We start from the raw sequence: 57,737 nt of genomic DNA, 5'->3' as shown, positions 1-57,737 counted from the left end.
GTAGTTGAAAGCGTAGGTACAGTTTATTTCAAATTAAGTAATTCTTTTATTTCCTGAGGTTATCACTTAAACCTGCAGGCAGAATGCATTGCACTGAGGTGAACTCCGATTCGCCAAGTCATTCTCCTCCTCCAGCGAAATGGCGACGCTGCTTTTTTTGCCAAACAGATGGAGCTATTCAGAAACTAACTGGTGGAGCCAGGTCAGACAGTCGTGTTGCTGATGACAAACCTGCCTACACACACACAAAGAGAGAGAACGAGTGTATCTGGCCGTGTTTGACAACGATGATGGGTGCAGTGTAGGCGGAACAAGGGTGCACTCTTACTAGAGGAGCTGGCTGAAGTGCACTCATCACAGAAGAGAAAGAAAAAAATTCCTCTCTTGGCCTCCATAGCCACAAGGTTCTCTTAAGTTCCACTTGGCGTGTGAGCTGTAATGTATAAAATTAATGTCTTTGTCCTCTGACAGCTTCACAGCTATTTCTATGTGTGTGAATTTGACTGCCTACATCAGTCAATCATATTTTAAGCCCCTGTTGCATGCACCCACGTTTGTTTGCATATTGTATTGCGTATGCACAGTAGCCTCAAATCAGAAATGATAGTCTGCATTCGGAAGTTCGTCAGAGAGCCACAAAATAATGAGACTGCCGAGTGTGAGTAGAAGGTAAATTATTCCTGCAGCACAAGTGCTACTTATTCTTTTGTTATTCAAAGCATGTCTATTCCTCTGTACACGGCCTGAGTGACGGTAAAGGTCCTTCCTACTTTAATATATCACTGACAAAAGCAGATTGTCTGTATTAGAGCCTGACCCGTAACATCAGTTACCTTTCACAGATGTGCATTTATGTTTAAATGCTACGTTAATCAATGTTTATTCTCTTCAAGTTGCATATATTTCTCAATCACATTTCCTTGTCATCAGGGTGTGATAATGACAACTTAAAAATCATTGACGTTTCTAGTTTAAACTATTTCTATATCAGCCGATATATTGGTGTCAGATATTTTTACTCCTTATCATCAGTATCAGCACGAACCGCCCCCCAAATGGGTCTCTAGGTGACGATGAGATGAGAGAGGAAGAGAGAGAGAAAATGGGGATGTGTTTGAAAAGAAAAATTGAATCAGCAGTTCACACAGTAACTCTCCACATGTCCCAGTTCTGTGTGTTTTATCTTGAGAATGCCGAACATTACAATAAGTAAAACCTCCGAGACGAAAGTCAAAATATTGTTCAATGTTTGTATTATATGTTACAAAGGCTAGGATCAACATTCAAACATGTTAAACACAGTCTACACATATTTGACAGCTACATCAAGTTCAGGTTACACAAATGCGTATAATAGACCATCATAACTACAGTATGTTTTAAATTGTATCTAAATAACTCTACTTGACAGAAACATGCAACGTGACAGGTAGCCGATAATTGAACTACATAGAATCTTCTCATCATGGACACTATGTGAATCTTATGTACAGGCAACTTTAAGGACGCGTCATTCGCCACTGGAATACACAACTTCTTGACTTCAGAGATGGTGTGAAAGTGGGCGACTCAGCACAGGGGAAGCAGGTTTTACATTTCAGGAACAGCCATGAGGTTAATTCCGTACAATATGTTAGCTGCAGATAGAGACATCGGTCAGAAAGCTGTCGAGTCACGTCAGGTAACAAACAGCCCCGGTGCTCGAGTTCATTAAAACCCACAATGCCTCTTTAACCACATACATTTTCTTTTAGCCAATTGTGGTTCAGAACTCAAGTGCTAATTACTGGATGATTTCCTGTCGCAGGACCAATGCTTTCAGTTTTCACTACAGCACATGAATTTATGATAAATGCATTTGTGAGTACGGCTGGGTTTGACGCCACACTGGCACATTAGTGATTATACCAGGAAGTCTTTTGTCACATTAAAGTGCTCCGCCGCTGAAAAGAGATTGAATCCATTTTTAATTAAGACATAGGATGGAGTGAGAGTCCAGTCAGTCTAATTGAATGATGCTAAATACAAATCGACTTCTTTTAGGCAGTTTCGTTGTAAATATAAACTCACATTCGTTTATAAAAATACCTTTTTAAAAAACCACAGCAGATTCTTCTCTTGATCACTCATGGGGAAAGTATTTCCTGCTTTACTGTGAAAGAAGCATTGTGTTGAGCGAATAGAAGAGCAATTAGATTTTGTTTTGAAGTTGTGTGGCAAATTAGGATTCAACGTTTTGACACCAATTACATCTGCAAAGACTCCCCAGGTCATCGTTTTATAGAGTTGAGCAGTTTTCAATATGAAAGAGTCCAACATTTCAGAAGATTAAAGAGAACCAATCACAGCAGAGGTAAGTGATCGGAGGGGAGTTTAGATGAACTCAGTCTGGAGGGGAGAAATTGGATTTATTGCTGTAAAATTGCTGGCACACAGCAGACGCTGTGCTGTGAAAGACCAAACAGCTGGAACCACATGTTTCTTTGCAACTTAATGTCTCAAGGTTAAACATCTCCTTCTCCCTCTCCCTTCCTAAACAATGTTGAGTCGTCTGTGTCTCTCGTCAGAGGATGCTGACCCTCTCCGTGAGGCCTTGCACATCCGCATCCTCTCCGCCCTCGTCATCGTCAGAGCCCGGCACGGGAGGAGGGGGCACGAGGTGAGCCGGGTACGGCAGAGTGTGCTCGCGGGCAAACATCTGCCAGCGGCTGTCGTCACTCTCGTGGGTGATGTACCGCTCGCCAAGTTTCGTCTCCAGTTCCCGCAGGTCCAGCCACGCCTGATAGTCCTGAGAAATGAGAGACAGGAGTAAACACGGGGATGAAGTTTCAGTTTCAGTTTTAGGAGCCTTGAAATTAGATTAAAGTGAAAGAGGTTTTTTACGTGTTTATAGTGCAACAGTAATCTGTGTGTGTGTGTGTGTGTGTGTGTGTGTGTGTGTGTGTGTGTGTGTGTGTGTGGAAATATTAGGAGATGATCCTAGTGCCTGCGTTCAAAAGAAAATTTGGAGCATGTTGTTAAGTTATACTTTAGTATAAGTTTTGCAAATAACAAAAATATATATTGGCACATCTGCACCACATTATCATAATTATCAGGAATGTAAAAAGATTGTGCAAGAAAAATTGTTATGACTTTTTTCTTTATTAAATTATAACTTTATTCTATTATATTACAACTTTATACTCGTACTATTACAACGTTATTCTAGACAACTAAGAGTTTATTCTTTAATATGGAACTTATACTCTGTTGTAGTCGGGGAATTGTGACTAAATGCATTTGTTTGGGCGAGACCAAAGTCTGGTTTCACAGGTGGCTGTCCTGAAACCAACTTAAACACGGTCATAATAAGGTATTTTATCTTCAGCCATCTTTCTGCTCGGTTCTGAGTGCAGACTCCCCTTCCTCATAGTTGCCATTTCCTGCTATGGCCACAGACTTGCAGAAGTTAAAAAGCGAACAGTTTGAGTGTCGCTCTGCCACAGAATGTGACGAATGTCACCAAATTAAACAAAAGTTGCTACTTCCTCCACGTTCGTGGGGAAATACCCGACAGTGTCTGACAAGCACTAAACCAAGTGTTTGAGTGTAGTAGTTTGCATATGCTGTGTGGAATATACCTGTAAGTACACGTGACTGAGACTCTTGTCCACACTATAGCGTTTCCTCATCTTAACTTGCAGCAGATTGTTGATCAGGTCGATTGCTGCGAACACAAAGACATGCACATCCCTCCATGAAGACAAACTGTCACATTACAGTAAAAAGAGCATGATGTTATGAATATCAAGGTTTGACATGCAAGTTGCATCTGAAATCTTCTATTCCTGTAAATAATTGAGGTACAAATAAAATTCAATGATCATATTGACATTGATTACCCCGTTTTATCACAGGTTCAGAACATTAATACAAAATCTGTTGTGAAGTCTAAACATTTTATAAAACTTGTAATGGCATGTCCTGACGATTCGGAGGAACCTTCCTCATAATCAGGTTTATCAGGTACACCTAGCTAAAACTAATGCAGTCTAATACAGCAGTCCTGCAAAAGCTCCACCCACCTTCATGCAGGTCATAATGTTTCATGTATGTCTGAAGAAAACAAACTACATCCTACTAAATAAATGTCAAGCCAAATCAACACCTCTCTCAAGCAACTGGCAATACTGCCTCCTAGTCTACATACATTGTTTTTTCAAACTAATATGAGGTCAACATGACCTTTTACCTTTGATCACAGAAATCTGTTAGTCTAAGTGAACATGTGTGCGAAATTTGAAAGGATTCTCTCGAGGTGGTCTTAAGACAATGCGTTCGGAAGGCAAAAAGAGTGAGGTGACGGCGACCTTGAACTTTGATCCACACAGTCTAATCATTTACTCTTTAAGTCCAACTGAACGTTTGCACCAAATTTGAAGAAATTCCGTCAAGGCATTGTTGAGATATTGTGTTGGCAAGAATGGGACGAGCCGATGGACACAACTATGTATCCGTGATGTGAGTAGATTCATTGCAGGGTTGTTGCATTAAGTTGCATTTATCTTAATAAACTACAGACTGAGCTTATATCCACGTCCTTCTCTACGTGTGTCCAACAACCACCCTCCCCTCTCATCCCTCCTTGTGTTTACCATCACTAGAGATCTGCTTCCAGGGGTTAGGCGGGTACATGAAGGCTGCGTTGTGGATCTGATCTTTGATTTCTTCATCCTCATTAAACGGGAATGTTCCGCTCAGGCTGACGTACATAATGACGCCCACCGACCACATGTCCAGTGAGCGGTTGTAGCCCTGGTTCAGCAGCACCTCGGGGGCCAGGTACGCTGGGGTGCCAACCACCGAGCGACGAAAAGACTTCTCACCGATGATGCGGGCAAAGCCAAAGTCACACAGCTTCACCTGAGAAAGAAATGGCGAGTGATAGAGATATCAGGCTTTGACTTTGTCTTTTCAGCATATGACAATCACCGCGGTTTGTGTGTGTGTGTTTGTTTGCGTGTGTACCTGGGGGAAGGGATCAGCGGAGGCAAGCAGCACATTCTCTGGTTTCAGATCACAGTGAACGATGTTTTTAAAGTGCAGATGACGCAGAGCTGCGAGAATCTGCCCAAACACAACCACAAAAACAAGATACGAGGGCGTCAAAAGTAAGTACAAGCAGCATGCACACTCCTTATGGTAGACCACAAGAACTATGCAGCTAGGTCAATGCAGCATCCAGACATCACTTTCAGTATTTTCAGTCTTACACAATCAACAGTAACAGTGAATAACAGTATTTCTACACACAACAAATCCCCTCTTTGCTGTGGCACATCCACACCTGTGTGATGAGGAACTTGGTGAGCCTCTCAGGCAGTCGGCCCTTCTCACTGGAGAGGATCATCTCCAGCATGTCACCGTGGAGCTTCTCCATCACCACAAACACTTTCTCCGGGGTCTCGAACATGCACTCCAGGTTCACGATGCCAAGGTGACGCAAACTCTGGGGGATGTGAGAGGAGGAAATGAAAAGGTGAGGAAAACAGGGTGTATTTTGGAGTTTGGGTTGAAATAGCGAGCAAAAGAGGGGGGAGTGGTGGAAGAGAAGTGAGAGAGGCAAGAATTAACAGGGGAAAAAAGTGAGCGAGACAGACTGCAGACACATGTCAGCAGACGATCGAAAAAACCACAGAATAGCGATGTGACACACAGACAAGGAGAACAGAAAACTGGTTGATGATTCACTCCAAAAATCCAAATTGAGATTTCATTTCACTGGTGTATTTCCCTTTAATCCTGCGTCAGAGAAATGAATCACTGTTGAGGTGAAGGGGAAGTAAAGAGACAGATCGCTCTGCGTGTGTCTCCATCTGCTGGTGAACGCCCTACGCTATATGAACCGAAACCAGAGAAACAAACAGACAGTTCAAGAAAGTGGAACTGAATTGTTTCTCTGTCTCTAAATTGCACGTTCATCTCAGGTCATGTTGACTTTCTGTCATTTAAAAAAAACTGAGATACTTTCTGGTGGCAGTAATAGTTTTAAGTCTCTTATCTTTAGAGCCTTTATCTTACTGAACAGTGTGTTATTTGGTTGTTTGTTGTGTCACTAACAATTACCCAAAAATAAAATATTAATATCAAACAAAAATAAATTATAAAAGTCTATGGAAAATCTCAAATTATTTCTTGGAACATAGGACGCAACTGCAGAGGCAGTTATCGGATAACTCTGTCCTTTAGGATATTGGTAGATGGAAATCTGGCTAATAGCCCAGGCTAATGTGTCCCAAACTGAATGTCTTTGTGTATCGATAACATTGTGTTTTTCAAACACTCACATGCACTGTGAGTGTGGGGGCCGTATTTCCTTGTAACCACAGAACCACTGTTAGTAAGAAATGGTTCTAGCATATAATTTATGTTGGGTTACTGAAATGATTGAGATTCACAGCCCAGTGAAGTCAATAAAACCTTATCAGTGTCTCTATGGACAGCACATTAGTGAATAACAGCATCTTGCATGGCAGCATGTGCACAACATCATTTACATAACCAATTTCCAATATACAGCAAATATTTCCGGATGTCAGTCACGGAGACTGTACATTAAAAGAAGAAAAAACATTTCTGTGATCTAATTGATGCCAAACAGCTCAAATAACTCTGTGGGATGCTGTTAATAGATGTGAAAAATGCAGGAAATCAAACCTGTTCCAAAAACTCTAGCGAAAGTGTTGGAGTCTGTGTTTTTGGACAACAAATACGGACTTGGTGTGCAAAGACCTTTACTGTGTTAGCATTAGTATGTGTGTACAAAAACCTATGGGTGTGTTTACCTGCAGTATGGCCACCTCGTTCCTCAGCTGGCTCTCCTGCTTGGTGGGAAAGCGAAGTTTGTCGATGACCTTGACCGCTACGTCCCGCCCCGTCTTCCTTTGTTTTCCTGATGATGAAACAAAGGGTTGGTAACAGACAAGGTTAGGAACTGATCCTCACGTGTAGACATGAATCGGGCCAAGTTATCCACAGTTTGGGATGCACTTAAAATAGTAGACAGCTCAGATGACACTGTAGGACTCAGGATGGAGTAAAAAGTGTATCAAATCAAAATCGACATTTTATTCAATGTCAAAACCTGGTGCCTGCATTACCTATAACACAACTCCACTTCCATAAGTTCAGTCAGAAATTCAGAAGTGTGAAGTGAAGATTAGAGCAGATCTGACAGTCTCCATACCTCCATACACTACTCCAAATTGCCCAGATCCCAGCACTTCATCAGCAAAAATCTGGTACACTGTTCCAATATCCTGTGGGAATATGTTGAGTTCAGTCATTATCATTCTCTGTGTGTACATGTATTTCAAGATTAAAGGAAATTGATAATAATAATAAAAAAAGTCATACCACGTTCTCTTGGATTTGACTGTTGGACACTGATATGCTGATAGAGGCTTGTCCTACAAAAAAAACAGGGACAAAGCAGAGGTTATACGGTTTTACGACGATTTCTTAATTGTGTATTTCGTGGGCGTTACTACTACTACTACTACTTAATACTTCACATATACTGTAAGTTATTTTACTTCAGCGCTAAAAAGGAGAACTTTGATCAATCTCAGAAACTTGTGAAAAGAAAACTTCACTTGCATTGCAACTGCCCTCTACTGGTTGAAACCCAGCTATTGCAATTGGATTTTTGCTATTGGCTGATCTATCTGGTGGAAGCTTATGTCAACAACCACCCCCTGCTCGTGTCAAAAAACATCGTCTGACATTGTGGGAGAGGAGTTAAATCAACACTGGAGCGATCCTGCAAAATGACCAATCTAAAGAAATACTGTATGGCGGATGAATTAATAAAGAAAATAACAGCTTCCTCCATGATTTAGTGTGTCCTCAGGAATACATTTTGAGAGCTGTGCAGAGGCTTTTACAAGGAGCAGTGTCTCTCTCCTGATGACTGAATTTCCTATGAAACTGCACGAAGATGTGATTAGGAGTGTTTTAGCCTTGCTTCTCAAAACTGTGTTGTAAAGGCATTTCCAGGGTAGAGGCCAAAACTTACCCATCCATAAATATAACCAAAAACATACCACCTGCATTTGTCTCAACTTACTATGAGTTGTGTTCCCCTCAGCCGGCGGCGCGTCCTGAAAGATGACAGGCATGAGGGCCTGGCGAATGGCGCTCTCCCACGCCTTGGCCACCTCAAGACCAATGCCGCTATTGGGCGCCACTTGGCTGGGTGAGGGAGGGGTGTGGGGGAGAGTCTGGGGGTTGCTGGGTAGCACGGCGGGGAGGGTGTTGGGGTCCTCCCCTACGAAATAGCACATAGTGCCTGTGATGAGCTCGAGGCAGTGCTGATTCGTGCCTGGGGGCACAAGGGTGAAGTTACCAGCGGGACGAACCTCCAGGATCTCAGACAGAGGGATCTCCTGCAGGAGGATGGACAAAAGATGGAGTCACAAAAAAGGCACTTCTTAATATAAATGATCGGTGTGGAGTAAACTCTACTTACCTTGTAGTATTTGTTGGAGGTGTTGTTCTGGAACAGTATGACGCACTTGCAGTCCAGACGCCAGTAGTGCCTCTTTCTCTGTTGGGGGTTGGAGGAGGGTGGGATGAGTTCGGACAACAAAGGCAAGACATTGAAGAAAGAGTGGGACAGGGAGAGGACAGAGGGTGAGGGGTGGGGCATCGATCGGGGGTGAAGGTTTGTGGGTCAACATGGATGCATTTCAAGTTTGGAGGTGATGTCCAGAGGAAGAGAAGAGAGGCCAGAAGTGAAGAAGGATGAGCAGGACGGTGAGCTGCGAGACGAGAGGGTGGAAACAAAGAGAAAGACAGAAAGAGACAAAAGTGAAAGAAAGAAGTAAAGAGAGAGCAGGTGCATGACAAAGACTACAGAGGCAGAGAAGTTTCTTTGAGGTCAAACACAGAGAAGTGAGCAATGAGTGGCTTTTAGCTGGAATCCACCACACATCTGCTAAGTGCTACTATGAGTCGGCCTCATCATCAATCTTTAAGTATTGTTTATTCCATATAAATGTATCCTCACAAACATGCACAGATAGAAAAGGAAAAGGAAGCAATAAAGTCCATAAAGCCAAATGATCAAAGGGGGAATTATTGCCACAGAAGTGAGTGAACAGAGAAAACAGACCGACAACGAGACCAACTTCTTCATTTCTCTTGCCGCGATAAAGTTTATGTGACTGAATGCATGACTCTTTTTACCAGTGTGTCCTTATTGCTGTAGTGAACCATCCATCCTTCTTTGATCGACGTACTGGATCGACGGGTCGTCTGTCTCACCGACTGTACCACCCTCATTAACGGGATGTAAACACTAGGAGAAGCAAAGTGTGAGTTTGAGTTTCCGGTGTTCCCGTAAGAATTTGAGGATTTTCTTGAAATGTTCCTCATACCTCTGATCGCCGCTGGCTCCGTCCTGGTTGTTCTCAGGAGAAAAGGACCCCGGGATGCTGCAGGCCTCGTCTGAGTCATCCATTGAAGACTTGTCTGAGGTGTCGTAGTCACTGGTGTAGTCCATGGGCACCTCAGGGTCGGCACTGGGACTCAACATGTCTGAGGCAGGAAAGAAAAGAGGGAGGAGGTTGAGAGGAACTTCATTCAAAGTTGTGCTAAAAATGCAGTTAAAATAGGGAGTACTCGCTGCTTGTCAAGCATCAGTACAGAACAGGAACGATACTTACCGCAGTTGCTTCTGTTGTCTGAGAAGATAAAAACATTAGTGCCAGTGAGTTTCAGTCTTGTTCGATTTGTTATATCACATCAGGTTATTAAAGTTCTCACAATGGAATCGGGCAAATGAGAAATGAATGCTTTCATCGAATCCGTGCATTGGTTTAAAGAGTCATAAACAAACTGTAGAGGTGACAGTTTCATGTTTTCCCTCACCTCCGATAGTCTCCCCGAGGCAGTCATTTGGAACCTTGTACGCGCAACGTTTATGGCAGTTGAACTTGCAGTCTGAGAAAAATAAAAACACAGCTCATTCTGATCAGATTCCATGTTATCTGATGGGTTTGAGCTCATGTTCTGCATCACACTGGACATCCTGAAATGGGACTCTGTGGCCTGGGCTCACCTTTGCACTGTAAGCCCTGCCTGAACAGTCCCCGGAGAAGCCTCTTGCAGTACTGGCACACGGTGGGCCGCGTGTACGAGTGGACGGCGAACGTGTGGGGCACCTTCACCTTGCTCATCAGGATCTTGTCCAGGTGAACGGGCCGGCCCGTGTAGAAGCGCCGGGCTTCACTAGGAGTCCGCGGCTGCGCAGAATGGAGAGGAAATAAAGATTAACCATGAAACAGATTGTCTGAGAAAAATAAAATAACACACACATCGGTAAATAACAAACTATACTCGGCCAAGGGGGTTATGTTTTCCCTGCTGTTGGTTGTTTTGTTTGTTTGTTTGTTTGTTGGTAAGCGAGATTACACAAAGATGGATTTTGTTTTGGTCTGTTTTAGAAATGGTTTCGGAGGTGGTAAAGAATGTGGATTATCCTTACTAACCAAGGTTTAGTCTCTGGAAATTTTGTGCTCACATTTTTAAATAAAAATGTTCATTTGTCCATTGCTTATTTACTTTTATTGGCAACGTGAATGCTTTTTAAATCAGAGGCCGAGCTAAACTGACTTTAAAGTGACTTTACCCAGTTTGTGACAGCAGCATGAAACAAAGCTCTGCCCGGGTAAGTCTCTTTTTCATTTGACTGGTGTAAAAACTGACATGCGCACGTGTGTGTGCGCACGGGTCCCCTCGTACCATCTGTGTGTGTGAGCGGATGAGCGTGGCTTCCTCCGTGCAGGTGGAGGCAGTCCCCGAGCTGTACACCGAGTCGGTGGTGGAGAGCCGCAGGGACTGGCTGCTGCTCAGCGAGGTGGTGGACAGGCGGCGTTTGCGAGCCCCGCTGCAGTTGTTCGGGATGCTGAAGGCACAGCGTTTGTGGTAGTTCAGTCCGCAGCCTGCAGAGGGCGCCGTGCATCACAGAACCAGAGGAGCGGGGCAGCAGATAAGACAGGGCAGGAGAAGACGCAGTGTATTAGGTGAGGGCCACAATTCATTTTCCAAGAGAGGACAGATGGACAGTGTTCAAGGCCTCACCGTCACATTTGAGCCCCTGTCTGACCAGACCGAACAGCATCTCCCCGCAGTGGTCGCAGAAGGCCGGGGCCCGGTATGAGTGCACATTGAGCGCGTGGGGCCGAATTTGGAAATCTTCAAATGTGGCTGCCGCTGAAAGAGATAACAGAGATAAGAGTGTGGTTACAGTGGGCTTCCAGACACGATCACATTACAGTAACTGAGCAGGATGAAGTATGATTAGATGGAAATAGGATGGAAAAAAGGATGGACAATCTTCCATTACACTTTGAAACAATGAAAGAGCAGATTAGACCTGAGGAAGATAATGCCAGAGGTAAAATAAGCTGATAAGGCCTGAGTTCAGAGGAGAGGAGAGGAGAGGAGGGGAGAGGAGAGGAGGGGAGGTTATTTACCAGAGAGCACCACCTCCACCAGATCTCCTTCCTGAATGTCACCAGCAGCTTTAACCAGTTGCAGGATGTTGTTGGTGGCTGTGTCATGTTTGAACAGCAAGATCTTGTCGTAAATGCCATAGAATCCACACTCTGGGAACTAGAGCATAGAAAGAAAACATGACAGACAAGTATGTTAGGAGGATCAACAGCAGAACAGGCAGAATTTTGAGCAACGTTATGATTTATTATAATTTGGGACTTTATATCAGTAATAAACAACTCAATCTGAAATGGTGATTTATGAATGCGTGACCGAACCATGCAGCTGAAGTGGCAGAAAACAAACCATCGGAACAGACACATTTAAGGATAGAACATGACTGAAAAGTTCAAAAGTTCAGTAACTTTAAATATTTAATTACATTTTCCAAAAAATATTTTTTTATGGATTTGTCAAAGTTGATAATTCTCTGGGACTGTTTAAAAATTAAGATTTCTCCTTAAATAACTCAACATTAGGCTCATGGGCAGAGGAACTTCTCAAACTTTTATATTTATATTTTATATATATTAAATATAAATTTCAAATGAATTGCAAGAGCAGGGGAAATATATTAATATGTATAAACACAACCCAAAGTTCAAAAATGTCCCTTTCCAACAGAGAGTTTTGATAAAAAGGCCACTGACATTTTTCATTTAGAAATAATTGTTCATGATTGTTTGTAACATATTTATGAAATTATAGGACCTGAAAATGACACCAAACATTTTACTGAAAAATTATCTACAGGCCTGCAAAAGCAGAGCATCAAATTATTACAACAGTTGAAAATATCACATTGATTACACACTGTGAACACAGAGCATGTAGGTGCGACACAGGAAAGGCTGTATGTCCTTAACTAATTCTATCATACTCTGCATGCAAAGCACCTGCAGTATCCAGCAGCCAGCATATACACACACACACACAAACAAACACACACACACGCAGTGCAACCGTTGATAAATAGGTGACAAAGGGGGAATTTCTCAAATTAACTTGGTCAATGTGGAAACTTATACAAAGGGGGAAACATTATCCTATCTTCCCATCAGTCATAAAGCACTCACACAGACACAGACACACACACAGACACAGACCCACGCTCTTCGGATATGAGAGATGAGAAGTCAGAAGTCAGCAGAGCGAAGGGAAACCCTGCTCTCCTGAATAGTTAATAATGTCGGGTTCACTTCAGTGGCCACAGGACACCACATATACACAGCTTTAAAATTAAGTTTGTTTAGTGGGAACATATGAGACAAAAGACACACACACACACGCACACACAGACGCACACAATCCTCCTCTTCTCTCTTGTTGTTGTTTTTCCCGTGGCAGAGTAGAGATACACTATTTATCTAGTAATTTACAGGAAGGGGAACCCTGGTCTTCACCTCGGAACGACACAATGACACAATGAAACACACACACACACACACACACACACACACACACACACACACACACACACACACACACACACACACACACACACACACACACACACACACACACACACACACACACCTCCTCACTTACCAACAGACACACCCTCCTTACAAAGAGCAACACACACCCCCGTTTCCCTTCTATTCTAGTAAACACACACACACACACACACACCCCCATCTCAGTTTCCCAACAGGCACTCCGCATCACCACATCTAAAATCCCAGCCTGGCTTGAACAGCTGCCAAACTACACAGTGAGTCCACCACGCCCCACCAGTGAGCCACTGCTACTGACCACACAATCAACAGCAAGACACAAAAAGCACACAGTCACCACTTTTTTTCCACAAAAATGTGCACAAAATCCTCAACGTACAGAGTTTGACATCCATCTACAATAAAGACAGAGGAGTTTAGCACATGAGAGTGGAATTCAAACTCTGGGAAACAGGTAAGATGTATACGCATCTATAATACATTTAATACGTCTAATACATTTTCTCAAAGATAGTTTCTGTCGTTTTAAGCAGTTCTTATCACACTGATGTATGTCCAAGTGTTCATGTTTCTGTTTAGCCTGGTTTTAATTAGTTATTTGATGCTTTAAAAAACGGGGCGAAATGTCATGATTGACAGCTGAGCTCATCATCACCTGGAGTTCATATAAAAGAGCTTGATTGTAGCTATAACAAATCATTTATTTGTGTTGTCCATTCAAATTAAATCTACATTTCGTAACCATTCACGTAGTTTTTTTCTTCCTACGGTCAAAAAAAAAAGAAACCAAGCAACTTGAGTTGAGCAGCCTGAGCTGGCTCACAGCTTTCACTTCATTAGCGGTTGTCACAGAATCGTAAAAATTCAGCAACTTCACGTCTCTCCAAAATCATTCACCCATTACTTTGAATAGTCCATAAAACAAGCTATCAACAGTCTGTTTCTCTGGTAGCAGCTCCAGTGAATCCAGTTCAGCCGAGGCCTCTGGATTATTCAGAATGAAGCCCGATTCATGCTTACGTGTAGACGTGTACTCTACGCAGAACCCTACGCGGTACCCTGACGTGCACCTCCCCAAAAATGTTACTACGTGTCAAGGCGACGCAGACTGCAAGAGCTGTCATTGGTCCGCTTGGTAGCATTGCATATCCGGCAGACAGTATTTCCGGAATCTCCTGCGTCGCCTCACTTGGTTTAATGGTCATACAGACCATCTCCTCCGACGTCTTTCTTTTTTCCGTTGCAGTTCTTTAAGAAAAAGCAACTGCTCTTCAACACCTATCAGCTCCAACACGATAACACTCGCCATTGTTCTGAGGTAAACAGAGACCCCAGAGAATTTGTAAATAATGTGAAACTGAAAACCGGAAGAAACTCAAGACAGTAGCATAGAAACTCTACGGCCACTAGCGTTTCAGGCTACACGCCCACTAGCGTTTCGGCTCCACGCCCACTAGCGCTTCCACGGAGTAATTGCAGAGCGATGTACACACACCTACACACAAATGCTCAAAACGGCGTGGGCCCTGTAGGTATGCAGTGTATCTGCATGGAGAGGAATGCTAATGTTGAATTTTTGCAATTTATTTCTGTGCTGTGAGCACACAAAAGAAATTCTGATCCTATCATATAGTGGAGGAGGCAGACATCTCTCAGATGGATATCTCAAAAGCTTGCCAGATAAAGCCCAAACTGTCTGCATGTCTAGATATCAAAAGAGAGCGAGAGGAAATCTGTTTCATGTTATTTAAGTGAACAGGCTCCTTTAACCCCAGCACATCACTACAAATATTTCTGTCTTTGCTTAAACTAGACAACACAGACACTAATAAGTCGAGGCTCCAAACTTTTCCCGACACCAGACTTGAAAACCCATAAGTTCTGTGACAGCAGTGAATCATGTAATAACATGTAATGCATCAATACCTGTGGCTGCCGCAAATAAGACCGACTGCTGCCATTTGTAATTACAAACACCCACAGAGCCCAGATCAGAGGAGACTCCCAGCTCGGCCCAAAACCGCAGAAAACCCTCAGCCTAAGTCATTTGTAAACCCCATGGTGCTATTTGATTCCAGCCTCCCCACCATTAACCCCACTCTGTTACCGCTAGCTCCTTCTCGCAAGTCACATTGTCCTACGCCAACTCTCCAAAACATACACAATGCACTGACCACAAGTGCAGCTGCCACGTCTGTGCCGACCACAAGTCTTTACAGCTCCTCTGAAAATCACAATATCCCCGCTACCCCCCCCCCCCCCCGAAACCACAGCTCCCTCTGAAAAAAATACAGTTTTCTTCTTTTTCTTACAGTTTTCAGCGAGAGTACAGTGGGGAACGAGCACAGTGCGTCTGTCTGTTTGTCAACATGGTGAAATGACAATTACATAATCGTATCTGTGTGTTTATGTGCACACTGGATACAGGGGTAGAGGTCAGGGGTTTACTGTTGCAGCCGACCGTGTGTGTGAGTACAGTGTGCAGACAATGAGCTTGTCGTATTATCATATGCACGGTAGTATAGAGTAGTGCGGTTTGCCTGGAGACAGGGCTGTGTCTCTGCTTTCTTTGGGTTACCAGGGATCAGGTTACCCGGTGTCGCCTGCACTGTTCCTGCAGCTCTTTGGGCCAATGAAGCCATTATGACTGAAATGAATTATGGACTCAAGGTTTGCTGTAACCCAGCCCCTCCATTTGTTTCCCATCGCTCACTTTCCACTCTTCTTCTGGGCTGTCCAGCTTTTTATTCTTATTTGGTCTCGTATTCTGTCATCCTGTCTGAGTTTAACCTTCCAATAACACTGTCCACTTGTTCACAACGTGGTCCACACCCTTGCTCCTAAGCTGATGCAATGTTAAGGACAACCAGAAGAGCGTCCTCACTAATGGTACAAGCCAGAGATAATCATACATGTCTTGGTTTTCTCTTTCCTGTCGTCTGTCCTATGTGTAAGGTGACATTCAGTTTGCTCCTTGAGTGATAGATAAAGTATTTCGTATCGTACCATACCGTATCTTTTCGAACCATATTGTACCGTATCATACAGTATTGTACCGCATCTTTTTAGGCCGTATCATACTGTATCATACCGTATTTTACTGTACTTTATGCCAGCGGTCCCCAACCTTTTTTGCGCCACGGACCGGTTGGATGTCAGACAATATTTTCACGGACCGGCCTTTAAGGTGTGGCTACGGAGCCTCACTTTGCCTTTTCCCCATCGCAAAAAAACTTCCCAGAGACGTTTATTTTTTGCTCATTTTTGCTACCGTGTGGGTTTGTGTTTAGCGAAAAAGTCACATGACCGAGACAAGCGTCTTGACATGCGTAAAGCATGAGTCATAACGGAGAGGATCCGGTCATTTTTCAAAATAAAACACCGTTCAGAATCAGATAATAAATAAAACAGAAATAATGTAAGTTGTTTATTCTTTCTGTGCGGCCCGGTACCAAATGACCCACAGCCCGGTACCAGTCCGCGGCCCGGGGGTTGGGGACCCCTGCTTTATGCCATCATATCATATGCTATTATATCGTATCCTGTCATATTGTTATCTATGGTATTGTACCGTACCATATAATAACCTATCATACCTACATTTACCTACTTTATTCAAAGGTTTGATTCTGCGTTCTGTTCTGGACATGATGAAATCACTTTAGGTGGAAGGAGACTGAGTAGAGAGCAAATTCATTAAAAAATCTACACAGTATAATTAGAGAAAGAAGACTTTAAAGGGTCTGTATCTCCATTGCCTCATCCTTCTGCATCCGTGTACATCCGTGTATTATTTGAATGGTCTCTTATTCGTTTTGAATATGGATGCATTAGCTGCAGCGATATCATACCTCAGTAGAGAACAGTCTAATCAGTGAAGTCTCTGAGGTTTGTTGGCGTCCTCTAGTACTGCATCAGCATTATAACCCAATGATGATGGGTTAGTATTTAGGACAGAAGCAAACTTTGATGCACCCATGTTGCCTAGTGTTTCATACCTGTCTGCAATGAGCCACCACCAGGCATACTAGTTCATTTTGAGAGACACTGAAATGGTGTCTAATAAACCTATCAGTGCATTTTGGATTCTTATTCAAACAGTTAGCGGTGAAAAACTTTGCCACAGCTGCAGCATCACTTCGCCAACACGCTAAACAATCACGATGACTTTCTGTGTGTGCCGTTGCTGCTGTCGGTAAGTAAGAGCAAACAACTTTGTCCAGATTACTTTATGACTCATAATTAAAAACACACACTCTCACAAAAGAATCTCAACACTCGGAACAACAAACAGAACAAGGGATATCGTTGACATTTTGTGAACAACATCTTTCTCGTCATATCAGCGTGATGTCATGGCACAGGGCTTTTGTGAGGAGAAATTTGAGCTCAGAAACATTGTACTGAAACACACAAGACACATGTGATGCCACGGCGCTGGCTGCCATTTTGTATCCTCAGTGCACGCCTGGTTGTATGATGCAGGTCACGAGCACGGTGGTAGTGACTGGGGTGTTTTGTCTGAGGTGTAACAAGTGCAGACACACCGGAACATTCCTTGTCGAGCTGCAATTATGATGATCTCTGGTTGTATTTGCTCAAAGACAAATCGAGATCCAATTTAAATATCTTGGTTGTGCAAGGAAAACAACAGGAGCAAACCTTCCAGCGACAGGTAAGCATCCCCTCATCAAAGCACCGATGCAGACACACAACAACCAGGACTGATGCCCGGCATGGTCGGTTTCAACCTCAAGGGCTCGTCAAGCGGTTGTAGAGCTGAGCTAAATATAGACTGTTTTTATATAAAGATTGTTGCATGTGTGAAGAACACAAAGACTTTTATGTCCTGCTGAGAAAGTCAGTTTGCTTCTGCTTTTCAACCCCCCCCCCCCCCATCATTTCCCCTCCGGCAGCTCAGCGTGAGCCACATTCGACCACTAAGCTGCACAAACACACACACACAGAAAAACAAACAAAGTCACTAGCAGGTTTACACATCAGTAAGTTTAGGTTACTTCTCAACGAAGCAGTTAATATCAAGCCTGCATTTTGTTTATTCTTATGAAATATCTTTTCTCTATAAAACAGCATTTATGCAGCCTTGTGGGTGAAATTTACTTCAATGGTTGACGTTTCATTTGTTTATAACTTCAGACTGTGGATGCAAAATAAACTGTAAATATAAGAATTCACACAAAGCACAACACTGTGGATGTAACTTATACTCTACACAACAGTTCAGTCAGCTATTAGTGGCTGTTGCTGGAGTTTTCTTTTACATCAGCATGTTGACATGTTTTTCGCCACATTAAGGGAAACTCCACTCAAGCTCCGTGAATTCACAAAGAAAAGACTTTTCTGTTCCTTCTTGTTTGATATTTTAGATTCTGTTCATTTATATATAACGTCATTGTAGCAGTAGTTACTTTGCAGTGTTAGGATCAGTATTAGCAAAATAGTGCGTGTTAATGTTGTCGGTTACCTCAACAACACAGGAAACTGTGAGCATGTGGTTTATAGATCTACAAAGGTGTAAAGTATATGGGGGGTACAAACACTGGCATGTTAAATAAAAGGTATTTGCCATGGTCACAGAATATACACAAACTGTGATGATGACATGTTAGAAAAACTGCAATTACAGCTGCATATGAAGTTACTATTAATAATGAAGAATATTATAATTTCATCAAAAAATCCCATGAACGTTTTGTCCCAGCAGATTTTATTTTATTTTATTTTTTTGTCATTAGTATTTTAGTTTAGTTAGTATCATTAGTATTAGTATGTTACTTATTGCTGTTTTCTTGTTGTACCTTTCACTTTGTAAAGCACTTTGGTCAACCGAGTTGAATGTGCTATATAAATAAAGTTGACATGGACATTGACATGACATTTTATATATTGAATGTAATGAGGTGTTTGTAAAAAATACATCTCAAAATGGCACCGGCAGCTAAAGTGGCACATTCTGTAAGGTTTTACTGAATTGTTAGTTTTGTATCTCGGGTCAGTAGGAGATAAGAATCTAATTTTTTTTATTATAGTGCCTTGAAGACAGAAGTGAGTGACTGAGATGTCACAGAATGACAGGATCTGGATTTATGTTTACAAGGCAGCTTACAGCAGAGAAACACTGCAGCTCAATAGGTTCAGTCGGGCCAAATTCCAAATGAGGACAGCACATGACCAACAACTGAGCATCAGCACGGATAAAATACAAGACGTGCTGTGTATGACACCGCACACTGGAGCTGTGTAAACACAGTGACCTCTACAGCCTTACATGGGTCTCCATGCTGATGTGTTTCTGCAACAGAGGCTGGTTATCACAACAGGAACCTGATCGAGCCATTTTATAGTGAAGAGGAAATGTGCTGCATCCCTTCAAACAACAGACATTGTTTAAACATCCACGTCTTACTGTGCAACAAATCATACACCCTCCTGCTCACGTGTGTATGCGCACACTCACATTCTCATGCGCTGTCAAGGATCATTTCATTCACTGTATTTATACTTTTGTATTTGCATGAACCATCCTTCTCCTTGAGACACAAAGCCTAATTGTTGGACCACAACTGCCTCAATCCTGGTTAACATGTCAGGCACGGGACTCAGAGAGAACCACCCTACCTTTCTCCAAGTGATGAGGTGTTTAATGAGGGGTTGCTGTGGAAACGGGCACGTAACGACGTCAACGGTGTGCCCTGATTTGCTCCTGACAACAAGTTGGCGCAACGCAGGAATTTTCCCTTTGTGTTGACAGTGTTAGCAATGGAACAAATGTGTTGCAGTCCCGGTGCTCTATTTTTATCACCAGTCAGGTCACACAGTGACGAAGAGATGGAGCAGGTGACAAAAATGACAGCATTCCCTGCCCTCCCTGTGCCCTCGGTCAGCAGCAGAACATGAGGTATTAACTCGGAGCGCTCGCGTCACTAAATCCCGGTGAGTGAGTGAGTAAGTGACAGAACCGTAGTATGAGGACAAGGAGTTAAGAAATGTGCGTGACGTCAGCAAAATGCTGGGCTTGGCAGACACAAAGAAGAAAGACGAAATTCAACAGAGAAAGTGTGTGCACAAGGAAGTAGAACGGCAAAGCTGCATGACAAGCATGCTTTCATGACGTCACAAATATCCTAACTTATCCAAACACCTGATGGCTTTGATTATCTTACTTTGTTTGTGCAGCAACTGCAGCAAAAACATACCTTTGATAAGAGGTGCACGTCCTTCCTGCACCTCTGGTTATTTCAACTCTTCTAAACACACACAAATAACCACATAGCAGAGAAATTAGCTGTGTGACTGAGGTACGAGGTTTCGGAGCAGGTTGTGAGGTTGTGTCGTTTATCAATAGAAATAATGAGATTCCACTCAGCGCCATCAAGATCTTTGCAAGGAGACATTAAAGGCCAAAAGCAAAAGCTTTGTTCTTCCTGGATGTCAAATGTTTCCTGCTGAAAGATGAAACCGAGGTTGGACATGAGACACAGGAGGAATGTTTGGATAAAGTAAACCAGTGGAGCACAAAAAAATAAACAAGTTTCATAAGATAGGTGAGGCTAAAGAATAAAAATGTGCAGTTACAAACAAGGTTTCATCCCCTCTTTTCACCTCGTGTTTGAGGCCAATGACTCCTCATGTAAAATCAGGGAAGCAATGAAGGTGCTCGCTACCATTGCAGCGAGCGTGTTGCAGAGAATAAAAAAAAAAAACAGTGATGAAAGAAATGTCTGCAAGCCACGCAGATGCAAAAATGTTTCTCACAAGTTGCTTCTGAAAAAAAAAAACTGCTGGCTCTTATGTCGTCATCTGTGTTTGAATGATGCACTACTCAATGATGCAGTTTTTTGCTAATGGTGTGGCCATGAGATTCTCATATTCTCTCAGTGCATCACATTTTATTGCTGCGAATTTGTTTTTGATTCTTTTTGCACCTGAATGTTCAAATATCACCCAATTAGGCCTCAACTTATAATTACTTGTGGTTGCTATTTGGCAAAATGCTGATTTGCAGCATTATTTTCAATTAAATTGAACATAAAAAGCTAAATCAAATGATGTATTAATTATGGAGTAGAGAGTAGATAAGATAAAAGCAGGTTGGTAGATTCAACACTTATGATTTCAGCACATTGTGCGAGCCTGTCTGCACTGAATGTTGTTTTCAACACATTGCATTAGCAGGTAAAGATATAATGCATTATGTTCTAAATAACAAGCAAGACAACTGTACTGTGCTAAATACTTTCTACTTTCCCCTGACTCATGTTTTGTGTGTGTGTGTGTGTGTGTGTGTGTGTGTGTGTGTGTGTGTGTGTGTGTGTGTGTGTGTGTGTGTGAAAGACATAATCAGGTTTACAGTCCTGACTTGCTAGTTTCTACATACCAGAGATAATTGTGTAAGCTTGACAGACTGAAGGAGGGAAAGTAAATGTAAATTCTGGTCTTACACACACACATGCGCACAACAGCATCATTGTATGTTCTATATAAGAAGGTAGAATGAGAGAATCTAGTTATGTGTGTGTGTGGGTGTGGGTGTGTGTGTATATATATATATATATATGCATATGTACACACAAGCTCACAGACTAAAAGAGACAAAGTTCACAGAAGATCCCTGTACTGTGGCTAAAGAAGTTTGTGTGTGTGTGTGTGTGTGTGTGTGTGTGTGTGTGTGTGTGTGTGTGTGTGTGTGTGTGTGTGTGTGTGTGTGTGTGTGTGTGTGTATGCAGTCTCTGTACATGGAAAAAGCTTCGTCTCAAGCAGAAGCGCAGGGACAAAGCTTTTCATTCTGCTCCAAGCATCAAGGAGGATGAGGAGGTAACTTGAGAGCCGTGACCAGGCATGAGAGAGGGGTCTGGGGATAAAGGAGACACGCACTGCTGTTCTGAACCAGCCTTTGTTGGTTAGAGCTCCTGTCTCCATCAACCCCCACCACCTCCTCCTCCTCCTCCTCCTCCTCCTCCGCCTCCGCCTCCGCCTCCTCCTCCTCCTTTCCTTGGCTTGGTTCTGGGCAGGTAAGCCGATAGGAACCTTGGATTCAGTCCATTCTGTGTCCAACGAACAACTCACTGATTCATGACAAGAGGCAGCGACAGAGAACAGGCCTTCAGTAAAGTAAAGACGACGGATGGAAACAAAATGAAGAATAAAATGAAACTTCTATGAGTTTCAGCAAGTTGAACAGTAGGACTCTCTAATTACAATTTCATTGAAACTAACCATTATATGCATTTGGTCAAATTAAGTTCAGGTAAAACAAAGATTATTTCCAAAACACTTTTTAACTATTTATGCTGAAACTATCAGTATTGGATTAGTTTCTGAAAACAGCTAGACAACATTATAAATGATCAAAGTATTCTGTTAATATGAATGGAGCTCCCGGGTCATGTATACTCATGTTGGAAGAAAAACTTAAGTGAAGTTGCTAACTGCATAGTTCCTGAAGGGTTATTAGATGGGTTTCCTTCTAAACTTATTATTAATTATTATTATTATTATTATTATTATTATTATTATTATTATTATTATTATTATTATTATATCCAAATATCCTTATCATCAGTTAATTTCCAAGAAGCCTATATATCAGTGTTTAAAGAAGATATTGTTGAAACCAAACCAGCAACTGTAATGTTTCTGTATCCGTAGTGAATAACGTGATTTTATCGCTGCTTTCAATGTAATGGCACTTATTGTATCTTAGTTTTATTTGTTTTATATACATCTGCATGACGTTTTGCTGGTGGCACAACACAGCATTACATGGTGCATCTGAAATACAGGATATAAAAGAAGAAGGAGGGAAAGCAGGTCCATCGTTTCATTAATTCCCATCATTGTTCACACCAGACTGGGCACAGCAGTGGACGCCTCTCTCATCCTCTTCCCTCTCCTCACTTCATCCTTTTTTCAATCCATCAATTTCATTAATCATCTACATTTTCTCCAGCTCCTGAGTGACCATAAAGAAAAACACACACGCATGCACTGGCCCATTAGAAGAGTGTTTGCACATTCTCCTTGTGCCAAGTGCCATGAACACACAAGCACAGAAAGCTGCATGGTGACGGCCACAAAAGGCACATTACTGCACTCTGAGTCATCCCCTCCACCTCCGCGCTGCTGCCCCCATCTCCTGCACACTGTGTTTCTTTCCCTCTTTTCAGTCCTCTCCCTTCCATGATGTGTGGCCTGGCATTAGATCCTCATTTAAAGAAAGGGAGGGAGAAAACACTGGAGGCTGTACACATATAATTTATTATATGGCAAAGCACAGTTATGGAGTCCAACTTCTGTTGCTGGAACTCTTCCTGAACCCTGTTCAGTAGAAAATGAAGAAAAGGCAAAAAATCCACTAAACTATAATGAATCCTTGCAGACGCTGCGGAATCCAGCCTGTTTTCAGTGTCCTGTATAACTGCAGCCACAACTAATAATCAATAATCAAATTAAATATTCTGTTGTATCCAAGTGGTTGTGGTAATTATTTGTGTTGATTAAGCTATTTTAGAGGATATGTCATTTTCTAAATAAGAGAAGGTGACAGACAAGTGTGCATGTGTATCGTACTCTTCATGAATCACAATGAGGATCTGCAGCGAATTGCACACACTCATAAATATCAATCCCCTAAACATGTCTGGTTTTTTTCATCTAGATCCATGAATTATTCTCTGAAATAATCCACAAAAAAGGTTGAAAAACGCCCTAACTTACAATGTTAAAGAAAGTGAGAGAAAATATTGTTTCTTCCTATCGGGCAATGCCCCACCCCTTCCCAAAATTCCATGAAAATCGGTTGAGTAGTTGTTGTATAATCCTGCTAAATGACAAACAAACAAGTGCAGAATGAAACTAAACCTCCTTGGCGGTGGAGGTAATTATGTTGTTGTAATCATTGCACACTGCAAAGTATTTTTGGTGAATATTCTAGAAATGTATTAAACCCAAGTTGAGCACTAAAGGCCGAGCTGATGGCCTCACGTTATTTTCCACTCGGCTCTTCCACTCAGCGACCTTCACTATTGATGTCATGTGTTTGTCTACTGAGGTAAGACTTCAGTTTGGCCCATTTCTCCTCACAACTGAGATGCAGACACACACACACACACACCTCACGATGTGTCTGGTTCACACCAACACACACTGCACTTGTGCCGCAGACAAACCAAACCCACCCTTTCAACCCTCACACTGACACAATTGTCTGCTGTCTGTCTCTCTCTCACACACATATTCAAACAGAAAGTACTTTCATGTCCTGGGGCGATGAAGCTCTCCCAGTTTTTCTAAGCGATCATTCAAGATGTCTGACTGTGCTTAAATATTTTAAATAGAGTGTGGCACTGTGGCACTCATCTCAATGTTTCCGCGGTTCCAGTCGCTTACACCACAGGCCTAACTCACTTATTTTCGTCTGTGTGAGTGTGTTTATCTCGCCCTGACCTCCCCTCACCTTGTTTCTGTGACATGAGAGGAAATTCTCTCGACCCGGCTGGTACGAGCTCTCCACATGGTTACATGTCACCAAATGCTGCTCAGCAGTTCCCAATTGGATTATTGCACAAAACCGTTTTCTTTTTCAACAATGCTAATCGTTGGATTAGTATCATAAGGCCTCTTTTGCTGAGAACAAGAGAAAGAATGCAGCACTATTAGAGGCGGTGTGCACTGCAGAAACAGACCAAACAAGAATTCCACTTCATTAGTTAACTTTAGTCTCATTTTTGACATAATTTCAACAGGATATTTAAACACTCTATTCTAAAAAAAACATTGAAGTCAATGTAGGTCAGGAGCCACAAGCTTTCAGGCGAACAGACAGGTTTTTCTAAACTGTTGTTTAAACAGTTTTTTGCTGACAATTTGAAATGTGAGCTCTCTCACAATCAGCCGGGGGAGTGACACTATATTTGTAATCTTCTTTTCTTTTTTTCCATCTTCTTCTCTTCATCTTATCTTAGTAATAGAAGCAGATTAAATTAAAACGTGTGTAACCATCGGACTGATCCTTTATTTCCCTCATCAGGGTCAACAGTTTCCAGCTTAAACGGTTAGTATCAGTGTTTCAAATCTAAATTATTACAATAATGAATTACTGCGCTTTAAGAGACTCAGTTAATACTGTCCAACATCAACCATAATAAAAGGTAAAAACGAAATGATTTAGTCTTTAGTTAACAGTTTCAACAAATTTCAACACAATCTTGAAATCCATGATAGTTTTGGTAATTATAATATGATGATATGGTATCTACACCTGAAATTTTCATACAGTTTCTTCTCTTGTCCTCGTGTGCCCAGACTTCAGAAATCAAGATGATGTGGAAATCTTGTGATTATTGATAGAAATTATGGTTAAAATGATCAGATCAATCCTGAATGAATTATGAGCCAAAGAGCACAAGTATCTCGAAGCTCCTCCTACACTGGAAACATCCGGGTCATGTTGCATCTTTTTGTCTGGGTCTAGTATTTTGTTTCTTCTTTTTTGTTATTGTCTTGTCTCTTTGTGCTAAATTTCCATCACTTTGTCATAGATTTATATCTTTTGTGTCTTTTTGTGTCTTTTTGGCTCCTTTCTGGATGTTTTGTGTCTGTTTGTATTCATTTTCTTTGTCTCTGTCATGTTTGGGCCCCTGGAGGACTTTTGGTAAATCCGTTTAGTATGACAGATTTGTGTTTACTTTGCATCTCTATGTGGTTATTTTCTGTGTCTTTGTGGTAGCTTTGTGTCTCTTACTCAATTTTGATTGACCTCACAACAAAAGATATTGACAGCCACACAGAGAGACTCTGTCCCAGGGGCCCCTGGATCCGTCCCCTGCAGGCTCCTGACCATGATAAACTGCATTATCCTCCGATACACCAGATATCTTTATTTGTGCATTGTGTCCTGTATTTTATCTTCCCCCTTTGTTCTTTCATGACAACATTTTAAATTTCCATCTACTGTCCCACCTCTGTCTCTGATAAACATCCTGTCACTTTGCTACGGGGCAGTGGTGTGTGCTTTGAATAATCAAATGTCCTTGTGTGGCCCAAGCTTCGCTTGTAGCACAGTGCCAGCAGCCAGGAGACACCAGGCACAGTCAGTCATGCAAAGCTGTTCTGCTACCATGCAAATCAACACACACCACACACGTACACACGTACACCCACACACACACACACACACACACACACACACACACACACACACACACACACACACACACACACACACACACACACACACACACACTCAGAGGGACTTTGGGGAGCAGAACTGATACATGTTGTTTTGAGTCTCCCTCCTTAGAAATGACCACAATTTCCTTTACAGAAGTAAAGTTTTATTAGATTCAATATTTATAGTTTCAGTGTGAGGTTCAGAGACTGCTGTGTTTGGTCAGAGCTCTCTGTTATCTTCACTCCGTCATCAAATGTCATGTTCTTTCGCTTGTATCTACACCTGCCACTTTCTTGCTAATTGAGTGGCATTTATTCATTGACCAACAAAGCTTTGGGGTGATAAGCGCGGCGTGTTTGCTCGGTGGTTCTGGCACATACAGTACAGCAGGCTTTTCAATAATCTGAGCAGCTGCAGGAGGAAAACATCCCAGTCACATCAGTTCAGCGGATGAAGGTGTAGCTGTAGCATCTTCACCTATTAACGATGCCGAACATGGAACTGTGTTGATTTCACATAAACAATACAACCCTCGCTCACACTGGGTCTTTATCTGCAAAATCAGGGCCAACTGTTTGCTTTACAGTTAGTGTGTGTGTGTGTGTGTGTGTGTGTGTGTGTGTGTGTGTGTGTGTGTGTGTGTGTGTGTGTGTATGTGTGGAATACAAGGGAGTGAGGTAAACAGGAGGTGGTGTGTATGATCCCATTCCCAGGGCCAAACTGCTTCTCCAGAGAGAGAGATAAAGAAACAGCCCCTTCCACAGCGGAGGTGGAAACAATGGCCAGGGCAGGGGCTCTCCTTCACAGCTGTGTGTGTGGGTGTGTGTCTGTGCGTGGGTGGGTGGTCCAGGTATTATTCATGTTGTGGGGACAAAAACAATCCACATAATGCAAATTATTAAATTTTAAGGTGAAGAAGTGTTTATGTTTATGTCTGGGTTTGGATTTGGGTTTAGGTTTAGGTTTAGGTTAAGGCTAGGGTTAGGGTTAAGGGTAGGGGTAGGGGTAGGGGTAGGTTGAGGTTGAGGTTGAGGTTGAGGTTAGGTTTAGATTGAGTTTAGGGTTAGTATCATGGAGGCACAACTGTGTCTGTGTGCGTGCGTGCGTGTCTTCAATGCGACAGTTTCTTTATTAATTTTAGGGGCAAGTTGATCATTAACTGGAGCAGCATGTTAAACTAATATCCTCAGTTATAGATCTAAATGAATGAACAGCCGTGTGCTTCCTGTGTATCCACCGCTGGATATGACACAGCAGCTCACTGGCTGTTAACACTGTGCCGCCACTCATTAGTCTGCAGACAATCCAGCAACGTGACCACAGACAACATTATTGGGACTCAACAGGTTCTCACTCGTCTTTAAAGCAAACACCCTCGCACAAACACTCCCTGTGACGTCAGCCCACGTCGCTGTGCATCCCAGTCGTGACGAAATACGAGTTGTTGGTGTTGAAAGAATAGAAGCCGACACACCTTTTTGGAAAACTAAGTGAAGGGAAATCCAAAGTAAAACCTGACCATGCAGCATGTTAGCTGTACTCCTTTGTAGCTGCTTGACTGTCACTGTAGTGTCATCTTCATGGGAAAACATGAATCATTATAGCGTAGGTAACCACTGGACAAATGTGAATAAAGGATTTCTGACTCATTGCTAAAGTATACGTCCTGGCTCGTCGTATAATTCGGTTTAGAAGTTATATTCAATCATTCATTATAATCATATTTCTTCACTCAGTTGATGATGTGAAGAAAAAGTGACACTGACAGGGAAGAGGGGGATAGAAATGGTGGATGAGTGCAAAGAGAGGGAAGTAGATTAACAAGAGGAAGAGGAGGCCGAGCGTGAGAAGAAGGTGACGATAAGGCAGCCGGCAGGAACCGGAGATGAGCGGATAAGGAGAGAGGGGAGGACAGGATCTACAGAGAGGGAACGGCACGAGAGAAGGAAGAGGAGGAAGTTGTTCTCCTGACGACGCTGAGAGGAAACAGATGTCATCGTGGAGGAGAGGAGAGGAGAGGAGAGGAGAAGAAAGGAAAATAACCACATGCAAAGAAAGGAAAGGAAAGGAATGGAACGGTAAATAAAAGGAGGGGAATGGAAAGGCAAGGAAAGAAATGGAATGTAAAGGAAAGGAAGGGAACGTAAAGGAAAGGAGAGGAACAGGAAGGATAGGAAGGGAAAGGAAAGAAAAGGAATGGAACGTAAAGGAAAGGAATGGAAAGACATTCTCAAAGCCAAAATTTGAAATGAAAATGAACACTATAGGTGGGGTGAACAAGGATGTAAAATGAGGAAAGGAAATAATGACAGAGGGAAAAGAGAAGGGGGTCAGTAAAACAGTGAACACATCAGAGATGCATCACACTCATGGTTTCTAGGCCAAACTATTAGTTCTTGTTCCACAGGAGGAGGAGACCGGGTTTGTGCTACAGATGGAGACGTGCCGGCTAAATGAGATCTTGGCAAACGTGATTGCGAGCTACAGAGCCAAGCCAGGCTTTATTGAGGCTTGGGAAGAGTGGAGTCCAGATATTGGTGGGTTTACTGGCCTGAGAGCCTGAGGGTGGGGGTGGGGGGTGGGGGGTAGTTTAATGCTCAGATCACAAGACTATTGGCCGAACCTGTAGAAGGGCCACTAACTCCGGGATGTTGTTGGAAGGTTGGGTGCGCTCCTCCGCAGAGAAGTGAATGGAAAAACGTGTCAATGGAACACAAGGAGGGAGCCTGTGAATAAACAGAGCCGGTGACTCACCCTTTCTGGGATGGGAGAGATGACCGTGGGCGGGGGTGTGGGGTACTTCACTACCCCTCTAAACACACCAATGTGGGCATTCATGCATGCACACAGTCCAACGCATGTTGCACTCAGTTGAGCAGACCAGGACAAGCTGTCTATTGTCCAGCTCTCCCACCTAAAGCTGTGGCTCCAAGCAGGGCAGGAGTTTTGGGTTTAGGGGATTTTGGAAGATTTGTGAATGTGTGTGTGTGCTTGTGTGTGTGTGCTTGTGTGTGTGTGTGTGTGTATGTGTGTGTGTGTGTGTGTGTGTGTGTGTGTGTGTGTGTGTGTGTGTGTGTGTTACCGCACTAACAGGACTTGAAAAAGATCAGGTTGTTTTTGTTTGTGGGATGAAGTTATTCTCCTCTAAGAGATGACAAATAATAGATATAGGGAAGGACGAGGAATAATGTGTCTTTAGTTAAATCACATAAAATGTACAATTAAACTATTGTTCATATATGTGCATATTAGCTCCAGCTCCCCTTGACCCTTTAAAGTATAAGCGGAGTAGATAATGGATAGATGGGTGGATATGTGTGTAAATTAATTATGTATCATCTTGCTCTAGTGCTTCAGTTGAACTACATACAGAGTGCATCTGACTAAAATAATTCAACTCATAACACATTACACAGGCGACTGTGACTCAGGAGTTAGAGCGGGTTGTCCACTAACCAGAAGGTCAGCGTTTCGATCCCCGGCTCCTTCATTCCACATTCCAAAGTGTCCTTGGCCAAGACACTTAACACAAACATTCCCCCTGACACCTGTGCCTGTGGTGTGTGTGTGTGAAGTGTAATAAAGAAAGTCCTGCACATAGAAACAAGACTAGAAAAGCGCATCATTTCCACAGAATTCAGCTTTCTCTCTAATTTAAAGCCGTGCAATGGCTGTCCTTTCGCTAGGAGAGAGAATAAAACTGTTGGAAGCAGTGAGGTAAATTTAAAACAAGAAAAAAAAGCTAATTTCATTTCTAAATTTGATTCAGTGGAGCAGGAACCACAGACTGGTTCCCAGTGTATATTTAAAATTCTGATGTGGAATCAACATTCCTCTCTGTCTAAAAATACAGACAACATTAGACCGGTGTTGACGTGTTAGAATAAATGTGAAACTGTAGCATTGATACTGATACAGGTTAGGGTTTGTTATCAGTGTGAGTGTACTGCTGTGTCTGTTTTATCTTTAGACTGCCGACTGCAACTGAAAATGTCTGAAGTTGGAGCTGTCCCTCACAGAACTGCATCAGCATCCCGATCTTTACTGTGCGGTCAAAAAGTCTCGAGCCGACCCATTTGCTTTGTACATCCTGCTTGCCAGTAGTTTTATGAAAGTCGTGGACAGGTGACGGGTGTTTAGAATGTGTTGTGACATATGAGTTGCTGTTCTTGTTAGTCATGGATAAGAGCTCCACGGGATCTTATCGTTGTCATTGTTTTAAAAGTGTAATAGATTGATCCACAAACAGCCATCAAATGCAATTAAAATGTGTGACCCACATTAAGGAGTAATTGTGTCTCTATTGTGCTGTTTGCATTGGAGTAAATGTCCAAAAGTGGTCTGCTCCCATGTGATTGAATGTACTGCACTGTGAAAAACTATGGACTTGATTTTTACAGCAATGAAGCAACTAAAAAGGTTTTTAAGAAAATAATTAACACTGTAATCTGAGGTGGGAGGCTTTTATTGTGAAAACAGCTGCATGGACTGTTGAGTCACATGTTACTGACTTGGCTGATAAAACTTTGTCTTAATCTGAACATGTGGTGGGGCTTTTTTTTTTTTTTTTAAAGGTGATCAGTCGCAAACAATATCACAACCTCTAACATCCACCTGTCTTACAGTAGATATACTGTGAGGTTTTGTTTTTGACGTTTTGCAAGTGAAAACAAGAAAAGAGGAAGAGTGAAGTGAAGTGAACTGAACATGCAGAGACACGCAGGTTGCTGTTTAGATTTTGATGAATGTGAGCGCGAGAGGAGATTCATTTTTGTAGATTACCTCATTATTTATCTCACTTTTATGTTTACATTATTTAATTTATGGTGTTCATTTGTGTGTTTGTAAGGAAGATGATACAACAACAAAAAACTAAACGCATTTCCATGAGACGTGGTGGTTGAATGCAGTATGAGTCGAGGAAGAACCCATTAAATTTTGGTTTGAATCCAGCAATGTTTTTTATGTATTTCCCGGGCAACAATTCATGAAAACTATCAGGCACGTTTGGTAGAAATTTGGTGCAGCTTGATTGAATTCAAGGGGACGGTTGGGCCTTGCCGGAGGTATGAGCTCTTCTGAGTGCCATTCTCGTTTAGATCAGTAATGCATGTGATATAAGTGATGTTTAGCAATGGCGGAGTGATATGTTGTAATGCTGTGATGTGCAACTCAAACTGGGGGAGTTAAGTTGTCCCATGTCGTGGATTTGGACATTTAACATTTACACGGTGCTCTTGCTTTAGCCACAGCCCTGACGTAAGTTGTTGTTAAGGCTAGAGGAGGAGAAGCCTGCTTCACAGTAAGAAACACCTCTAACTTGTTCCAACCACATTTGTTTCCATTGTATGGAAACTCCACAGCTCCTGATCCCAGCCTCGCCCACCTCTGTACAGTGCAACTGACACTCTGTCGCGATCCAGCCCCAGATTCACAGCCCTGCAGAATTTGCTTATCGCGCTTGATTAAACCAAATTCATGACAGGGAACTACTTGCGTGAGGGGAGAAAACAAAGAGCGGCATGCACATAAAAACAGATTAGCAAAGTGGCTGGAGAGAGAGCTACCGGTATTTCCTGGAAGATTTGCAGTTGTGGAGAGTTTCACAAAGCAGCTCAGAGCAGGCTGTGGAAATCTGCTTATCTAACACCTGCAAACCTTCTGCATATGTTGTACACCGTGTGAGCCCGTAACCTCACATCATCACTGTGCAGGTTTGGATGAATGATGGCCGACACTTCTCAAATAAAGACCATATTCCCCATATCACTCATTGCTTCCTGTTGTAAAGAGGATGTCACTGCTTCTCTGCCCTCACTGAACCCTGCACATACTTGTTTTGAAGGTTTTCATTTTTCGATACATTTGTGTGACGCCAGCGTTCCCACAGGTCCTTCACTCGTTCCACCTGCAACCTTCAGAGAAACTCACATGAAGTCTCTGACGTTTGGGCTGCAAACCGGGACCCTACTTGTGTTTTACACTTCGAAACGATGGAACTCACAGAGGAGAGGATGCAAATCTTTTTGTAATGATATAAAAACAGTTTTATGCAGACTTCAAATTAAAACTCAAGGCAGAATAAAAAAAAAGTTTCAACACCTTGTTTTTTAAATAAAAACATGTATGGTGCTGTCCATTAGAGAGATTAGAGGCCTGGGTAATACAAGCCTGTAAATTGAGAGCTACAGAGTGTAAAGACATCAGTGAAGCGTTCAGCGGGGAGACTAAATTTGGCCCAATGTGTTCTTTTGGCGTGAAATGCAAAACCGCTGAAGTTGCATTGCTGAGAGGTGAAAGGGACTTTTGACATCACAACATCAGAAAGGTCACAGACTTTGAGGACTTTGTGTTCTGACAGAGAGAAGCATTGAGCAGGTATATTGTATTTTAAATGCTGATCCCGTCTGATACTCAGTATGACTTTTCTCATGACTGTTCAGCAACAGTCTGTTTAACTGAATAATAAAGTGAAGGTTCTCCTGAATATCTAGGATATGAACACCACCATCTTCCACATTTGGATACAGCGGTATTGAGGGGCCCATTGATACACACACTCGACCAATCAGGAGTCAGTCTAATCTTTCAATGGTGACGTTTCACCTCGATTGTTTAGCATCAATTAACAAATTAAAACTTTGGAATTGGAAAAAAATAACACATGAACGTACATCAGCGTAATAAGAATATGACCTAAAATGACAGAAACCGTCTTTCAGAAAAAATGATATTAAGTGTACTTTGATTGTTTTAGTTACGCCAATACACTAACATGGAGGAGGCAGGATTTATGACCTACGCTGAGGCAAGCCAAAAGGTGGCAATCGAGATGCTTTGGTTTCACTTTTGAGGAGCCACCATGTCGTCCATTTTTATATACAGTGGTAAACAGGGGAAAATGTGAAAAACCCGCAGACATAAGGAAAAGATACCAACTTCACCACAGAAAGTGAAGTTGGCGAACTGGCAGGTTTGAACCCAGAACATTTTTGCTTTGAGGCGACATGTGCTAACCACTGAGCCACCATGCCGTGTTGAGAAATGTCATTAAGTCAAATCACATGTAAACTGCTGCAGCTATTGACCAGTATATCTTCTGTTTAAACTGTTCCTGCTGGACACGTTTTGCTGGTGGATACAACTGAGCGTGTCCCTGAGCCGATCAAGCATCTCTGTGTTAGTCCGCTGTGCTGCTGGACGTGGCGAAACAAAAGCCTAATTGAACTCCTCCAACTGTGTGAGGCAGACATGCTAATTGCTATAATTAGAGCCGGAGCACAAAAATGTGGCATTTTGTACATTTCCTACGAGTCCGTCGCAGCTCTTTGTCCGGCCTGCGCGATGAAACCCTTTCATTTAGCTACGAGAACAGCAGAGTGTCAACAAAGGTTTGGGTGGAACACTGGGACACAACAACAGAAAGTGGAAGAGACGGAAAACAACTTTTAACTGCTCGTGCGAGAAAAAGCTTTAACACAGATGTGAACGTGTGGCAGGAGGGACTCGCACATGAACACCTGGAGGGAGCATGTCCACTTTTACCTGACGGGCCACCCTCCCCAGTTTGCACACACACACAATCACACACTTCCTACCTTGGTGTCAACAATGGAGCAGGCGATTTGTTTGACATAGGCCAGGTCGGAAGTTTGGGGCATCAGGACAGATTCTCTGGTCAGGCCGATCTGGATGATGAAGGACACCCCCGCTGGAATGGGAGGCACTGGGGGCATCGCAGCCGCACCAGGACCCTGCCATGCTGTCAGCTCCATCACAGGAAATCCACCCTGAGCGGGAATCGAGGGCATGGGCATGGGGGTCTGCTGTATCATGGCTGGGCCTGGTGGCGAGGAGCCCCCCGGAGGAAAGAAGACCTGGGCCATGGCCCCTGAGGGCATACATGGGCTCGCGTTAGCCATCAAGGGTCCTGTCTGCTGGCTGCCTCTCAGCACACACTCTCACAAACACGCCCAGCTGCAGTCTGGAGTTCCCAGAGAGCCCACACTCATTCAAACTGTCTCAGTGGAGGAGAGAGGGGCACACACTGAAACATGAAGACACACACACACACACACACACACACACCGAGTAGAGTCCTGGTTCCTCTGTGTCCTGTGTCCACCCCCTCCCAGTGGATTAAGGAAGAAATCCTTATCCAGGAAGCAGTGGTTTTTCCTCCTCTGACGCTCTCTCTCTCTCTTTCTCGTTGTCAGACCTCTGTTACTGCCCAGGCATGACAGGCATGAGCAGAGTGTGTGTGAGACTCGAGAGAAAACACACACTGAGGGAGAAAAACCAACCCTCCTGCTGCTTGTCCTCCCCCACCTCCTTCCCTCTCCTTCCCTCCTCGTCCAGAAGAAGCTGCTCTGCAGAGGAGAAAGTCCAAATATATGACTGTGGAACTCCCCGGGGCGTGGGAGAGAACACAAAAACAAATGCCAAACTTTTGTTGTGCTCTTCCCCCGCCGGCTAAGTTACAAAATGGCCTCCTTAAACAGGAAATTGTGAGAAAGAAGGAGAGCAAGAAGCTGCACTCCTTTTTTTTTTTTCTTTACGAGTCTTGCCCTGTTTCAGTTTCAGCCCCAGTTCAGTGTTTTCTGTGAAAAAGCCCAGAGAGAGAGAGAGCGAGAGAGAGAGAGAGAGCGAGAGAGAGAGAGAGAGAGCTGTGTGAGGGTACCTCCCTCTCCCCCTCCCTCCCGCCCTCTCAACTATACAGCCAAGGAGGAAGTGAAATGACTGACACGGCCCGGAGCCAATAAGCTCTCAGAAAATCCCGCCTCCCTATGACTCCCTTCACTCCCAAACTTCCCCCTCCTCCCTTTCCTCTCTCTCTCTCTGTCTCTCTTCCTTGGTTTGGGGTTATTGGTCTTGTTTGCTCCCTCCCTGAGAAGAGGCCAGCTCAGATCCTCTTACACTGCCGGAGGCAGGCAGCTCCACACTGAACACAGAAACCCTCCCATCTCCTCCTCATCTTCCCTCTCACTACTTTCCGTCCCCGTGTCTGTGAAACTGGATTTCCTGCCTTGTTTTGAGTCTGTGGCACCTTTTTGCTCCCATTCTGCAGATTCACTTTCTGGAAATACTTTGGATGCATACATTTTTGGGGGTAGAATAGCACTTTTCTTAAAGGTCCAGTGTGTAAGACTTAGGTGAAAGGGATTTATTGGCAGAAATTAAATGAAAAGTTTTCACTACATGTTTTTTAAAGTAGCCCAGACTGGACAAACTAAACACCATTTGAGTTTTTATGACAACTGAAGGCTTCCATGGGTTCTCTTTCATGTTCAGGGGTTGAGATCGAGGTGAGGGCTATTCAGCTGCCACATGCAACTTCACCACTAGATGTCACAAAATTCTACACACTGAACCTTTAATAGAGTTACAAAGAAAAATGGAGATTAAAAGAACCGCAATCAAAACAGAAGAAATATATGAAGTAACACACAAAACTAAACACAACATATGTCAAACATACGTAAAATTTGTGTTAACATTTGGTTTAAGTAGAGATTTAAAGGTTCAGTGTGTAGGATTTAGTGACATCTAGTGGTAAAGTTGCATGTTGCAGTTGAAGACCCCTCACCACACCCTCCACTTCCAAACACGAAAGAGAACCTGTGGAAGCCTTCAGTTGTCACAAAAACTCAAAAGGTGTTTAGTTTGTCCAGTCTGGGCTGCTGTAAAAAACATGGTAGCCTTTGTAGAGAGGACCAGCTCCTGGTGTAAGTATTTAAATGTAAAGGGGTCATTCTAGGGGTAAAGAAAACAACAAGTTGTACAATTTATATGAAACACACTTGTGAAAACATCACTAGGATTATTTTATATTCAATTTCTGCCAGTAGATCCCTTTCACCTAAATCTTATACACTGAACCTTTAAAAGACACTAAGCATGTTGCCTGTCTCATCTCATAGGTCAAACTGTTCCACTGTTTCGTGATCTGGGAATAACCAGCAGAGCCTCGTCCACAGATCTAAGAGAACATAAGGAACAAATCACTCTGACTCTGCACCACTGATCTCATTTTCTAGAGATAGAGAAAAGATAGAGGTAATATTGACACTGACCGACCACATGAAGTTCATCCTCTTCGGCTTATTCTCTTCCCGGGACTATTTTATTGTGATTCTCTCCGTGATGCAATCTTAAAATTTTAGATTCATTAAACCAAATTCACTTCAGGCAGCTGTAGTTACGGCAACGGTGATGTGAAAAGAGTTCCCACTCATCAGCTGAAAACAATGTTAGAGGATTCTACTTTCCACCACAAGAGGGCACTGTTTGGTAAAGTTTCATACAGTGGAGATGTAGTCATGGAGCTACTGTTATGATTTAAATACGAGATTTGATCTCATATTACAAATAAAACATATAACCACAGGTAACATGTGTAGTTTGATGACATCAAAATGCTCCATTAATGAGGAAACACATCAACATTAAGAGACAAGATGTATAACGTTAAAACACGTGGATCACAAACTTCTTTAAGTATCTAAGCTAAAATATCAAATATTATTAGTTTGAGTAACTTAACTCTGTCCTTTGATGAAGACCATTGGATTTAGCTAAAAGCCCCTGAAAAATATAGCAAGTAGACTTTGAATAACATATTTGTAATCATTGTTTAATGTTATCCGTTGCTCTGGAGATTTCCAATGTCCCAATGTGACCATAGCAATGTCTTCTGGTGTTGAAGAGGTGAATGTGCAGTGCTGTGAAACTGAATTCCCCTGCCAGGACAATAAACTAACCAACTAACTAAGGAGTTGCAATATGGGAAGTCTAGGTATAGAGACTAAATGTGTTAAGAGACTAAGACAGCTTCCATCTCTTGAAAGTTCTCATATTCTCTATTCATGTAATACGAAATAGGAAGAGAACCTGTGACTGAGGCTGTGGTCCTAAGACATTTACTTTTTGTGAGAGGATAAACTCTTGAGTTGAACACATAACCAGCCGAGGGGTAGGACGACTGAAGCTGGTGGGTTATGTAAGTTAGTTCCTAATGTTTTATTTGGATGGCTGACGCAGGCCCTGAAAACAAGAGCCAAACAGAGAAGAAACACAAACGTCTTTGTGTATTTCATTAGTCTAATGTGAGGGGTGAATCCTGCATGCTTCTGGTTGTTTTTGCAGGTTTGTTGAACCCAGAGGAAAGAAAGACGACACAGAACTCTGAGGTCACTGTACAAAAATCTTCATTTTTTTTGTTTTGTTTTTCTTCCTTAATGACATACAACAAGGGACCCGTAAACAAAAAGAGAAAATTCATTTGATACAAGCTAGAATGCAGTTCAAAAATATATAGTAAAACAAAATTAATAAAAAGCAGGTCTCTTATCCCTTGTAGTTAGAGGAAATAGTTTGAATACAGCTTAATATGATGTACAAAATATCACACAGTGATAAATTGCTATTAAAAAAATAAAAACACAAAGAAATGAGAGTCCTTTACCTTGGCCTCTGACTGGTAACAGATTTTTTTTTTTAACTTATTTTCTTGTTTTTTTCGAGTTTTTAATTGTTTTGCTTTTTTACAAGTTATACATTGCCATTATCAATCACAAGCAAGTTCTATGCCTAGCCAGGAAGAATGGTTCACTTATGATACTACAGTATTCTTACATCTTAATAATCATATTCATAACCAAAGGAAATAAATGCAAGAAAGAAAACAAGGAAATGATGGACATTTACAGCACATGATGGCATCTTTAGTCATCATTCTCCACCTCTGCTTTGATTTATTTTTCCTTTTTTTTCTTCTGATGTGTCAAACTGATTTGTCTTGATTCTACGAGGGGACACAGTAGCTCATCAGCAACTCTCAGTATCAAAACACTGAGTCACAGCAGCTTCCACACTTGTTGTCAAATCTCCAGATTGTATTTGAGATCCCTCCACAACATTATCTCCGCACCCTGTCTGTGTCTATAGCATCCACCATTAGATGTAGTGCAACATGGAGCCAAGCAGGAAATGAACGTGATGAGAGGACGTTACGATGCACAGCAGCTGAACAATAACGTAGCTGCACCTGCATGTTCTCTTTGACAGAAAGTGGAAATAAACATCAACCACCCTGTTCTGAGACTAAACAACCTCAACTCTACATGCTAGTGTCCCCAGTGATTCCAAGTGTTTCCCCTCTAGGCTACATTGAATTGAACGCTTAGGATCTGACGTCAGAACCCCAGTGTGACCCTGTAATCTTGAGGAGGAGGAGGAGGACGAGGAGGACGAGGAGGAGGAGGAGGAGGAGGAGGTTTCCGCTTTGACGACCGCTTTAACACCAGATTTTATCGGTCCTCTTGAGGTAACAGATTAACACAGCCAGTCAAAGTAATGTGAAGTCAGTTCAGGCCTTAAAGGGGAAACTTTTACACAAGTCAAACAAACGTGTGTCCTGCAGTTGTCAGAATAAATGCAGGACAAAGAGACAGATAGATGTGAAGTTTCTCCACTTAAGCCAAACGTCTCCACACATCTTAAATACTTTTTTTTTTCCTGTCTTTGAGTGGTTGAATTGAAAGAGGACTTTCATCTTTTCTTTTCCCTCCCGTCTTTCTTTTTTTTGGAGCCACTTCTCCCAGCGTGCCTCATTAGAAAGAGACCTACTTTACGCCGTCGGCTCTCTGGGCAACGTGCTACTGTGCAACTGATGCACGTCAAACTAGAGGAGGGAACCACAACACCGGACCAGTGGCGAAGCTTTTTTTCCTTCTGAAAAAGCCTGAATAAATACACGTCTACATGCCGACAAACTGGCACAGAACGTCACGATGAAATAAAAAATAAGACGAAATGAACAGCTCTCACCTGAGGAAACCGTTTCAGTTCACATGGTCCTCGCTGTGATATAAGAATCAGCAGCTCTGTACACTCCTCAGGCCTGAACCCATCAACGTCGACATTATTCCCGCCCCTCTAACCTTTACAGTGACCGTTAGTTCTGAAATGTGACGGCAGTTAGTGAAGTGATGATGGAGAAAAACGATGTACGTCTATAGCCCGATGAGTGAGAAAGACTGTCTCTCTTTTTCACACACGCACAAAAACAGGTCCCTGATTCTGACTCGAGACTGACGAGGTCTTTCGTAGCACCGTGATTTAACTAGTGCACGCACGAGCACACACAAGCACACACACACACACACACTCTTCTGTACAGTAAAAAGCTCCGAACGACACAATCTGCGTCTTTTGTCGCGAGCATACAAACCGCTCTCACACCCCTGCAGATTACAGACTTGAACTTTGCCCTTATGATGTTGAAGCTGTAGAATTGGGCCATGATTGTGTAAATATGTACATTTAGTTTGTACATTAGAGTTACATTCTGTCCCTCACTCTCTGTCTCACACACACACACACACACACACACACACACACACACACACACACACACACACACACACACACACACACACACACACACACACACACACACACACACACACACACACACACACACACACACACACACAATTAGAGGCAGAATCATGGGGACACGTTTATACTCAGATATACAATGTGACTTGGTGTCTTGGCGATAAGGTTTAAATTAAAGCTATCTGTTCAACACTGGTTAGTGACTGTCTAGTGCCTCCTCGGATCACACACACACACCACTAAGTTAAACATTCTCCAACCCCAAATACGACACCACACACACAAACAAACAAACAAACACACACACACACACACACACTTCTCCTGGAGTCTTTGGAATGTAATACATTGGATTCCCAGTGCAGAGGTTAGTTGGATGTTTTCTGCCGACATTGGGAACAGTCACTGTTTTTAAACCAAGCCTGCGAACAGTATGTGTGTTAAACTAAACCAATATTTCAGCAAAAAAAAAAAATGAAATGCAACGTTGCATTTGTGCGTTGCGTTGTGTTGTGCAGTGCAGGTGTGTTCCTCTGTGATTCTCTATGAAATGTATCAGCAGTTCAAGCACACAGACACACGCTCACACGCACACACACACACACAAACACACAGTGCTTTGCAATAACTACTGGCAAACTGCAAAAACAAAAGAAAGCAGAGCTTAATACTGTAGTGTAGAAAAGTGTCACTCCAGATGTGATTACGGAGCAGTTAAAGTTATAAAAAAGAAGTGTGATTAGTATTACAAGAAGTCACTGAGGCATCAGAGGACAGTGAGGAATCGAGGGGAGGTGGCGTCCTGTGTCAGTGACCCAGCCGGTGGGGTGCAGGACAAGTGTGTGTGCGTGCGTGCGTGTGTAAGCAGGTGAATTTTGTCCACTGTAGTCTTCAGTCTGTTTTGGCCCCGTTGTAGTTGTAGGACTCTAAAAAGGCAGAAAAAACAGGTAAATAAAGTTAAACTGACAAACGGTCAAAGATATTAAGTGAAACATTTATGAGCTAGTGATTGATTGATTTTGAGTAGAGAGATCCAACAAGAAAGAACACCTTTTTTTTAAAAATACCTCTGCCAATGACGGCAATACTGTCAGACAAAGATCTTGGCAAGTGCATCCGCGCCGGCGCTGGCGATGAACGGCTGGGAAGAGTGGAAGGCCACGTCGTGAATGGCCTCGTCGTGCTTCTTCCTGTGGGCTGTGATCTCCTGCACGCACGTCCTGTTGTCCAGCATCCACAGGCGCACCGAGCAGTCGTGGCCTGCAGGGGGCGGAGAGAGGGAGGAAGCAAAGACAGAAACAAAGTTATGGAGGGGCAAAGATCACTGTTGAGTACAATGGAAAGGAATCTTTTATATTGTTTTTCAAAATAGAATTTATGCACAGCTAATTCTGCATTGTGTTAAACACAACTTTAGCAAAGACTGTGCAGAAAGCTTAAAAAAAAAAGAGTTTAAGGGTTAACAAGTGTTAATTTGTATTATTATGGTTTAAATAACCTTGTACCAAAAGACAATTTTTATTTATTATTTATTTGAAACGGATATAACCTATTGGTAAATTCCTGAAACAAATTCCCACTTGTATACAGAAAAAACACTAAAATGTCTCTGGGTAAGATAATATTATATGAAAACAGACGTTTTTACTGCTGTTTACTGTGTGTAAACACGGTGGGAAAGACATCATGATTGACAGTATTTTGAAAATGTTGTAAACTGTGTACTCACTGCCAGAGATGAGGTAAGTGCCTTTAGGGTCTGTAGTGAGACAGGTGACCGCATCCAGGTGAGCCACCATTGAGTGGACAACTTTACCTGTGCAAACACACAAAGTCATTATTTAGATGGATTCACATCCTAGAATAAAATACGTCAACAAAGGAATCGAACAGACGACCAGTAGAAATCAAACAGCTCCTGAACATACCTGACTTATTGTCTAGGAAGCGGATGGTTCGGTTCTCGTGTGCGGTGATGGAGACGGGCTCAGATGGGTGACTGACCACTCGGTTGATCAGTTCACTGCCTGCAGAAGACAAAACAACCACACTTTAATCAAATGTGTTTTTTCTGTTCATCGAATTCAGTCAATTCATTATTATTTTTGCCATCAGAGCCCCCACATTTTGGAATTCGCTCCCCACTGAACACAGACAGACAAATTCTCCAGCTTCTTTGAAATCTCTTCTTAAATCTTTTCTTTCTTATAAAACGCTTTAACAGATGATTGACAGTGACACTTGTTTACACAAACTAATCTCAATCATTAATGTATATGATTCTATTTCATTGTTCTACTTTATTTGCTCAGGCTACATTGTTGTATTCTTGTAGTCTCTTCCCAGTTTGAGACAATGTTAAGAAAAGTGCTATTTGAGTAGAGTTCATTATCATTTTATTTAACTTGTCTCATTCTGTAAAGTTGAATGATACAAACGAGATATTGTGTTCAGAACATACCATCCTTGGTCTGTGTCTCTAGCGTGGAGATGCTCTGCTCCGTGTTGAGGTCGTAGAGCAACGTCTCACCACCGTCGAATGACGCCACTACCTGGTTGGGGTCAGTAACCACGAAGGCCACTGAGGTGGGTGTTCCGTGCTCTGGAAGAAAACAGGGGAAGAAAAAAAATTGTTGCATGGACACAAAACGAAAGGTCAACCATGAATCCACACACTGAGCACAGATGTCTACCTCTTTCCTTATTGAAGACAGACAGGCAGGGAGCTGAGTTCTGAGGGTCCCAGATGCGAATGGTGCCATCGGCCGAGCACGTGGCAAGACGATGGTGAACCGCTGAGTAAGTCAGACCCCATACGCTGTCTTCATGACCTGCTAGTACACTGCTCTCGATGCCAGGATCTGGATGCACAAAAAAAAACAAAAAACATTATTAATAGGGATGTTATCGTTACTTGATGGTTGCAATATATTCAGTTGGCAATGACTGACCATAGTTATCATAAGGATCCACATTGAGGTCTGGCATCTTCCAACACCTGACGGTTCCATCTAGGCCTCCGCTGTAGCAGGATTCTCCATCCTCACCCATGGTCAGTGCCAAAACTGCTCCACTGCAAAAACAAACGAGGCATCATTGGTTCCACTGCATCTGTGTGTGTCAGTGACAGGTTCGAGCACAAGGTGTGAATCTGTGTTTGTGTCTCGGACTCACCTGTGCGCTCTGAATGTATAGATGGGCTCAACATCTAAAGCTGCATTCCTGTGGAGGGACACAGACTTTTTTTAAATTTGCTTCTCAGTTTTATTTCCTTTTATATTCATGCATCCTACTATTAAATTCCTCATTCTCCCTGTTTGTTCTCTGGGGTTCTACTTTTTGGAGTGCATGGCCTTGTTGAGATTCCACAGTTTTAGTGTTCCGTCCTCGGAGGCAGTGAGCAGCACCGCCTGGCTGGGGTGAAAGGTCAAAGCGCGGATGGCGTCAAAGTGGCTGCGTAGTGTGAAACGAGGGTTCCATGTCTTCTTGAACTCCTCTCTGTTGTCCTGCATCTGAATCGTAAAAAACAACAATCATTTAACAATTCTGATTGTGCATATGTAGTCTTGATTAAATGTGTGCTTAACCAGAATAACTTGTATAATTACATCCATGGAGAGATCGTTGTCATTGGCAACAGTGAGATCAGCCAGTTCACCAAGGTTCATGTCTCCTCCTCCAACAGCATCCATGATGAAGACGTCAGAGGAAAAACCCAGGGCGCCACCTGGAGGTTGGAGGTGGAAAAGCATAAAATACTACTGCATTTTGATAGTGTCAGGACCCTATAAATACAAGAGTCTATCTAACTGCTGCTTTACTCCCACACTGTGTACCAAAGGAAATATTTATAGGTAAAGGAGAAACTTTGTCAAAGTCCCCCCCAACGCAAGATAGAACGTGTAAGCTACTCTCATGCATTGTAGGACACAGGTGAGACTGAGGGAGAATACTTGGGTGATGATGGACTATCATTTGCTATGGGACATATTTGGTGGGGAAGTCTTACCTTCTCCAGGGCGAGCCTGTCCCGATACAGAAGGGGGCGGGGTAGGTTTAGGGGGGAAGTCCGACATCATGCCTTGTAACTTGTTCCTGCGGTTCTCTGAACCCGGCAAGAGGAGAGAGACACAAAACATCCAGTCATGCAGAGAGGCGGAGGAAGAGTGGAGAGGCCGACAGATGAGACACAGACGAATGTAGACGGAGGATAGAAGATAGACTTCATTCTTAAATACATGACACACAAATACACTTTTACAGCTTCTTTTCCTTCTAAAGGGTTGAAATCAATACAAGTTCAGGGCTACAGTGCAAATATGACTCAGAAAATGAAATGCGGACGTGTAAAAAGCGAAGGCAGCATGCGTGGTAACCTGTGAAATGACCCCGACAGGAAATACATCTAGAGACAGAGATGACAGCTACACAGCGAAACAGGACAGAGAGACAGGTGGTTGGGAAAAGAAGCTGGTTTTATTGACAAGAAGAGATGCCAGGACACAATGAGAAGTAAAAGATAAAAAGGTGAGCAAAAGGGGGAGGGAGGGGAGGGCAAGGAAGACAAATACACCGGTGGCAGTGATTCTGGCAGTGCTGGTGCTGATGGTGTTGCTATGGCAACAGCGTACCTAACTCCCGTCCGTCCCCCGAGATCCGGGCCTCTCCCGCCCCCTCCCCCTCCTCCCCCGAGACCACGAAGTCGAACTCTTCGAGGGCGTCTTCCGAGTCGTCTTCGTCCTCCTCGTCCTCTGGGTCCAGGTCTGTGGTCATGGGCTCTGTACTCATCTGGACACGGGAGCAGAGCAGAGGGCGTGGTTTAGTGTATGATACGACATGAGTGTAGTTGCAAGTTCTGCTGAATCTTGTTTCTCTGTCGTCTTACCTTTACACGTGACTTTTTGTTTTTGCGCGGTCCATCGATGCAGTCAGTGGCCATGCCTTGGAAGTCGTCTTCCTCGTCGCTGTCGTCTTCGTCATCATCCTCACAGCCATGCAGGAAGGGGATCTTATCCAGCACCGAGCCACCCAGACGTTCCTGAGAGGTTTCCTTGCCCGCATTCCTACAAAACAGTTCATGTTAACTTGAATAAATAAAAAGATTATTTAAGACAATAGCTGAAGGTGGGATGATCCCAGGCTACATCCGTACTATCACATTTTCATTTGACAAGTATTTTGGTTCTGCATCAGTATTTATCCCCGTCCATACTAACACACCTCAAAATGCATATCAGGTGACCATTCATGTGTCCCAGTGTAAACAGGAAGCAGATTATCTACTCTGCATTTGGTTGCTTAGTTACAGAAAATACTTCGAACAAGAAACAGAAATGGTGAAAGGTAAGACAAGGTATTTCTTTTTTGGACCAATTAAAATGTAAAACGGTTACAGACAGTCAGTGGTAATAATGTTTTGCTTTCACCGCTGGTAGTCGAGTAGTGACCAATCAGGAAGCCAATGCAGGCGACTGTCACTGTTCCCGCCCATCTAAACTAAACACAGCCCAGCAGTTTCCAAAATAAAACAGGGCCAGCAGATTCCAAAAAAAACCTCCAAAAGCACCAGTGATGCAGTATTGTGTGGGTTCTACCTCTTGAACTAAATTCACATGGATAACTTGAACATATTTAAAAATCATGTCTGTGAATAGATAATCCGATTGTGGCATGCTGAAAGTCTATGGAATCATTATTTGCCCACAGAATTTGAACATCGGAAAACTGCATGTGCATTCATATTTTAATAAGTGGCCAAAAACAGGAGGCATCATACAAACAGTCATCAGTGCAGTGGCAGCAGAGAGTCTAACCTCTTGATTTGTTCCTCGATCTGTCTGACCAACAACGACTCCCCACTTGTCCGGGGCTCAGGCTCAGGGCAGGTTTCACTGGCTGGGGTTCCGTTAGCCTCTGGGCTGCTTCGCCCGAGCAGGGAGCGCACACGCTTAGACCGCATGTCCAGGATAGTGTCTGAATAACCCACCTCCTCCAGGTATCTACATTCACAGGAAAAAGAAGACCATATAAATAAACACATTAATCACTCTAGTCTAGATCAGAAATGTAAAAGCAATGATTGAACACTGAGATAAAAGGAGAGCATGACGGAGAGGTCTTACTTGCGTAGTAGCTGACGTCCCTCCTTCCAAGACATCTGATTGACTGGCTCAGCGTCTGACTCAGCCGGCCCATTGGGAACTACAGAAAATAAATGAAGTAGTGATGCAACAGCAGGGCATGAGCAGAACAAGCAGAAGAGAGCACAAAGAGACACAACATCAGTAGATGGTATCACATTTCTAAATAGCAGCTTATAAAATTCTTTGGTAAAACATACGCTGGTCTGCTTCTGTCTCTGGTTTCTTGTCTCCTGGACTCTGGTCATTTCCTGTCTTCAGCTTCTGGTGCTTTGCCCTGCGACCCCACAAAAGACCACAGGAGGGCGGCATTATAAGCAAATACTAGAAAGAAGTCTATCACTGAACCATTAAGATGGTTGAATAGATAACAGAAGTAAGGAGACATTTGGGAGAGTTTCCTGATATTTGCCGTACCTCTCTTGTTTGAGGGCGTACTCTAACATTTTGATCCGCCTCACCAGGTCCTGCTTCATGTTCTCCTGCCCTTTCCTCTCACCCTGTAGGAATGCCACCTGAGCCTGAAACACACAGACACACATAGGATGGTGAGGAAAACTTCAAAAAAGAAGAAAAAAAAAAAAAAGCACACAACCAAACACATACACAAGCGGCAAATCAATTGAAATTGATGTTATGACTCAGACATAAGTGAGGTGAAGCATGTACTGGCTCAATTAAAAAGGTAAAAAGTAAAAAATAAAGCATGCGATATTATCAGAGATCACAAGGAAAGACTGTGAGCTTGAAGGAAAAAAGTTTTTTTTGGTGTGACCAAGCACAGCAACCGTGACTTCTGAGAACCCAGTGGAGTAAATAGAGGGTTGTGGAGCAGAGCTCTTATTTTTAACTTCTCCAAACCAAGGCATCTGCAGGAGAGGAAAAACAAGACAGGCACTGGCCAAATTCAAATACCCTTTTTTAAAAGACATATCCTTCCTCTGTCTGCTTCCGCTCTCTCTTTCACATCCGTATCCTTCCTCACTGATAACTGGTACCTTGAGGAAATAGATGTTCACAGCCCATTCTAGTCATTTGTCAAAGAATTAAAAGTAGTTTCTTTTTACCAGACGATGCCTCAAAAACTGTGAACTGTCGAATAAAACTGTGATTCAAAAGCTCCTGCGTACCGGCCAACTCAAAACAGATCTATCATTTGTGTTAAACCCACCTACCTAATAGACATATGGATACAGAAATAAATAAATGTAAAAATCCATAAATAAATAAATGTAGACATACATAAATACATGTTTAAATTAAGAAATACTGTAAGTTCATGAATACATTTATCAATAAATGTAGAAATACAGAAATAGCCCTTCATTGCATTGTATTTATTTTTTCATTTATTTATGGATTGAATTATTTAGTTCTGCTTTTATTCATTTATACTTGTGTCATTCCCCCCCCCTTCATACCTGCCCTCTGTTGTTTGGAAGAGAATTCTGCCCCAGAAAAAAACTCCCAGTTTGAAAAGGGCTAAAAAGACCTGACTCGGTTTCTTCTCCCAGGATTTGCACGCAGGTGATAGCGAGCACAACAGTTTTGTATTTCCACTATCTCTCTCCTCCCTCTGTGCCGAGGGCTGCTGGAGCACTAACGCTGCTTGTTTTACAGTCCATTTCTCCCGTGCACGCCCCCTGTCCGAGTCCACGAGGCTGCTCCCGCACGCATACGCAGTTCTGTTAAACTAGAATGGTCTAAAAACACTATCTCATGGGGCAAGCACTCGGTCTACTTGAAAGGGTAGTCAATCATCCAGGAAAGCGAGTATGCACGCACACGCACACACACCACACACACACACACACACACACACACACACACACATCACAATCAGCTAGTAGAGCAGGGGAGCTCAGGATAATCTGCCGAGCAAACCTGACTACTGTTGCTGCTGCTGCTGAGTAATCCTGATTAATGCAATGTGATTTTATATGCTAATCTGAGAATTTTGGAGATAATCGTCCACCCCAGCATGTCAACACTGCAGACATGATCTAAGAGGCTGTGGAATACACGTAACTTTATGTGGTTTATACTTGGCCTAACGTGAGAGGACCAGCTCAGTGCTTGTAAATGATCCAAGGCCATCACAATGGGTAAAAAAAAAGATGAACTAATTAACTGTGTCTGTAGTGCAACGACAGCACAGACTGAAAAGGAACTTATTCATTCAACGAGCATGACACAAAACACAAACATATCTGATCAGCCTTGTGTGAACTGCCATGAAATAATATACAGCATCGTTTGCTGTGGTTATGTGGTTTATGAAAGCAGCTGGCACAGGGTTCACTGCAGCAGCGGCAGCAAAGTATTTCCAGCTACATACAAGTAGTAACAGTGTAGTGTGTTGTGTAGTGGTAGGTTCAATAATGTATTTGCATATTTCACCAGAAGCACAAAAGGCTTGTTCCAGGCTGACCTGATAACACATAAATACAGGTGTGAGCGCTGTGTATGGTTAAAGTGCAGGAGGTTCAGATATCAGAAGACAGCATGTGAATTATACCCTGGGTACAATAAATGATTACAAAATCCAAGCTCACATTAAATAAATTGACTTTATTTGCTTCTTTCAAGCTTGTCCTAACATGCAGATGTATGGCTGCTCAGTTGTTCGCCTTGTAAATAGTTCTTATGGGTCCAATCTGTCCTGAAGTGAACGCAGATTCCGTCGCTTAGCTTTAAAACCAACAAACAAACTTAATTCGGAACTAAATCCTTTGAATCCGCAGTTGGTCATTTCCACCTCTAAATGGAATGTGTCTATGTCACCCTTAAGGGGCAGCCCGTGCGTTTGTACAACTACTCACACAGAGACGAGCTACGACCTGCTCTCGCACACACACACGGATAACCATCCCGCCCTTGTGTTCCAGACAGTGTCATGTTGTGTGTTCCTAGAAGGACAGGTTCCCACTAGTGCCCTAAACCTCGAATCACTGACGCTGCTTTGTTGGCCAAGATAGAGACGAGGTTGCATGTAAACACACGCACAAAATAAATAAAATCACATGACAACGCACAGTGTAAGAGCAGCTTTTTCCTGACACCTATAGGTAGCCAAGACAGAGGGATGAATGTGTCAAAGGTTTACTGTTGTATGTGATTCTTTATCTATTACATCCAACTCATTATATGGCTTTGACCTTGTTTTACTTGCCCTTCCTTTCTACAGTATTTCTCTTTGAGAGGTTCAGTGGGCAGGAAGAGTGGATTACTTTACAATAGCACACGTTGACCGTCTAAAGGACGAATACAGCTTCGGGTGTCAAGGTAGGTAAACCAGCAACTGCTTCATCAGTCTAATGCCGGTAATTAAGTAGAAGTCACCTCAGCTTTCATTTGCCTTGTTATTCCGTCCTTTGCCTGGTTCACACTGGGACATGCTTGTTTTCACTGAGTGTGTTTGATCCGGGCCAACAGAAACAGGACAAGGCCCATTCACCGGTTATTAAAGGTGTTGCGAGTGAACCTGTCGTGCCATCCGATCGCTCCTTCCTGTGGGTGGGTTTCGCTCGATGTGACTTACTCCAGCTGGCCTTTTTCAGAGTTTGACACGGCCTGGAATATTTAGCCTATCCTGTCAGTTGCTGCTGAACAGGGTCAAGGGCAGCTTTCCTCCTCCACTGGCCACCCTCCATCTTCTCATCCCTTCATCCCCATGAGAGAATCCCAGAGCCAACAAGTAGAGCAATGAACTTTTCTGGGACAGCGAGCTTTGATGGAGTCTGTTAAAGTCGGTAGAGTGTGACTATGTGTGTGTGTGTGTGTGTGTGTGTGTGTGTGTGTGTTGTGTGTGTGAAAGTGAGTGTGAAAGTGTCATAAAGTCATAAAAGTTGTTTCAAACCATGAGATTTCCTTAATTTCAGTGAGTGCAACAAATCAGAAGAGAAAATTATATATACAGAAAAAGAAAGGTAAAATATGAATCTATAAACATAGAACAGGAGTGCTACAAGTCTGTAGGGGCTAGAGGCATGTAATAGTACATATGGATGTCATATGGTGTCATGGCAGACAGTGCAGGTATTAATTAGAGATGTGTACCCAGGGGCCCCCTGGGCCACAAAACCAAAGGAAGTGATGTCATCTGGGTCACCAGTAAACTTTGACTCACAACTACTGTCACGGTTAATACAATTAAATCACTGGAAATGAGAAAACTGCAGGGAGTGGCAGGTAAAGGTCTGCCCTCTCTTTGTAGAATAAGTGCAGCTTAGTCCAATTGCCTATTAAATTATAATGAAGATCATTATAACAAGTTAATTACTACAGGCAGCGAGCTGTGCGTGTGTGTGAAGGAGGAGGGACGAGGCCACTGCCACCTGTCCCGCCGTCCCACGGTCATGCTGGGACGTCCCACCTGGCCCGGAGCTGGTGGAGGGGCCTTAATTCCAATCCTGTCACTGGAGACACAGCACCACGGTGGCCTTTTACACCAAAAACACACTGGCAGACAGCACATGTGTTACAGTCTCACAGAGACACGCACAGACATTCACACTGCCACACACTCATAAGAGGGTAGTGTTGATGTCTGTCAAACTTCGGTGATGGTTTTGCAGCTGCTGAAATGCTTTGCATTCGGCTTCTTCTTGTTTTGTAGAAATGCCATAAAAGCATAAAATGTCATGCAAAGGCCACACATGACCCGAGTAGACTGTGAACACATGTGCAGTGTGTTGCTAACTGTACAGTAAATGACCAGGGGGTTTGCTAAACTGGCATGTTGAGAGCCCTGCAAACAGGCTGGCAACAAAAGCCACGGGCGCTTTGTGGCCTGTGGGTGTTCAAAATGTAAGCTAGGTCAATTTTTCAGCCTGGAACTCCAGCAGCTGCTCTTTCTCTCAGCACAGGACGGACGTGGTGCTAATTGTGCCTGTGAAACCAGAGCATGTGCAGCTAAGGCGCAACGGAAAGAAAGTTTCAAAACAAGCACTCATGGGTGTTGGATACGACGTGCCTGCTTTTGACTTCTATTCCCACTCTCATCCAGCATGCGCCTATAAAGCAGAGAGCACAGCCGGTTGTTATTGTTATCCATTTTTATCAAGCTCCTATTTATAACACATAGGTTTGAGTTGGGGCAAAGTGAGGAGCAGAGTGACGCGGAGAGGCAATGATATTCCTGTGTGTGTGGTTTTCATCAGTCCCACAGTCCCAGATTCCAGAAAATAGTTCAAGCAAAACGAGGTTAGAGGAAGAAAAAGAGCACGAATGAGTTAAGGTATGAAAAGGTGAACTGTTCTTCATCCAAAGCGCAGAGCGACAACATCCTGTACGTGTGGTTCACCTAACCTTTCTTAAGCCTGGAACATTTGATGAGTAAGCCCAATCTTGCCCAGCAATGCTCAGCCTCACACAGATGCACACACATGCATGTAGGACAGTTGCACAGTACCACCCTTGTTTTCTGCTGCCAAAATAACTGGAGCCATTAGAGGAGTCATGCCTGGCTCGTCGTCATTTTCTATAGCATGATTGACCCACACATTCACATGGGTGTGTTTTTTCTGCTATTTCACAGATTAAAAACTGACGACCTTTACGAACACAAGCCCACATCTCCCCCCCCCCCCCCCCCCCCCCCCCCCCCCCCCCCCCCCCCACCCCCCCCCCCCCCCCCCCCCCCCCCCAAAAAGGATTAGCTGTTGATAGGATGGTACTTAATCTCAGTCCAAAAAGTATGAATGATAGTGAGGAATCGCACAGCGGTACATAGATATCAGTCATGTTCAAACACCGCAACGCTGATTCATCCGCCCGTGTGTTGATTTCCTTCCACTGCCAGCAGCTATACAATCACACTCCTTTACAGCAAGGAACTATCCATTATGATTACGCCTCAGAGATATTCACCGGGAAGGATTTCGCTGTAAGATGGGATTTAGTCCAGAAAGCGCGAGCTGTCCGCCCATGTTCAAAGGTCACCCTGAGCACCGTCTCTTACCCTGTCACTGTGTCTTTCTTGTGAATACTCTTCAAACTATCCCTCATTTTACAGCAGCCAGTGCTTCTTCCTCAAGCAAGGCCACCACTTTGACAGCTCTCAATGGCTGCCACTGTCAGATGCCGAGATTGTAACAGGGACCTCATAGCTGTGTGACACTGCTGTTTATCTTTTAACCACAACATCCCGGCCACAGATCACTTGATATGTGAATGTGTGTTGTAAAAAACGTGATTTCTGCCTACTTACAAACCATGTTCCCATTCAAATGTCCAAATAAAGACTTTTTTGAATGGAGTCTGGTGCAGGGAAGTGTTTGGTGTATACCTGCACAAATACAGTGAAGCCACACCTAATGACTTATTACCTTTCCTTCTTATTTCTTATCAGCACTTGCTTCCGCTGGCTGACAATAACCTACGTTGCATCTTAGTTTTGTGGTTTAATCTTTGTTTGGTGAAATATAATTGATTATATGGAAATCCAGAGGCCAAATTGCATGGATCACGCTTCCTAGAAATAGTTTATTTGTTTCTGTTTAAAGCTTTCTGCTGGATGTTTGGGTCGTGATCAGCATTAGCTCTTTAGATGTACTGTCTGGTAACGATAGATCCTGTACGGTGTGATAAGATGTTAGCATGTTGTCATCCTGGCTGTGGGGCATGTGTACAGTCACAAAGCGACACTGTAGCAGCTCCTGTGACACCACTGGCCTGTATTCACCGTTAATGCTGCACACGCAGGCTAAATAATGGACACATTTACCCTGAGTTCGTCTCTCTCCGCCTCCCAGCGGTATTTCTCGGCCTGGAAGCGTCCCCACTCGTACTGGATGAAGTGCAGGATCCCAGGAAGCGTCATACCCGAGTCCCCGTCCTGCAGCTCCCGAGCCTGCGACGACCCGGGCATGGCTGCTGCTGCCGCCGCCGCCGCCGCCGCCGCTGCCATCGCCCCGGTCCCCGCGGCTGATGTCGCCTGGCCCGGTGCTGATTTGGGCCCGTTCGGGTTGCGCCCCGCTCCGCTGCTGCCGCCGGAGTTCGGGTTTGGTCCTCCGCCGGATCTGTCCGCCTCCATTTTAACCGTTCAACCTCTCTCCAGGATAAGGAGGCGGAAACGGGCCGTGTAGGAACAATAATAATAAAAACAACCACTAGCCCGCAGCCGTCTTCTCCCCCTGGTGCACTTCACGACCACAGAGCTCCTTTCTTCCTCCTCACACGCACGGAGCAAAATTACTATTCCCTTAGAGAAACACTACACTTCCCTTACCAACACCTTCACAATAAATCGCCACCACACCGCACGTTTGTCACATCACGACCCGTTTAATTACAAATTCACTGGGGATGATATAAATTATAACATGGACAAACTAAGTTTTAAAACAAAGCAACAAAATACATATCGCTCAAAACAAGTGTTGAGATTTTGGGCGCGACTCTTATTTTGTAAATCCCGGATTAGCTTCCTCCTCCCTGTGTTCGCTGTTGGGAATGTCCGGCGTGCCTGACAAATAAGGAGCCGTGTGTTCTACATTACACAACCAGTGTGTCGCCAGAGGACGTTACTTCCTGCCATTTAGTGAGCAGTCGTGTTTGAAGGACAGTGAAGGCTGCAGAAATTATTCCCAACTTCGTTTCCGGTTTGAGTTTATATCAATAACAAGTCCACAACACATTTTGTAAGGCATGGTTGTAGGCATGCCAAGTTTTGTTTCAGATCTATAATCAATCAGACTTAAAACTAATATATTAAACTCAAACTTACATTTTTGATATTCATATTAATTACTTAATAAAGTTAACAACTTTTTCAATCCAATCCAAGCACACACATATTCCTCTGTTGCTGGATGTATCTTGCACAAACATCTTCATCATGATTTTCCAAAACCTGAAACATTTGCATTTTGGTATGCCGAACACAAGAAGTGGCTTGAGGACACATTATTAACCCATGTTAGAAAATCAATCTTTTTTTTAGAATATTAATCTTTAATCTCTGTCTTTTTTAACCAGCTGGCAATGAAGGACTAGATGCAAAAATCTAGGCATACACATATATGTGTATAATACAATTATGTAGTGTATAATTAATTAAACTACAGATGCCGATTGTAAATTTACAGCATTAGGTACCATGGCACTGTGCTCGGGAGTAAAACCACAAGTGGAGATATTTATAAATATTACAATATATTACAATATATTACAATAATATTAATTTACAAATAAATTAAACCAGGATTCACTTCCTCTTGTTTCTGTATGTCGGCTACAATTGTGATATTTTATGACAAATTTCTGCTCCTTTTTAAATATGTTTTTGAATGCAATTGTATTTACTCAATTTTATTATTTGTTTAACAGGGACAGTTGCTCTACCTGAGCCAAAGTTAGGCTATATTTAATCTGAGCAGGTGTTACACCCTGAAAATGGAATGTGACAATATTTTATTTTATTTTGTAGTCGGGGAGCTTTTATTCTGTAGGAGTAGAAGCAGAAGTCTTCCTCTCGCTGCTGCAGGTTTCTCACACATCATGGCCGGACCGCACAGTCGCTTTCATGGCTGATCCAGTGTCAACTTACACTGTAATGAAATGTGTTGAAGCGATCGAACTGTGGGTTCTTTACCTGTAAAACGCTGCAGAGTCGATTTCAACCACGACCTCAGATATTATCCAACAATGCAGGTTAACATCTGTGTGTGTTGCTGCAGGTCGAGCCTGGTTTTGCTCCTCTGCCACCACAGCTGACTGACATGGACCAACAGGAACAGTGCAGGTGAATGGACATCACGTTAGTAACATGGTGAATGGAGGATTTGATCGTAATGTAAATGATGGACAGAGACATTGATAATAAGGTGAGTTGTAGTCATTCGACCAGCTGTCTCCGTTCATTGGTGCAGCCAGTCATGTTTTATTTATAAAGTGAACCCATGTATGGAGTTGTGGCTGTTTTCCCTGTTACATTTAACTGATTATGACCAGATATCAGAGTAGTTTTAAATGCCCTGTGTGCCACGGTATTTTGTACAGTTATTTGCATACTGTATTAGCATGTGGTATTAAAATATGAGAAGCCGTTTAGGTAATAAAGGAATACTTCACCTGCACATACATGCATACCCTCACGCAAATACATACCTACATATATACATGCAAATACATAAACATATTTCACTTGCAAATACCTGCATACTGTCATGCAAATACATACATATACTTCACTGGCACACACATGCATACTGTCATGCAAATACATACATAAACCTACATATACTTTACTGGCATATACATCAATACTGTCATGCAAATGCTTTCATATATACAAGCATGTACACAATCGCTACAAAATATTAATTGTTTTGTGTCGTTCCCAGGTTTTCGTCAACTCTCATCGCTTCACTATGAGACTAATGGAGACTTAAGCTCGCCGCTGGATTTCTCCATTAAATTTTGCTCCTGAGGGAAACTGAAAGGTAAACGCTATTTGCCATGCGTATCAGTTTCTGCCAGGGCCTGTTATCTGGCGCCATCATTCTCAACCTCCTCATTCTCTACTATGTGTCCCGGGCCCAGCAGCAAATGATGGAGAAGAGGAAGGAACTTGGTAGGGGCACGAGGAGGGCCGCCCTACCAGCCTCTGGTCTTGGGGGAGGCCTAGGGTTACTTGTAGGAGCTGGAGGTGAGCCCGGAGTGGCCGGGGGGGAGGGACACAATCGTGGCTCACGTGTGACTGTTCTTCTGCGGGAGTTTGAAAACTTTGAAAATTACGTTGGGGATGTGGCCAATTCCTTCCTCCGCCAGAGACCTGAGCTTCCTTTCCTCGCTGTGGCGGACACGCCTCCGTACCCTCCCCTGGTGCTCTCAGAGGGGGCTCGGCTTCTTGTGCTCTCCCCCAGCCCAGACCAGCCTCCGCAAGCTCACAGGCCAGAGTTCCACGTCCAGACAGAGTTCGTTCTGCTGGTGCCTGACGGGGTTGAGCTTGAGCAGCCTCGGGCTATAGAGAGGCTGATCAGGGAGTTGGAGGGTGAGGGTGGGGGGCCCGTGAGGCTGGTTGCTGCACCGGTGCTGGCTCGATCTGCCGTGCTGTGTCTCCACCTGCGGGTGAACCTCAGAGAGTGGACAGCTACCTACTCCCCAGCGGCGTCTGGGAGCAGTGGGAGTGTGTGCACTGCTTTACAAGGAGATGCAGTTGTCCTCATTCGCACTGAGGATCTTTTTAACCTCTCCGTCCCTCTGGGGCGGCCCCTCTTTTCCTCCCTCTTCGTTCAGACTGCCTTGAGGGGCTGGAAGGTCAAGCTGCTGGAGAGCCCCTGTTTCTCCGCAAGCCACCGGCCCCTCTTCAGCTCCGCTCACAACCAGTGGAAGGCCGACACGCGACTGAAGGAGGCCACTGGGAAGCTCATGAGGAGCTTCGGTCTCAAGCGTCTCCTGCTGTCTGATGGGAAGGAGCAGTGGTACGGCTGCAGCAAAGAGACACCTCGTTGCTTTGGCACCGTGCAGGATGACACTCCTGACTACCTTTATCTGGATCGATGGACTCCTCCCTGCTGTCTGCGAGCGCTCAGGGAAACCACCAAGTATGTCATCAATATCCTCGAGAGCTCGGGTGTGCGCTACTGGCTGGAGGGGGGGACTCTGCTGGGCGCCATTCGCCATCAAGACATCATCCCGTGGGATTACGACGTGGACCTGGGCATCTACCTGGAGGACGTGCCCAACTGCGATCACTTAAAAAACCTGGACTCGGGCTCTCTTGTGGATGCTAACGGTTACGTCTGGGAGCGGGCGGTGGAGGGAGACTTCTACAGAGTCCAGTACAGCGAGGCCAACCACCTGCACGTTGACCTGTGGCCATTCTATGCGCGCAACAGTGTCATGACAAAGGACACGTGGACAGAGCACAAACAAGACGTTGAGTTCCCAGAGCACTTCCTGCAGCCGCTGATCCCCATGACCTTTGCTGGCATCACTGCCTACGGCCCCAACAACCACCGGGCCTTCCTGGAGCTGAAGTTCGGAGAGGGGGTGATCGAGAACCCCCAGTACCCCAACCCTTCAAAAAAGAGGCTGGACAGAAGCAAATTATGAGAGACTTAATATGTCGTACTGTATTTGTTTGTTACAACACTTGAAACTCAACATCATTTTTTTTTTTTAAACAGCCGGAAAGATGATACCTGAAAACTCATATGGTGCCACAATGACTGACTGACAACTGTATCAACTATTATCTAGAACCCAACCGATATGAGCTTCTCACAGACATATCAGTATCATTTTTATGTTTGTCGAAAAAATACAATACAGAAAATATGAGCATTTACATTAGCAATTGTTTATTTTGATTTTTTCACATTATATTTTGGTTTTTTTATTTGTTTATTATTTATTTATAGTATTTATTTATAATAAAGTTTATGGTTAAACTGTATAATTTATTTTTATCGCAAGGGGTCGATAACGGCATAGAGATCATTGCCAATTTTTAGTTTTATATATATATCGGCCAATATATCATTATTGGACATTTTTTACTACTACTACTACATCGGTCGGGCTCTTCTATTATCAGTAAATACATGTGAGGTCTATCGTTGGATTGTCTTTTCATTCTTTGTGAGTGGCCAGTTTGTTGAGGGCATGAACATTTGAAACTCATACTCGAGGGCATTGACATCAGTTCCATAAAGAGAAACCTCTGTACTACATAGTGCACTAAATCTGGACACGTTGCACAGTGAGATATAAATATGACTGCTGTAAAGATTCTAATATAATAATATGACGTTATCTTCAGCAGGATTTATGGTATTTAAGGACCTTCGCTCTGACAGGTGTTTTATACGTTTCTTGACTGTGTTGCATTGTTTTGCACTGATTCATTCTATTTTCAGTTTTGCTCTGTTAATGAATGAATGTTATGTGTATGCTATGTTGGTACCGGACAACTATAGTGCGGTGAGTAAGTTAACCTGTGGTGAAATTTAAACACACTCATACATCCTGTTATCGTTGGCATATGGGGTGGTT

At 43.2% G+C, this 57,737-nt stretch overlaps 3 protein-coding genes across 4 annotated transcripts; 1 reads left to right on the top strand and 2 right to left on the bottom strand.

Annotated features, from left to right (window-relative positions):
* Positions 1-873: 873 nt before the first annotated feature.
* On the bottom strand, positions 874-34,859 carry prkd2 (protein kinase D2). The gene is made up of 19 exons (XM_034604285.1): positions 33,792-34,859; positions 11,523-11,661; positions 11,128-11,259; positions 10,789-10,988; positions 10,106-10,289; positions 9,916-9,987; positions 9,711-9,728; positions 9,423-9,582; positions 9,232-9,343; positions 8,513-8,590; positions 8,111-8,429; positions 7,399-7,451; positions 7,229-7,301; positions 6,828-6,934; positions 5,330-5,491; positions 5,011-5,109; positions 4,638-4,905; positions 3,624-3,709; positions 874-2,788 (listed from the first exon to the last, which is right to left on the bottom strand). Exons 1-19 carry the CDS (start codon positions 34,113-34,115, stop codon positions 2,564-2,566), a joined length of 2,811 nt encoding a protein of 936 aa, XP_034460176.1. The 5' UTR covers positions 34,116-34,859; the 3' UTR covers positions 874-2,563.
* A 5,357-nt stretch (positions 34,860-40,216) lies between these two features.
* strn4 (striatin, calmodulin binding protein 4) lies at positions 40,217-52,770 on the bottom strand. 2 transcript variants are annotated; one of them, XM_034603714.1, is made up of 18 exons: positions 52,462-52,770; positions 46,152-46,255; positions 45,935-46,011; positions 45,717-45,795; positions 45,408-45,593; positions 44,480-44,657; positions 44,226-44,382; positions 43,604-43,699; positions 43,203-43,321; positions 42,931-43,106; positions 42,769-42,816; positions 42,546-42,667; positions 42,288-42,455; positions 42,056-42,196; positions 41,523-41,621; positions 41,324-41,410; positions 40,645-40,854; positions 40,217-40,520 (listed from the first exon to the last, which is right to left on the bottom strand). In XM_034603714.1, the coding sequence occupies exons 1-17, from the start codon at positions 52,768-52,770 to the stop codon at positions 40,685-40,687; spliced, it is 2,316 nt and encodes a 771-aa protein (XP_034459605.1). In that variant the 3' UTR covers positions 40,217-40,520; positions 40,645-40,684. The 2 variants fall into 2 exon arrangements, with proteins under 2 accessions (XP_034459605.1, XP_034459606.1); XM_034603715.1 differs by having other exon boundaries at positions 40,662-40,854.
* Positions 52,771-54,225: 1,455 nt separating this feature from the next.
* Positions 54,226-56,871, top strand: fkrp (fukutin related protein). The gene is made up of 2 exons (XM_034603716.1): positions 54,226-54,562; positions 55,082-56,871. Exon 2 carries the CDS (start codon positions 55,197-55,199, stop codon positions 56,793-56,795), a length of 1,599 nt encoding a protein of 532 aa, XP_034459607.1. The 5' UTR covers positions 54,226-54,562; positions 55,082-55,196; the 3' UTR covers positions 56,796-56,871.
* Positions 56,872-57,737: the final 866 nt, after the last annotated feature.

The sequence above is a fragment of the Hippoglossus hippoglossus genome, chromosome 13 (genome assembly GCF_009819705.1).
Source record: "Hippoglossus hippoglossus isolate fHipHip1 chromosome 13, fHipHip1.pri, whole genome shotgun sequence".
Classification (NCBI taxonomy): domain Eukaryota; kingdom Metazoa; phylum Chordata; class Actinopteri; order Pleuronectiformes; family Pleuronectidae; genus Hippoglossus; species Hippoglossus hippoglossus.
The sequence above is the reverse complement of the archived record's forward strand: the minus strand, read 5'-3'. Positions and strand labels throughout refer to the sequence as shown.

Coding starts and splice junctions, on each gene's coding strand:
- prkd2 (XM_034604285.1), bottom strand. CDS start 34,115: ATGGCTAACGCGAGCCCATGTATGCCCTCAGGGGCCATGGCCCAGGTC. Junction 11,260..11,522: donor GGTGGAGGTGGTGCTCTCTG/GTAAATAACCTC, acceptor TATCTCTTTCAG/CGGCAGCCACATTTGAAGAT. Junction 8,430..8,512: donor CCTCCAACAAATACTACAAG/GTAAGTAGAGTT, acceptor ATCCTCCTGCAG/GAGATCCCTCTGTCTGAGAT.
- strn4 (XM_034603714.1), bottom strand. CDS start 52,770: ATGGAGGCGGACAGATCCGGCGGAGGACCAAACCCGAACTCCGGCGGC. Junction 44,383..44,479: donor ACAAAAAGTCACGTGTAAAG/GTAAGACGACAG, acceptor TCCCGTGTCCAG/ATGAGTACAGAGCCCATGAC. Junction 42,197..42,287: donor TGTCTTCAATAAGGAAAGAG/GTAGACATCTGT, acceptor GTTTTCTTCCAG/AGCACGGAACACCCACCTCA.
- fkrp (XM_034603716.1), top strand. CDS start 55,197: ATGCGTATCAGTTTCTGCCAGGGCCTGTTATCTGGCGCCATCATTCTC.